The 62,626-nt window shown below is 47.5% G+C and overlaps 1 protein-coding gene across 1 annotated transcript; it reads left to right on the top strand.

The window, feature by feature from the left end:
• The first annotated feature begins 6,077 nt into the window (after positions 1-6,077).
• mdfi (MyoD family inhibitor) lies at positions 6,078-36,745 on the top strand. Its single transcript, XM_023832357.2, has 5 exons — positions 6,078-6,639; positions 8,052-8,176; positions 17,408-17,542; positions 34,500-34,751; positions 35,139-36,745. The coding sequence occupies exons 2-5, from the start codon at positions 8,077-8,079 to the stop codon at positions 35,390-35,392; spliced, it is 741 nt and encodes a 246-aa protein (XP_023688125.1). The 5' UTR covers positions 6,078-6,639; positions 8,052-8,076; the 3' UTR covers positions 35,393-36,745.
• Positions 36,746-62,626: the final 25,881 nt, after the last annotated feature.

Raw genomic sequence — 62,626 nt, 5'->3', positions numbered from 1 at the left:
CTAAAGGCTTTTTCTTTAATCATTTATCTCTGTGAATGTCCCTTTGTGAGATTTCACACCCTTAGCAGTGTACCAAAAGACGTCCGAAGGCCTTCACCTTCTGTGGCCACCAAAACCGGGGTGTGTGAGGCTGCCGTCTGTATCCCCACTGCTGCAGTGACCAAAGCCAAGCGATTCGGGTGACAGAGGTGAAAGGTTGGCACTCGGGTTGTTAAGGTACGCCGGAAAAATGATCGCGAGATCGGAAAAGATGGTCCGTGGATATGATGGTGATTTGCATGCGACCGACTCGATGGATTTGCTATTGAACTCCGCGATGCGATTGGAACTCTGTTACTCGATGTATGGCAGCTTTGAGTTTTTTTGTTTTTATATATATATATATATATATATATATATATATATATATATATATATATATATATATATATATATATATACTTTTTTTGGTTGGGGGGGTTGGCCGGGGAGGATAGTGACGGAGCTCCTACCGATTTGGTATCAACTTCTCGGCCAACAAAACGGAACTACCACTTTAGCCCTTCCTTTCCATCCGATGAATGTGTGTACATTTTCAGCAGTGACTTCCTGTACCTACTTTGGTTTTTGACCTTTTTTTTTTTTGTTTGTTTTGTTTTGTTTTTCTTTGAAGCCCAGGGAAGTGGGAGGTGGCTGGTTTGAGGTAATGTAAAAGTTAAAAAAAAAAATAAAAAAATAAAAAAAAGAATGGAAAAGCAACAGACGAGCTTGTTGCTGTTTGCCTGGGCAGCCCGTTTTATATCAGTCACTGCCGTATCCTTCATGCTGTATAAAAAACATATATCTGTGTATTTGTAACCTGAATCTTCTTGTGTCTGTTCCTGCAGACAATAAAAAAAAACTGTACAGTAGTTCTAGTTGCATGTAATCTGTACTAATTATTGACAATGGCATTATAAAAATGCAATAAAATACTTATTACACTGTCTGTACTTGTTTTTGTTGAGTGCTTTATCGGGGGGTGGGTGCAAGCTTCCAAACAAACAGAAAGCTTCAGCACTGCTGGGGCCTGTTTCACAAAGCAGGATTACTTGCTTAGCCAGATAACTTGCCAGATTTAAGGTAGTCTGGGCTATATGTAAGTTGATGAAAATAAGGTCTATTTAGCCCAGACTACCTTAAATCTGGCAAATTATCTGGCTAAGCAAGAAATCCTGCTTTGTGAAACAGACCCCTGCTCTCCTTAGTCATTGTTAGGTTCTGTCCTTTTTCGATCCTTCCACTACATGCTGTTATCCTCACTGCTTCATGATAGATTATTGCTGGAGGGGTTCTCATCCTAATGATTTCATATTAATATTTTTAAGACACAGGGGAATCATTTGTTTTATTTGTTGCTATGGCCACAGCTAAGTAACCCATGTCAGGGTGGGTAGCTGTGGGCCGCCTGCAAATTCCATAAGGTTCAAGCATTAGCGCCACCTGATGGTTGCTGGCTGTAATTACAGAGGCCACACCTCTTCCTTCCTCAGCATTATCACGGAAGCTCCCTGCTAGAGTTTGCGCCTCTGGGTTTTCAGAACTACATCTTGGGGAGGATGCTTATTGGGTAAGAGGACTTGATCAACATTAAGCTGGGAACCAATCAAAATGAACCAACACTAGTACCATATCTGCCTCAAAGTAATTGAGGTTGTGAGCCTTCAGTGCAGTCAAGAAGCAAGGTGGCTTCAAATTGACCCAGTCATTCATGAGCCTAGTTCCTAAACCAGCCCAGTTTACAGACGTGTCTCATTTTTTTCTACCATCTTTATTAAACTGCTTCATCATAACACGTGTTAAACTGGGCCATTCTGATCACTGCGATTGTTTTTACAAGGATGCCGTTCCATTTACCAGCTATTTTGATATGATGCACAAGGAATTATCAGTTAAAAATGCATCTGATGGAGGCAAGATGAAAAAAAAACAATTAAGGCGCGCTGCAGTTTAAAAATGGACTCTTTTATGAATCTTTTATCATTTAATTTTCTCACCGCTACCTTTCCCATAGACATCATTAATCACACCAGCAAGCTCTGACACCGAGGAAAAAGGAGCTTTTAATTAGTTTCTGAATTTTGACGTCTCGCCATATTTTCAAGAACATTTTGATGATTGTGATACGGGGAATGTGCGTTTTCCATCTATAATCTCGAAAACATTTAGCCATCATCTTTAAGGTTAACATCAGTAATTTCTTTGGAATATTTCATATTTTTATTGTTGGGCAGTATTCCATATTCAGTTTTTGGTGCTTAAAAATGTTTTTTTATATAAAACATATTGAAACTATGTATTAGTATTAGTGCAATGTATTAGTATTCGTGTTGGTGGTGCAATGATTAAGAGCTGGATCTCACCTAAAGTCAGTCTGTTGTACCTTTGAACAAGCTACTTAACCTTAACTGCCCAGCTCACATGCTTAAATGTATAAACGGATAACAATCTTAAGTTACTTAGAGTAAAAGAGTTCATGGGCTTAATCTCAGCGTAAAAACAACAAAATCAATCACCTCAATCGATATACCTCTTTCACTCCTGTTCAATTTGCCCCCCTGGGGGGGTTGTATTGACCAGCCCATGGCAGACTGTTGTCATACTGCCGTCAGAGAGAGTTAGCACAGGGTCAGACGCCAGCGCAGTCACAGTCCTGCTTCCCTGTGCAGCTCTCTGCTGTGTTACAGCCTCTGTCCACCAGGAGGGGTAAACAGCCGGTCAATCCAGCAGGCAGCTAAGTAATGCAGCTGGACCAGGCCGACGCCGTAAGGTCCCCGGGCTCTGGGAAGGACCTGGCGCAGCGTAGCCTCGGACGGCGGAGAGGATGTTATTTTAACCCTTTTCGGATGATAGACCCCCTCGTTTTCCCAATTTCTGTTTTTTTTTGTCTGCTAGCACCTTATCTGATAAGATATCAGCCAAAATGGCGTGACACACGTTTGTTTTTCACCCCAGCAAAGGACAGTAGGAGGCGCTGGACAACAAGCAGATAGAGTTTGACTCCCTTTCGGGAAAAGCCGTCCCCCATTGCATTTTCCGGCGTACTCTGACGCACAACTGATGAAGACACGACTCGCTGCCATTTCACCTGTCTCTAAATCCCCCTCTCGGCAGGGACAGAGCATGCAATCTGGGTGGGGGGGAGCCCCCCCCCCTCCCTTCAACAGGGAAAACTCAATGTAACCTCTTAAATAAATATCGAACTTTGTCAAAAAAAAAAAAGTCAAATTGAGAAAAAAATACAGTTTCAGCCGTGGAGCGAAGAACGCGCCCTGTGTCGTGGAACAAAAGCATCTTTGTGAGTGAGTGAAACCACATTTCACTCTCCGCAGCCGTGCCAAGTCGACCGACCCACTGAAAACAATCGACGTCAAAAGTTTAAAATAATAGTGGAAGCTCCCAGCAGATATCAATGGCACACAGCAGAGCGTTCCGGCTTTGCCGTGTGTCCTGGTCAATAACCAGGGAATAGTTAAGACTTCACAGCTGCATTTAAAACGATGCATGGTGATGAGGCCCCTAAGAGAATGTGAGCAGGAGAGACTGGCTAGCTAATTCTCTTTTGGTTTTGCACTGAAAATATTTCTTGTGCATCCACTGAAAGAACCACAGCGTGGATGGTGTGTTACATGCCGCAGCTGAAACATTCCTGTGAACCTCTTTCCCATCAACATCTGTAAGATGATGAAAGGCCTTGTTTTCTTGGAGATCGATACTGTTGTTGCTCGGCCCTCTTGTCCTGAGTAAAGTCCGTAGCCCTACCGAGGTTTTTCTTGGCCCAATGTCTCTCGCACGCATGAGTCCGGCCGAGTTAAGGTCATGTGTAAATTTTCTATAGGGTGTGGACGTCCCAGGTCTCCCACGGGATATGGATGTGGTGGGGAATTGAAAGCTTCGTGGCGGGTGCCATTTTGCGCTCAGCCAGCTTGCCAGAGCAAAAAGCATTATGGTAAAGGTGGGCCAATTCCCGCCAGATGTGATCTGGGTCACATTAGCTTGGGCAACTTCTAGCTACAGTCTGGAAGCATTAACCCCCATCCTGGCGCAACCTTTACCGCTCTTCGGTTTATACGTTTAACCTAAAGCAAGCCCTCCTTGCATCTTTAGGATGATAACATCAAAAATACTGACTGAAGCACTAAATGGCCAGTTGAGTCCTCTGGCTGCTTTTGCTGTTTAAATATTGTCAAGCTTGGACTATAAAACTGACCTTAAAAGGAAAATCGAGCCTCCACATGTGTCCAGGAGGATAGCTGTCAGTGAAGATTTAAAATAAAATAAAAAAGACGTGAATCGTTCATGAATCGTTCATGAATCTTCATGCTAGGGCCAGTTACTGTATCATACTGAGGGTTAGATCTACCTTTTCAGGGGTCCTATGCAAAGTTTTACTTGGGAGAAAATTGATGATCATTTTATGTCATTTGGGGGCCCTAGGCAAACGCTTATCTTGCCTGCTTATCCTGCCTATATCCTGGCCACGTTTCTGCCTGCACATAAATATATAAAATAATACTATTTTTTTCCCATGAGTTCCTCTGGTTCTCTTGCTGCTTGTGCTGATCGGTCCCTAAGCAGCTGTCTACTTTGTCTGTGCCTGTTTCTGGCCCTGATCCTAATTTAAGTGTGAGACATTTCACATTTGCTGTGTTTTGCTTGTTAAAGACAGGATGTGCACTTCTGGAAAATCGCATGTATTATTTTGCTGACATTTGGTGTATTGGAGTTAACGATGAACTGTAAGCACTGTAAGGTCATTTTAAAAAACGGTGTTGGTGACCACTAGCCTTAAGATATGCACACTTATTAATGATCTTATTTTAAACATGAGCACACAGGGGGAGAAGGTGCTAAATTTGAATGTGTGAAAGCGGTGTGACACCGCCGTGAGTCATGCTACTGAATAGCCAGACGAATAAATGAATAAAAAGCGAGATCACTGCGGATTAAAATTTAGGCTAGACAAATAAATGTGTATATAACCTGTGATCCACACACTCTTTGTAAATGCATCTGAAGTAGGTATCGCGAGTATGTCAATTCCACTACTAGGTGAATGCATAAAGTTGGTTTCTAATAGACAGATGGCTTTAGAAGCCTCGAATTAATGTTGCTTGATACATAGAAGTTCTGATCGATTTTGTGATTCATATGAATAATATGGCATGGGTGTGTTTAGCAGGCGGGAAATGAAAACAGCGCTATTACAGCGTGAATAAAGACATCATCTATCCATCATTATAGGTGGAAGGCGGGAATGAATGCTTAGTTTGTAGGCTACATAGATCTTGGAGGGCTTTGAGACAGGCAGCTGTGCATGAACACGCCTGAATAGAAATCGGATTAATGCTGACTGCGCTGCCAAGTATATACTGTATGCTTGTTTTGTTTTCACAACCTGTTATGTCAAAAGGCTCACTAAAGATGATTTACTGTAGTCTCGCTTCGAAACCGTGGCAATAGCATATACCGGGTACCTATCCCTGAATCAGTTTAAAACACCATCACATAGGCGCCGATGAAGTTTATTCAATATCTTCTTATCTTGTCCAAGTGTCAAAAAACAGATATGACAACATCAAAAAGAATACTACGCGTGATTTTGTAGATCCTTGTGAGCAAAGCCGATAACCACACCGTTCAGGAGATAAAATTAATTCTGGAAAGTGCATTGTAGTTGATGTATGCCTACTGTATATTACGGCCATAAATTCCTAATAACTTAAATGTACCTGGAGACCCGCTGAAATACCTGTCTGGAAATTGTACCCTTTGAGGAATCGATTTGCCTATATCGCATTAAGTGTACAGCCAGCAGAGTATATCAGTTTATTGCCATTTTATTTTAAAACAGACGAGTATATAATAATAATAATAATAATAATAATAATAATAATAATAATAATAATAATTGAAATCCATTGTTAAACGTTTTGTGCGTACATGGCCGCACACGTCGTATTTTTAAGCCTTGAAAAATCCGCGTTTCCTTCTGGCTCTGGTTTTGGTTTTGCATAATTATAGATTACACTGTAGTTAAGCACGACTTTCTAAGTTTCTTTGCCTGGAGGAAACGCAGTAATCAGCCTTGAATGCAATTTCCTGTTGAGGAGACTGAAGCTGTCTTCAGCACTGTATCAGTAGAAGGTGGAGGAGACCAAGAAAGTGTGCAAAACGGGACACATGGATCCAGATCCTGGACTTTGACACAAAGTAAAAAAGACACGGCACAAAGAAGTTATTGCAGAATGCTGCATAAACTGTTTCGGAGTTTGCGGAGGGTGCTGTCAGAACTTTAAGAAGTTGAAGGAGCCTTAACTCGGGACAAAGATTGACTTCAGTGCAGTGTTTAAGTGAGCCAGCGAAGGAGAAGCGGATTAACCAAAAATAATAATGATGATGACGATAAAGCCAAACTAAAGTTGTGAGAGTCACGAAAACCGAATCAATTGTCCTGAACTGCACCAAAACACTAAAGTAAAGAAACTGAAGCGAAAGAAACGATTTATCCACCACGGGACCGGATAGTAAAGAAGTGAAAAGAATAACGAAAAGTTGTTAGGCTATATAAGGAGTAGAATGATTTAGTGCAATATCACAGAATATTGTTCCAGATCCAAGGTGGGTTGATTGAGAAATTTTGCTTGGTTTTCTTAATTATGTTTCTGGTTTTTATTTTATTTATTTGTAAATCGACTTTTTTATTCTTAAAATTGATCAACAAGGTTTCAGTCACTCTGAGTGTGAGCGTGCATGGGCACGTTGGGAAAAACCCAGAGTATGCATGCTGTAAAGGGTGAACATGAAGCCGTTTTTGGGATGAAATGTGTCCATCTCCAAACTGATATGCAATTATTAAATCAGTGCTTGGTACCTGGTCTGTACGTATAGCCAAAATCATTCTTGCGCACAGAAGTGGAACGTCGAAATAAGTAACTTTGTTGTGAGATGTAATATTCCTTTAGAAATCGATTTATCGAAACCTGTGTTGCCATGGTGTTGTCTTTTGGGGAGTTTTAATGCAGTTTGTTTTGATGTCCGGTTATTTATTTGCCGTTCAGCGGTAATGCCTGATCTAGCACTCTGAATGCGCTAACAGAGCGCCCTTCGGTGAATCTAATTGCCCCAATAGACCCACTGGACGTCAAGTATGTTATATCAATTTCTTACCATTGTGATGACTAATAATCTTCCGATCTGAAACTGAAATGTGTAGGAGAAAAACGTATTCGGACAAACTCTCAGGTATTTCACGTTTTAATTAAAATAATTCATTATAAATGTTAATTTTTGAACAATCACATACGGTCTTTATGTTGAAATCCTACATTTAAACTGGGCAGTTATGCAGTATCTCCAGGCTAGCCACCCAGCTGACCTGAGAAATGCGTTTGCTAAAACGAGATTAATTCCCAAAGTTACTGGGTTAATTGCCGCCAGATTGAATAGCATTTAATAACAGCTGGACAAAAAGCTTGCTGGTTTATGTGAGAAGAAAACGAACAGATGTCTTACGAGTCCTTCTGCGTAGAGTTGGCTTCCTAATCAATGTCAATTAAATGATCACCACCTACAACCATTATACCGGGAATATTGGCAAGACTACATGTACTGTTTAATCAGAAACTTAAATTGACATTAATGATTCCCAAGCAAGCTTTCCCCAGCTGTGATTCCATTTGCATGTAAAAATGAATGCAAAACGCGTTCCTGATGGCTTAGTTACGAAATGCAGTCAACCTAGCCCCAGCTAATTTATTGCTATGCCTCCCATTGGAACTTTAATCATATTTACCGTGTACATTTAGTCACGATACATGTGCCACTTAACAGTCTTGGGTGATTACGACTTATTGTTAAATTCTTGGTCATTCGGATGCATGGACTTCGGATCGTGGAACGACGACTGAATGATGTAACGGTGGGAAACTGGGCAGCTGTTGATTCTCGGTGTTTTTTGGCCCTCTGTCTCATGACGATTCTCGCTGCTGCCACCCCCCACACCCCCACCCTCTCCCCACTAACCCCGCCAGCCCCACTACCCAAGCCTGTGAGCAGATGTTGGAGTCTGAGGAGGAGCGCCACACTGAGAGCTCGCCAGAATTTCCCGATGAGGCCCCTGGCACGTCACAGACTCTGTCCAGCACTTCTGGCTCAGGTAGCAACAGACTCGGAAATGAAGTCCTTACGTTTTACTCCACATCATCCGACTACTGACACAGGCTTTGGCCACACATTGTAAAACATCAGCAGGCTCCATCCGACATGCCGGACATTTCCCACCTATACAAGGCCACCTGACTCGTGTCGGGGAGTGAAACCAAAATCAGACACTGGTGTAGATTTCGTGGTATGGTGCTACAGCTACATTTTAAGGGGATCCTTTGGATTTCTAACATGAAAAACGGGACATGTGAGAGTTTGACTAAGCCGTTAGTGAATCTGGCTCAAACCGGGCAGGGAGAATAGCTGGATGGTGTGGGGGGAGGTAATTAAGAGTGATTACTGCGCAGTTTCTCTGGCGTGTCTATGCAACAGATGTATCTGTGTTTAAATATGAGCTTTAGTAAGAATGGGATGAGAGCCGTTGGCTGTTCAGGCATGAGAAAGTGCCTCGAGCTTAGCGAGGGGAAAATAATGTTCTAACAATGGGAAAATTAGCCTTATAAGTCACATATGAACTTAATTAAGCTAAGATGGTGATTGCTGCCGAAATAACCCCTAAACAATTTTTTTTTTGCTTACGGAAAAGAAATGTTTAATGTTTAGCGTATACAGTTATAATGAGGACCAGATTTGTTATATGTTTTCTATTTTTTCCCCCCTTAGTGAGGCTTAGTGGTCGGGCTTGACAGTACCTACTAAGGGCCACTTGGTTATAGTGTAGGGCGCTCGATGGACACATATGGAGGTATCCATGACTTCCTGGTCTTCTCAAGCAGGCTGCATGAGCAGACATGGAGATGGTGTCAGGCCGCCTTTGACAGTGTGCTTGTTGCGTGCCGATTCACTCGCGGAAATCTCTATCTGTGATGGGTGCCCTTCCCTGTTGCCATGGCAAATCCCCAGCGGGATCAGTGTGGTTGGCAAAATGCTGCGTAGTATATGCCCTGATCGAGACCAGGAAGAGCCTATCATTCGCACGCGTGGCCAAGCACGCTGGTACCTGCCTGCCTGCCTGCAGCTTTGTTTTGGACCAAAGAAGCATGTCTTGGGATTTGTAGTTGAATGCAGGCCATGGAGAATAATTTATGTGCATCTTTTGGTGCTAATAGTGCTTCCTTGGGGGTTATTTGAGCCCTGGACCATCTGAAGACATGGCTTGTGTGGGTATGGTACGTGGGGGGCGGGGAGCTTCTCTACAGGTATCTGCTTGCATCAGGGGTCTTGCTCAGCATGTTCCCCATGTTTCGAAGAGCGAGGTTGTTGGAAAAGCAGCCTTCATTTGTGGCCATGTAGGACGGCTTTGGAGCATCACAATGACCTGCTTTCATAGCTGGTGGCTCCCTGCCCAGGTCACTCTATTGCCCACGGTCTGACCCACCAATAGAGAGGGAGAGGTTGGGATGGGGAATGATGCCAGAAAAAGGACAATGTCGACTTTATGGAGCTTGCCAGCCAGCCTGGAGCCCTGTAGACATTTTTGGGGGCACCGGTATGCAAGTTGGGGTATCGAAAGACTTCTTACACCCTTTATCAGCGGAGACAGAAAGCTGGACCACAACTGCGACATGGTACCCTCCTGTTTCGGCTAGCTTTGGTGTCACTTTGATTCACCCAAGGAATGGATTTAGGAGCCTCAAAGCATGGCGGTATTTAAGGCTCAGCCACACTGGGACTTCAGCCTCTGCTGGACTTGTTATGTTGCAGTAGCCCTGCCTGTTACTTTCACAACCAGTCACAGGTGCCTCTGGGGCTTCATTTGATGCACAAAGGGGCATCAGAGCATCGTATTTCGGAGAGTGGGATAGATGAAGGGGCGAAGAGAAGGATGCAACTTAGCAAGCTAGCTAAGGTATGCATGGATGTTATTTCCATTTTTATGGGTCTCTACAAATGTTGGGCATCCTTCAAAGGCCGGCCTGTGGTGCAAAGCTTGTTATCGCTTTATATCGAAAGGTCCGACTTCCCAATTGGCCAGGAGGGCAGCAGACCTTATGAAGGCTCCCCCGTCGTCCGCTAGAAAGTGAGCATGCTCAGTACCAAGTCTGTCTGCCTATGATTCTGCCCTTGAGCCTGAGTGATACGTCAGCTGATTTCACATTATTTCTAGCGGTAAATTCGGTGCTCACACAAGGGGCTCTTTTATCATATGACTTGAGGCACCAAAGACTTTTTTTGTGAGTCTGGCTTTAGCTCCACAAAATAATTACTACACGCACAATATGCTGTAGGTGACAAGCAAATTTTGTCAGCTTTTAATTTTTTTTCACAAAGCAGGTTTTTCTGCATTTTAAGTGTCGCACGCCACATTGTTCGCACTGTTACTTTTGCAGATGGCGAACACAACGCCCCAGAGTCTGGCTCATCCCATCTGTTGCCAGTCGTTGGGGTCAACTTGAGTTTTTGGGATTTCAAACTTTTTCACATGCAAGGTCACATGACTCCATTGCAAAATGCAGCATGTCTGCTCTCCCAGACTTTGGATGAATGGGTGGGCGCTTCCTGGGACTAGAACCTCCAAACGTTTGGTCCAGGTTGTCAACCAGTAAGTTGATTCAACTTACTTCAGCTACAGAGACGAAGGAAAATGCTGCTTAATCCGAGTAGAATGTGTCTCCAAATGCATGCGGATCATGGCACGTGTGGGAAGTTTTTGTGAGTCAGGTGGTGATTATACTCCAGAATCTTCTGAATGGCAGCCACTCTTATCCCAGAGGATTTCAGCATCAGTTCCAGGGAGGGTCACCACACGTGCTGTTTGTCAGTCCTCTGCCTTAGCGTCTGCGTTGAGCCTCTGGCACGAGACTCCCGCTAGCATGTGTTCACACATATTCCGACACACCTTAACAGTGTCTTCCAGGAAGTTTTTTTCCAGAAGTAGCCAAAGCTTACATGATGTTTGCCAGGTTTCATTTTTTAATTACTTGTGTTTATTTTTCGTGCCTGTTAAAAGTTATTAAGCCTGATTTAATAAATACATTATAAATGTTATAAATATGTTACATGTCTGGGTCTGTTGCAATAGGAAAAATGGTATAATTAGATTTTTTTTTTTGCAGTCATAATTTACAGGCACAAGAGATGAAATATCTTTCTAGCTCATTCTAGCAGGTTACCTTTCTTGAGTATAAAAATTGAAACATACCCCTCAATTTAATTTAATCATCATGTTACTTGTTGGTACTGTGATTTATTTTATTCATTAATTTCTATATCTACTGACCCGCAACTATCGTCCATGGATTAAAAATACTTAACACAGCGTTTTATTTAATCAGTAAACATCGATTAAAATGAAAGTTTTCAAAGAGCTGGATGTTTGAGCTGAAAATCCATGCTGATGAGCGTTTTGAATAGAGATCCTCTTGTTAAACGCTGGTCTGATCCAGAGTCCCAGAGAGACTCGGGAAGTTTGTGTCGCTGATTAGGGTCACGCACGCTTAATTCACGGCGTCTTTCTGCTTCTGAAATACTCTGTCAGGTGTACGGGTTTTTCCCCCTTATCTTTATTTGTCTTATCTTTAAGTTCCATTATAACGTAATTTATGCTCTGTTTATTCCATCCTTTTTATGTCTTTTTGATGTAAAAAGAAACGATAAAAACTATGGTTTAGTTCTGATAAGATACAGTTATGTTCTGATTTGTTTTTCTCAGTACGGCGGAGCTAATTTGAATTACACAGCGCAAATGTGTTCACGTGACCCCAGATTTGAGGAGTATTGATAACCCACAGGTCTCATCCCAGCTCCACGTCTCATTTTGCACACATAAATATCTTTTATGGAGTTACTGCAATTAGAGACTAGATATAGGTTTGGGGACGGGAGCGTTTCTTTTTTAAAAAAAAGTGTGTTGTTCAAAAACGCTAATTCTGGGGCAACGCTGACCTTGCATTGATAGTGCAGGACCGACTCTCCCCGCGTGACGTGTCCTACAGGCGTTTAGGCAGACGGAGAGGATTATCTTGACGTGGAATCGGAAAGCAGGCGAAGGACAAGATACCGCAGCGCTGGCGCTTTATCCGCGTCCTCACGCCTGGCATTTCAGCACGCCTCGTGTTCTTGTGGTTTGTCGTCCGGACAATGCGGCTGTGGCGCCTTTGTGCGTTTCGCTGCGAGCCGTCAGCCGTGACGTCGCGTTATGATTGCCGGTGACCTTCAAGGCCGACCGTCGTGGAGAGTATTTAGTTTGCTGGGGTGCACCTAAATTCTTTTCTTCAAATGAACTTGACTGAATTTTACTCTTTTTTTCTAACTCGAGCCAGAATCATCAAACCATTAATGCCTCCTGCAAGTGCCCCCCCCCCCCCCCCCCCCCGTAATCACATCAGATATTAAGAACGACGAGAAGTGTCACCCAGTTCCCGAAAAAAGGAGGCATATTTTGTAAAGGAATCCGGTCTGAAACATGAAATCCGACACAATTAAATTCTGCTCAAAGCTCCGTTAAACGGCAGATATTTTCTGCCTTAATGAGCTTACACTGTTTTTATTCTTTGCGGAATAATCTGCGTGTTTGGAAGAATTCCAGGCTTGCTGGCTTTGTAGCTGCTCTCCGTATCTGTACCCACTTCTGGCTTCATTACAAGCGAGATTAGTCCCCATTGTTTTGGCGCGTCAGCTTAGCCGGGGATGTTACAAAACTTATTAATACGTTCGAGTAGATTTAGCTGCAAGCGTAATTATTTTCTTTCTGCTGTAATTGGACCCGGAGGGGTCATCTCCCCGATGCACGGTGAATTTTGCCGATGTCCCCGTGGAACGCAATGGGGAAGACTGATGGATCGCAGCAGTCGCGTCATGCTCGCTACCTTTAATCCATGCGAGGCGTTCCGGCTCTCCGGCGCCACCTGTTCCCCGCGCCGCGCCTGCCGTTATGCAGAGACGGCTGGATCTGAGTAATTAACTAACGGCTCGATTCTCTGAAACGTTTTCTCTGTCTCTGCGTCGTAATAAAGATGAAATGTGTTTGGCGGGCTTAATGGACTGAGGACTTTGATAAAGCATATGGCAGGAATCAGGGACACGGGAGGGGGTGTCTTTGGTTTGGTGGACAGGACTATCTCGACATGAGTTGGGGGGGGGTTTCCAATATTGCGCTCCCATCTTGCCTAACTGTAATGTGTCCAACTCGCATTCCTGTTTGGGAGGGGACGAGCCCGCCCCTGGCACACAGTCAGTTGGGGGCATATAGCCCATACCATCCTGGGACACACAGACAGGCACAGTCAAGCACACATCTACCCTGAATGTCCCAAAAAAACATATTTTGACTGCTGCCAGCCCCAGAACCACAGACACTGCGGTTTCCCCAAACTGAACCTAAGTATAGTTGCCAAAATGCCAGGGCGGGCAGACTGACGGTAAGCTTGCATGGGTCTGCCCCCGGGGGCTGTTGGGAGGAACGGGTAAGTGGGGGAGGGGGCGTCTCTGTCTCCTCTACTCCCCTTCCACCCCAGAATGCATTGCTTCTATCGAGCAGTACAGGTCACAGTTGAGCCACCAGTTATGATGACACCACAACAGCTGCATGCCATTCGAGCTGCGGAGGATCGTGAAGTGTGCTCGTTAGTAGTCAGGGCGATGAACTTCCCACACGGCCATCCAGGATGGGTCTCACAGTTTACCCACAGCATTTTACCATATTTTTTGTTGTTGTTTTTTTTACTCAACTGAGTCCAAGAGCGTTTTGCATTTTACAAGCTGCCGGCTTGCGTCTGCCAATAGCAGAGGAGGAATGCGAGAATAAACCATAGGATGCAATAGAAAATGGATTGCGGCAGTGCATAAAATGCTGCGTAACGCTGTCCCTGGCAGGGGGCCCACAGGAGGCAATGTTCGGCTGGCTCATCTGGAGACCTCTTTGAAAACTCTCCGCGGCTCCGTGCTGCTTTTCGGCGAGTCCCCGAGGTCTAGCTCACGGCCTTGTTTCCCGGCCTCTCATTTGGCCCTTTCTGGGAAAGATGGTGTGTCTGGATGAATGGGTCTCTGTTCAGCCTACTCGGAGCTTCCTGAGGCTGCCGTTGAGAACGGCATGTCCACCCAGGCCGACAACAGGACAGGTATATAGAATCTCCACACTCTGGGGCCCGACACAGAGGCTTGTGCTCTGACTCCTTCAACCGCACACACTACCCCACACGCACGCTACCTACTGCACACACCCTTTCAAACTCCTGTGTCCTAACAGTGTTTCATCATGACACTTAACCAAAGTGTTCACAGTAGGAGAGAATTAAAGACTTCTCAGGAAGCCATTAAGGAGAAGAGCACACAGTCTGAGGCTTGACTCGTCAGTTAACGACCCCCGAAGTTCATTATGACCCTCCTGCAGAAAGTGGCCCTACTATCTGTGCCCGGTGGCCTCAGTGATCCAAATGACCTTTGACTGGGACTCTCAAATAAAACAGAGGGGTATGTGGCTCATTGGGTCAGGATGCTGTGTCTGTGACTGGGAAGTTGCTTGTTGAAATCCCTGGGTCAGAGTAATTTTGCCATTGGGCCCTTGAGCAAGGCCCTTAACTCCCAGTTTCTTCAGGGATTGTCTGACACTCCTTTCTCAAAAATGCCAGTCAATTTCGATAAAAGCATCTGTCGAATGAATGCAAAATTGGATTTTCAATAGATGTGAATGTTTTATTCATTCATTCATTTTAGATTTCATGTCAATTTTAGACTTATACCAGACTATTGCTGACTGTTGTCACAGCAGTAAGACCAGCTACTCAGCAAAATAATGACCGTTTCAGCTCCTTAATTGCAGTGAATTAGCATTTGCACATTTAAGTATTTTATACCCGGTATTTGTCACGCATTAATTCTGAAGATGCACTTACAGTGCCAGTATGACAAGATTAAATAAGCATACATCAAAGAGTGGCAAACAAGATTTATACACAATTGTCAGCAATAAAATGAATGGCCTCATTAGTGCTACAAACACAAAAATCTTGATTCCTTTATGCTTAACATGATTAAGCAGCATTTATACTCATCCATCCATCCACCCATCCACATCCAAAGCAGTTGTCCTGATGATGGTGGAGGTGGAAATGTTTATATTAGTTATTCGAGTAGCTAAGGAGTGGCGGAATTCTAAAATGATTTAACGTAGCATGTTTGCATAAGGAGGAATCTTGAATTTGAATGTTTGGCCAGTGAAGTGCACAGAAGCATCCTGAATCGAGGAAGGCACTTGTAGGGTCTCTGACGGTTTCATTTTCAGCTCCTGCCTTCCATGGGTTTTGTCGATCTCTATCTTGGGTTTGTGCTAGCATTAGCATTAGCGCTGCTGCCGGTGTGGTTTGGCTAATCAGCTGGGCGTTCAGGGTGATCTTGACGCCAGACTGCTGAGCTCTGCTTCTCATTAGGGGAAGCGGGTCGTTTGTGCCCATCACAAGTGTACGTGGATCCCCAGCAAAGATTAAAAACTTTCTCTTCGCTTTTCCTTCGGGTATAAAATCCCAACTTGTGCTTTTTGCCCATCATTTTATCCGATTATTTATTTTGTGAGTGCAGTAGCTGTCCTCAAGACATTTTTGTGCCTGATTGAGTTTAACCTCATGATTAAACCTCAAGGTGAATGTTCCATTTTGAAATGCTATTTGACTGTCAGAAATCAGAGCAGAAAGTGATTGTGTTTGTGGTGGATCCTGTTTGCTTGCTGGCAAGTGATCTGGTGAAGTCAGAGATGGTTTTCCTTGACATGGGAGCAATTTACTCAACATGTCAGAATGCAAAGATATGTCAACCTGACCAGACAAGAGTGACAGTCTCTAATGTAAAATGTTTGTTATGTTATGGTTAGTAAATTATAGTCCCCACCCCTTAAATCATTATTAATTGTGTAGATTTTTTGTCACTTTGTATATTATTCCAAAAACTCTGTGTTTTGCCATGTAATGTCTGTCCTGTCATAACTGTGGCATGGGGGCCCAGGAAGAACGTTATTTCATTGTCTGTATGGCTGGGATGACAAATAAGCTGTACTTGATTTGACAGTGGTCTTCAAGCCATATGACTGTGACATATGACCTTCTTTGGCTTACGCTGCTTAAATCTGCCCTTTTGTCTACTTTAGATAATCAGTTACTTGAACGTCTGGAGCCGGTCGTCCCATTCAGAGATTCCCAAAGTCCTCCGATTGGGTTCTCTCCCAGATGCTCCTCTCGCAGGAGCGCTGTTGCTGGTTTAGCTAATGGCCGACAGCTGCAGAGATGCAGTTATTTACCGCACAGAGAAAGTGGAGCTCAGGCACGTCTGGGAGCGGGGGCCTCTCTGAGGGCGAGCCGGTCGGCACCGCTACAGACACATGCCGACAAGTTAGCTGCAAGGCCCAGTCGAGGCTCCCTGCTATTAGCTGGGCCCGGCATCCGCCGCCTGAGCTCAGACTGAACGCAGGATCCGCACGCTCAGGCTCCCAGCCTGCCTTCTCCTGCCATACCTCAAACTTTTCCCTATTTTTCAGCTCCCCTCCGATCCCGGCAGGAGGGGGGAGGGGAAGGGCGCCAGGCCTGAGTGCACGGCGATGCCGCGTGTTTATCAGACAGCAAATAGAGTACAGCTGCTTCCCGTTTGGGGGAGGAAGGCGACCGAAGGCCTCGGTGCTCAGAACCTGCCGCTTTGAAGTCGCGGTGCGGCCGGCTGGGACAGTCCCATGTAATTACCAGCCCATAATAAGCCCGTTCGTCTCCAGAGGATGCGTTTTTAAAAAAAGCACGAGGCGAGTGCCGGTCGGTCGCCCCGGTTCACGGAGTTCTGCACGTAGCGTCCCCCACCCTTGCCCCCGCCTTCAACGGAGGTATTTGGGATCGTAAATCGCTGGCTTTGTGACGTGGCCCTCCCAAGCTGAGCCCCGGGGGTGGAGGTAGGCGTGCGTTTGGGGGTGGGGGAGCGTTTATGGTAACCAGCTGTTTGTTTGTTTTTTATCTGGAAAGATGCCGTTATGAGGTCAGGCGTGCTTCGGGTGTCGCGGGTCAGGAAATGTGCTCCTTTTGGTCTCGAGGCTAGAGCATCGACCACAGAGTTTTGTTAACTGGCATTTTTCTGGATCCATTTAATGCCCCTTTTATAGGTCGAGCTTAGCAGAGTAACCACATAGAACACTGCCCCATAATAACTTTAATACATGCTCATTTTTTTTTTAAGGTCTGGGCATCCAATTGGGGGCCCCGGAGTCTCTGTCGAGCAGGTGTGTGCTAACCCCTCCTCTTCTGCCGGCATGCAGATGCGGAGCGGGGTGACAGACCGCGGGGCCAGGTGGAGACAGCCAGCCTCGTCAAGGAACACAGCGACCAGGAGAACGGGAACAATAACAGCCTGTCGCGACCGGATCCTTCCTCGACCAGCAAGAACGTGACATGTAAGTCTTTCGAAAAGCAGAAAGGGGGCTCTCTCTGTGGCTACTGTGGCTGTGGCCAGGAGGGACCCAAATGCTCTCTGTTCTGTCCGGAAAGGAGAGTCGTGTCATGGTGAATCACAGGCCAGGTATGACGGAGAGTTCTGGAAGTGTCGCTTCTTTTCCAGACTTTGACATCTGACTCACACGCTGGTGTGTCCGGGATGGGGGACCACACCCACCCCCAGAACTCGGTGAAGGTTCCTCAAATCAAGAGAAATCCCCTGTTACTTAGACACACTGGGTGGTTCCACAGCTGACGCATGGTGCAGAATGGCATGCTAAAGATTAGCAGCCGAAAAGCTAGTGCATGTAGAGCAGACCTCCGCTTTCAACTGGTATGTTTATACCGTGGAAACCATGATTGTTAGAACATCACTATAGAGATGGCGATCCCTCTGGTGGGAAAGGACTGAAAGCTGTGCTGAAAGCTGTGCTGAAAGCTGTGCTGAAAGCTGGGCCTTAGGAGTTAAGTCTTAGACAGGACTATAAGTCAAAGATGGTGTGATATGGGCAGCTTTGCGTTAGTGACTGATGGGTGATTCACTCTGTTGGCTTCACCTGTAACCTTTGACCTATGACCTCAGAGCGTCAGGCCTGCCTTGATTTGTTTTAATTGACTCTCAGAACCATGCAGTGGATACGCTGGCTTGGCAAGGAAGTCATTCGCCTCCCTCCTTCCCTGTCTGCTCTTCCTGCTTGGGGAAGTGGGGGGGGGGGTCTTTTGAATGGCGGGTTTAGAGGGCTCCATTGCTTCTCCCCACTCGGGACAGTGGTCCATCTGACGGGGGTCATCCCGCATTTGCCGACACATGGCAGAGCCGCCTGGGTCCTGGCTGTAGCTCTCCTACCACAGGCTATTTGCTGGAACTGCTCACTGCCTCCCGGGGCCGGCAAAAGTGGGCCAGCAGAGATTACCAGCTCCGCCGTTCGCCGGTGGGTCGTCGGCAGCCGTACCCGTGAGGGCCAAAGAAATACAGGAACACTAAGCCCAGATCTCCAGGCAAGGGACCATTAGGCAAGGAAGCATTACCAAGAGCATCTCATCTAGCTGTACTTTGAGGCACTGCAGCAGTTTGCACATTTCGGTTATCCTCATAGAATAGCTGTCTTCCATTGCTGCTCGTGTGTCATGGATCTCCATGTTAATTCTAGAGTAAAATCCTCGCCTGTCACAGCCATCGCACGACGTGCCAGATCAGGCATAGGCCTCTCGAATCCGGCCAGGAGTCGGTCTCCATCACACCTGGATGCGCATCCTACAGCTTGATACAAATCCATCCTGCGTTTTCTGGCTTTAGCAGCCCAGTGACTTACGCAATACGCAGACAGTGTGCCGACGGCTGGCATGGCATGACCCCCCCCCCCCACCACCATCTTATGTCCAGCTGTTTGCCAGCTGCTTTGGCGCGTTGAATCAAGCACAGACTTGCGTTATTGCCTTTATTGGGCCTGTTTCTCTAATGGGTGGTTTGAGTCCATGGGGCAGGCCTGGATAAGAGGTTACATTATCTGTCTCAGCTTTATCTCCTTATTTTTGAGAGGCGAATTCAGAGAGATGGAGAGCCGTCCTTTACCACGACGCAGACAGTTTGACCTCCGTTTCATTACCAGATAAATAAGTAAATATAGAAACCCAGAAGCGCAGCTGGGCTCTGAGCCCATGCAGTGGTGATGTCAGCAGATTCTGGATGTGTGACAGAACGTCTGAGAATGGGCACAGTGATGTCGCGCTGCTCCCAGGACTCGTATGTGTGCATGAGGAAATTGTTGGGAAGTTGACAGAAGACTAGATGACAGCATTTTCTGATTTCTCATGCTCAGTGTCACAGGACAGTGGGTCTGATAGGACAGGATTCTCTGTTCTCTGATGCTCAATGTCACAGGGCAGTGTTCTCTGACTTTTGATGTATTGCATCACAGGACAGCTTTCTTTGTTCTCTGTTGCTCAGTATTGCAGGACAATGTTCTCTAATTTCTGATTCTCAGTGTCACAGGACAGCTTTCTCTCATTTCTAATGCTCAGTGTCACAGGACAGCTTTCTCTGATTTCTGATGCTCAGTGTCGCAGGACAGCTTTCTCTGATTTCTGATCCTCAGTGTCAGAGGACAGCTTTCTCTGATTTCTGATGCTCAGTGTCGCAGAACAGCTTTCTCTGATTTCTGATGCTCAGTGTCGCAGGACAGCTTTCTCTGATCCTCAGTGTCACAGGACAGCTTTCTCTGATTTCTGATGTTCAGTGTCACAGGACAGCTTTCTCTGATCTCTGATGCTCAGTGTCGCAGGACAGCTTTCTCTGATTTCTGATCCTCAGTGTCAGAGGACAGCTTTCTCTGATTTCTGATGTTCAGTGTCACAGGACAGCTTTCTCTGATTTCTGATGTTCAGTGTCACAGGACAGCTTTCTCTGATTTCTGATGTTCAGTGTCACAGGACAGCTTTCTCTGATTTCTGATGTTTAGTGTCACAGGACAGCTTTTTATGATTTCTGATGCTCAGTGTCACAGGACAGCTTTCTCTGATTTCTGATCCTCAGTGTCAGAGGACAGCTTTCTCTGATCCTCAGTGTCACAGGACAGCTTTCTCTGATTTCTAATCCTCAGTGTCAGAGGACAGCTTTCTCTGATTTCTGATGTTCAGTGTCACAGGACAGCTTTCTCTGATTTCTGATGTTCAGTGTCACAGGACAGCTTTCTCTGATTTCTGATGTTTAGTGTCACAGGACAGCTTTCTCTGATCCTCAGTGTCACAGGACAGCTTTCTCTGATTTCTGATGTTCAGTGTCACAGGACAGCTTTCTCTGATTTCTGATGCTCAGTGTCGCAGGACAGCTTTCTCTGATTTCTGATCCTCAGTGTCAGAGGACAGCTTTCTCTGATTTCTGATGTTCAGTGTCACAGGACAGCTTTCTCTGATTTCTGATGCTCAGTGTCGCAGGACAGCTTTCTCTGATTTCTGATGTTCAGTGTCACAGGACAGCTTTCTCTGATTTCTGATGCTCAGTGTCGCAGGACAGCTTTCTCTGATTTCTGATCCTCAGTGTCAGAGGACAGCTTTCTCTGATTTCTGATGTTCAGTGTCACAGGACAGCTTTCTCTGATTTCTGATGTTCAGTGTCACAGGACAGCTTTCTCTGATTTCTGATGTTCAGTGTCACAGGACAGCTTTCTCTGATTTCTGATGTTTAGTGTCACAGGACAGCTTTTTATGATTTCTGATGCTCAGTGTCACAGGACAGCTTTCTCTGATTTCTGATGCTCAGTGTCACAGGACAGCTTTCTCTGATTTCTGATCCTCAGTGTCAGAGGACAGCTTTCTCTGATCCTCAGTGTCACAGGACAGCTTTCTCTGATTTCTAATCCTCAGTGTCAGAGGACAGCTTTCTCTGATTTCTGATGTTCAGTGTCGCAGGACAGCTTTCTCTGATTTCTGATGTTCAGTGTCACAGGACAGCTTTCTCTGATTTCTGATGTTTAGTGTCACAGGACAGCTTTCTCTGATCCTCAGTGTCACAGGACAGCTTTCTCTGATTTCTGATGTTCAGTGTCACAGGACAGCTTTCTCTGATTTCTGATGCTCAGTGTCGCAGGACAGCTTTCTCTGATTTCTGATCCTCAGTGTCAGAGGACAGCTTTCTCTGATTTCTGATGTTCAGTGTCACAGGACAGCTTTCTCTGATTTCTGATGCTCAGTGTCGCAGGACAGCTTTCTCTGATTTCTGATCCTCAGTGTCAGAGGACAGCTTTCTCTGATTTCTGATGTTCAGTGTCACAGGACAGCTTTCTCTGATTTCTGATCCTCGGTGTCACAGGACAGCTTTCTCTGATTTCTGATGTTTAGTGTCACAGGACAGCTTTTTATGATTTCTAATGCTCAGTGTCACAGGACAGCTTTCTCTGATTTCTGATCCTCAGTGTCAGAGGACAGCTTTCTCTGATCCTCAGTGTCACAGGACAGCTTTCTCTGATTTCTGATGTTTAGTGTCACAGGACAGCTTTTTATGATTTCTGATGCTCAGTGTCACAGGACAGCTTTCTCTGATTTCTGATGTTTAGTGTCACAGGACAGCTTTCTCTGATTTCTGATGTTTAGTGTCACAGGACAGCTTTCTCTGATTTCTGATCCTCAGTGTCAGAGGACAGCTTTCTCTGATCCTCAGTGTCACAGGACAGCTTTCTCTGATTTCTGATGCTCAGTGTCGCAGAACAGCTTTCTCTGATTTCTGATGCTCAGTGTCGCAGGACAGCTTTCTCTGATCCTCAGTGTCACAGGACAGCTTTCTCTGATTTCTGATGTTCAGTGTCACAGGACAGCTTTCTCTGATTTCTGATCCTCAGTGTCAGAGGACAGCTTTCTCTGATTTCTGATGTTCAGTGTCACAGGACAGCTTTCTCTGATTTCTGATGTTCAGTGTCACAGGACAGCTTTCTCTGATTTCTGATGTTCAGTGTCACAGGACAGCTTTCTCTGATTTCTGATGTTTAGTGTCACAGGACAGCTTTTTATGATTTCTGATGCTCAGTGTCACAGGACAGCTTTCTCTGATTTCTGATCCTCAGTGTCAGAGGACAGCTTTCTCTGATCCTCAGTGTCACAGGACAGCTTTCTCTGATTTCTAATCCTCAGTGTCAGAGGACAGCTTTCTCTGATTTCTGATGTTCAGTGTCACAGGACAGCTTTCTCTGATTTCTGATCCTCAGTGTCACAGGACAGCTTTCTCTGATTTCTGATGTTCAGTGTCACAGGACAGCTTTCTCTGATTTCTGATGCTCAGTGTCGCAGGACAGCTTTCTCTGATTTCTGATCCTCAGTGTCAGAGGACAGCTTTCTCTGATTTCTGATGTTCAGTGTCACAGGACAGCTTTCTCTGATTTCTGATGCTCAGTGTCGCAGGACAGCTTTCTCTGATTTCTGATCCTCAGTGTCAGAGGACAGCTTTCTCTGATTTCTGATGTTCAGTGTCACAGGACAGCTTTCTCTGATTTCTGATGCTCAGTGTCGCAGGACAGCTTTCTCAGATTTCTGATCCTCAGTGTCAGAGGACAGCTTTCTCTGATTTCTGATGTTCAGTGTCACAGGACAGCTTTCTCTGATTTCTGATCCTCAGTGTCACAGGACAGCTTTCTCTGATTTCTGATGTTTAGTGTCACAGGACAGCTTTTTATGATTTCTAATGCTCAGTGTCACAGGACAGCTTTCTCTGATTTCTGATCCTCAGTGTCAGAGGACAGCTTTCTCTGATCCTCAGTGTCACAGGACAGCTTTCTCTGATTTCTGATGCTCAGTGTCACAGGACAGCTTTCTCTGATTTCTGATGTTTAGTGTCACAGGACAGCTTTTTATGATTTCTGATGCTCAGTGTCACAGGACAGCTTTCTCTGATTTCTGATGTTTAGTGTCACAGGACAGCTTTCTCTGATTTCTGATGTTTAGTGTCGCAGGACAGCTTTCTCTGATTTCTGATGTTCAGTGTCGCAGGACAGCTTTCTCTGATTTCTGATGTTTAGTGTCGCAGGACAGCTTTCTCTGATTTCTGATGTTCAGTGTCGCAGGACAGCTTTCTCTGATGCTCAGCTCTTATGCAACTACAGGGCTAGTAGCAGGAAGCCCACAGGACAAAGCGTGAGCAGGCATGCACAGTCTAGGGCCCTCCATAGGAGGATGTTGTCATTACAGAGACAGGAGAGGCTCTGGTGATCAGCTGCTGCCTAACACAGCATGTCTATGCGAAATTCAACAAGATCCCGGCATGTCAGCCATAATTAGTCCTCCATTTACGACCCCCCCACCCAAAAACAAATAACAGCACAGTCATTCCCGAAAGCCAGCCCAGAACTTATCGCCAAATGTCAGACTGATGCGGGTCTACCTCCCATCCCACCCCCGTTTTGGGGCCTCAGTGGTACCCTGCCACCCACCGCCTCCTGCATCTCTTATCATTTTCCTAGTAATTTTTAATTCTCACCCCGTCACTGTTGCCTCCTCACAGATTTACATGTGTACCCTGCCCCCCATTCCTGCCGCATCATCTTGTAGACCCCATAAGCCGGGACACAGGAAACGCAGAACCGCCCCCCTGAAAATTGCCGTCTAGAGATTGATAAATGTCCCAGCGTTCCGGTGACCCAGCTGACCGCTTCTAAGGAATTCTCCAGCGCTTTTTTTCTCTCTCTTGAATTCTGACTTATTCCGTGAGGTATTTAAGGCAGCGTTTATTCATTCTCAGCAGGACTTTGTCCCCCTCATTTATTATCGCACTTCTGAAGGGACCCGTCAAGGGAAATAAACTTCTTAAAAACCTGTGCTTTGATTTACTGGCCTGAAATTCTCTGATTAGGCTCTTCATCACTCCAGATTGTCATTGAAATGAGGCAAGACGGGAGGGATTAAGGGTGATTTGATCGTCCCCCGTCCCCCCCTCCATCCTCCATTCCTTTCGGGATGCCTATCCCCTCATTTTTTTTGGGGGGGGGGGGGGGTTGGGGACGTGGTGGAAAGCTGCCTTCTGGGTTTAGGAACCGTGCCTTCAAATTATCTCTTATCCCCTGGTAAATTTGCACGGTGATTTCCCCCTAAACACATTTCACACGTGCCTACGATGTGTGCGGACGGCCATCGTGATTCTTATGCCTCATCTGCCTCTTGTTCCTGAGCTCGGGATTGTCATGCGTGTCCGAATGAGGGACAGAGCTAAAATCTACCTGGCCCCTCTGCTCAGGCCCATATTTCCATTTAGTCACTATATGCCATTTTTGCATAGCGTATGTAGCATATAACATTTACCTGTTAGTTAAGAAACAGCACACTCACTCAGAGCAGTGTGTGGTTCAGTGGACTAGGATGCTGCAACCAGAAGGTTGCTAGTTCAAATCCCAGAGTGATGTCACTGTTAGGTCCCTGAGCAAGGCCCCAGTTGATCTAGGCACTGTTTGACCCTGCTTTCTCAAAATCACTTTGAATAAAAGAGTCAACTAAATAAATACAAATGTCCATGTTTCTGGGTCCCTTGTATCTCTGGTTATTGATGTTATGTCACAAGCATGCATAGACAGGGTCAGTTCCTCAATGGTGGGTGTTGGCTGTCTGGTTTAACAGAGCCGTCGGTCAGAGGTGAACAGTCAGCAGTCTGTGACTCAGCCCCCCCCCCTTCCCCCTCCTCGTCTCCAGGGTAACCCCCGGCGCGGCGCCTTGGCCACTCCCTCCCGGTCTGCCTGTGGCCAGACCGCTTCACGCAAATGGCTCGTTTTGCTCTTTATTTGTTTATTTTTAACTACCTGGGGGCGATTCATTGTGCCTGTATATATGCATACCCACAGAGAAGCCTGCCCGTAAACGAGGCCCAGGCTAAGCATGCTATGCCCCCCGCCCCCCCACCACTGCCCTCCCAGCCCTGCCCCCTTAAAGCACCCATTGCCTTGAGCACATCACAAAACTGAAGCTGCTCACTTCTGCACTCGTGTAAATTAGGAGTAAATCCTGAGTATCGTGGGAGATGACCAGCAGGTGGCGTGGCGGTTAGGGAAGCAGATTAAAACCCTGCAGCATGGGCAGGCAGGAGTCACACGGCTCTCGGCACATCCCACGCCCAGGAGAGTACATCCTGCAGAGCAGCTCGGTGCTCACATGTGGGGGCAATAGCGGCAACTGCTCTCCAGATGCCCCAGAAACCCCACACAGCCGCCTTCCCGCCCCGCCCGATGTTTACTACCCTGACACAAATACCCTCCGAAGAATATCTTTCTCTTAGCTGGAAGAGGAATAAAGGAGGAAAGAATGAAGAAGAGCTGACACCATCGCAGGCCAGCAGCATTTAGAGTGCCAGAGCTGTGCTGTAAGTAGCAGTGTTTGCTTGCAGTTGATTTGCTGTGCCTTCTAATGTGGCTTTGCATAATAGGCTAATTTTATAGTTTGACATTTACCCGTCTCACAAGTTCAGGGAGCCCAGGAGACAGTCTCCGTGCTATGCTGAGACGTCGGCAAAGTTCCTTCACTGTCATGTCGGGAGGCGTTGCTGAGGCCCCTTCCGATGGCTTTTCAGCAGTTGTCAGGAACCCCGGTAATGGACCGTATGTGACAAATATGACACAGAGAAAACGGGTGGGGGGTTATCTTGGAGTTGGTCTGCGTGGTATTTGTCAAACTGTTTCTTATTAGGGAATACAGGCATAACTGTGGCATTCTAATTGGGAGTTTTTTCTTCCGAAAACGAAAAAAGTCAGGGCTGTATTTTCTGGGCCGTTTCACATGGGGGGGGGGGGGGTTTCTGCTTTGACTGGTGTGAGCTCGTATCTCGATGTGGGAGAGGCTCAACACTCACAGATTGGCTCTGTGTCCCCCCCCTCCCCCTGATGGGATAACACGAGTGCAGGTGTGCGACAGGCAATGGGACGTTTTACTAAATATACACGCTGGTCGGAACCTCGTGGTTGCGCCGTTACTGTAAATATTCCCATTGCGCACCACAGGGGAGACATTGCGCTATCCTCCCTCCCTAAATACCGCACGGTTACCATGGTATTGCTCTCAGCTGGCTGTGTGTGTCCTCGCTGTTACGGTTCACATAAAGGTTTCAGGGTTAAGGCTTACGTGGCAACTGTAACCCGTCAATGTTTATTGACAAGCGAATGAAGGATGATGATGGAGTCGTAATGAGATACCAATACGCAGAGATGAGCCACGGTGCACGGGATCGACGCTGGCATTTTCCTGCGGAGCGGGGGAAGAGCATGTGGGATAATTTGCAGGTGACGTGACTTATTCTCAGTTGGTTACTGCAGGCTTCAGTAAAGGTTCTTCGGAGGAAGGGAAGGGATTCAGGGGGCTTCCATTGTTGCTGTCCTTTCCGAGCTGATGGGAATCAGGAGGATGTATGACGTCATCACTGCCACAGTTTTCTCTCCGGGGTGAGAACAAAACACCTCTTTTTTTCTCTCTCTGTCGCTCACCTCTTGGCTGAAGATGACAAAGGAGCCATAAATGTGATATATAATGCTTTTTGTGGAAAAAGAATCGGCAGACTAAATCAGGCAAACCTTCCGGGATACATACGCGCACCCTGCAGTGAAGAATTATGGGTAGGAGCCAGAGGTGGTGGCCATTTTTCAGCTCGTTTTAGCTCTCGCTCGTCATTCCTCTAACAATCTTCATTCTTCTTTTGACCCGCTGCAGAGTGCTGTTCTCGCTTTTAAAAAACGCAGGAGGAGCGAGCAAAAGAGCGGCCTGAGAGACAGGCACTGTTGACGGGCGATGCGACCGTAAAGAGGCGATACATCGTAAGAAACCTCCAGAAACTCCGCAGATAATTCGAAACATCTGGGGCGCCGTTTGAAATTACCGCACAAAAAATATTTATAAGCAGCTGGCTGTTTTGTGATTCCAGGCACGGTCCAAAAATAATAATCCCTAAATGCTATCTGTTTTATGGCCAGTCATACTTCAGGTGTATTTAGTCTGCGTATGAAGAAGGCTTTTGCTTTCTCTCTCCCCGGACACAGAGGCCAGTGAACCTTCGGTGGAATTAAGCAATATTTTTCTGGAAATGATTTTTGCTATTAGGCCCAAAAGCACACATGAAAATATTTGCGATGGCGCAGAGGCGATGTCGCAAAGACGCCACGTCCTGCTCAGGTTTCTGCATTGGGGTCTGTTTCACTTGGCACGAGGGGTGCCCCCCCCCCCCCCCCCAGTGTGGGGCTGGGGGGGGGGGGGGTGGTTTGGGCGTCTTCCCTGCGAAAGCAGCGGTCAAGTAACATGGGCCTGTCTGCAGGCTGAGAAGGTCACGAACAGGTGTTGCTTTAACTTCAGGGCGTAGGAGATGTGAGGAGATGCTTCCCACTAAGCTAACAGAGTAATAAGAGAAATCTTTGCTTTACTTAATGGCAGGAAGCAGGAGTTTCTGCATCAGGCCCCTTTTGAAATAGACCCTCTCTTCTTTCATATTTACACATCGCTGGCAGTGTTGTCAGCTAAGAAAGTGCTTCTTTACACCTCCATACTGCAATATCCAGTCAAAATTACCCTGTATTTGCAAACCTGCTGGTCCAGCTAATCATGTGAAATCCTACAGGAGCTGGAGCAGGATGAGCACTCAGAGGACAGGTGATGCAAGAGATAAAGGGACCTGCTCATTGGCTGGGTTCTGCAGAGAGGATTTGTCTCTAATAGACCAATGACAATTCGGTTTGGAACCGTGCCGGCCAATAGGCACTGAGCTCCCCAATATATCTAAATCATTTTTATACACTCACATAGAGCTCACAGTCAGATGCATAGAAAAAATTTGCTTAAAGCTAAGTTTCCTTTTTTAAGGATGATGGCGATTAATTTTAATTTATAACTTCAAGACTTGCTGTTATGCATAGACTGTTATACAAGGCTAGTCTGAAAGTAGACTTCAAGTGTAAGGCTGATTATTAGATTATAAAATCAGAGATTAGCTTCATGAAAAAAATTAAGTTGCTGGTTTTCAAATGTGCACCTAAAAGTTGGTTAATTATGACTATTTGGCAGTTTTAGTCATTAAAATAACTCTGTTCTTCCGTTTCCATATCTATGTTCATATTCTTTCCAATTTTTCATTTTATATAGTAAAATAAAAGCAAAGTGTTTTGCCATGCCATGGCACAGCATGGCACAGGCAGGAAAATAAGGTGACGATCCTCTTACGGCTCACAGGACAACAAGGGAGTTAATTGAAGAAAATAACATGCTAACAAAAACCAAAAGGACCAAGTATAGGCAAGAGGACAGAACGTCCAACACGCAATAGCATGAACAAAACAGGCACAGACACTTAAATAAACACAGTGAAGCAGGGCAAACAAGGGCCAGGTGTGACTCAATCAATTAACCAATCAAAGCAGAAAATAGGTAGAACAACTAAGTACTGGGACAGGAAAACTGGCAACAGGTGGAACTAATAACAAAGACAATCACTGAAATAAGAATCTTAAGACATTGTAGGACATAATCTGACACTAGGAAACTAAAGCAAAAGTAGAATACAGACGCTCCTCTACTTACGAACTTTCAACTTACAAACTTTCAGACATATCAACGAAGAGGACTGTAAGTCCAAATTGTGTTCATTGGGCTCCCGTTTCCTGTTCGCAGCATCAGTTTGTTTTTTTGCGCGACAATTCTGCCTAGCATGACTTCTGCCCGCTACTCCCACCGTGCAGCGTGCGTACTCCCAGCATCCTAGTTCTTGGTACTTGCGTATACCCTTGAAATGATGTTGAATAACGACTTACGAACATTTCAAGTTACGAACAACCGTTTGGAACGAATCTCATTCGTAAGTAGAGGAGTGTCTGTAATTACAAAATCACAAAGGCACTAAACACAAAGGAGAACTGAGAAGGAACTGAGAACAAAAGACTCATACTATAAACAAAAAAAAACACAACTAAGCAAAACAAAACAGGAGAGGGTGCTTTCAAGCCAGTCTCAAACCTGCAACCCGCAGGTTCAGTCTATGAGTCACACACTGAGCGAAACAGTGGTTCAGGGAGCAGGGAAGACACGCGACCGTGTAGAGACAAAAATGACAAGCTGTTGTGTAAATAAGATAAATAATCCATCCAACCATCCATTATCTCCCGCTTATCTGAGGTCAGGTCACGGGGGCAGCAGTCTCAGCAGGGAAACCCAGACTTCCCTCTCCCTGGCCACTTCATCCAGCTCCTCTGGGGGAATCCTGAGGCGTTCCCAGGCCAGCCGAGAGACATAGTCCCTCCAGTGTGTCCTGGGTCTTCCCCGGGGCCTCCTCCCAGTGGGACATGCCCGGAACACCTCACTAGGGAGGCGTCCAGGAGGCATCCTAATCAGATGTCCGAGCCACCTCATTTGGCTCCTCTCAATGCGGAGGAGCAGCGGCTCTACTCTGAGTCCCTCCCAAATGACCGAGCTCCTTACCCTATCCCTAAGGGCGAGCCAGGCCACCCTGCGGAGGAAACTCATTTCGGCCGCTTGCACTCGCGATTTCGTTCTTTCGGTCACTACCCACAGCTCGTGACCATAGGTGAGGGTAGGAACGTAGATCGACTGGTAAATCGAGAGCTTCGCCTTTTGGCTCAGCTCCTTCTTTACCATGACAGACCGATGCAGCGCCCGCATCACTGTGGACGTCGCACCAATCCGCCTGTCAATTTCCCGCTCCATCGTCCCCCCACTCGTGAACAAGACCCCGAGATACTTAAACTCCTCCACTTGGGGAAGGACCCCATCCCTGACCCGGAGAGAGCATTCTACCCTTTTCCGGCTGAGGACCATGGTCTCGGATTTGGAGGTGCTGATTCTCATCCCAGCCGCTTCACACTCGGCTGCGAACTGTCCCAGCGAGAGCTGAAGGTCACGGTCCGATGAAGCCAACAGGACCACATCATCTGCAAAAAGCAGAGACCTAATCCTGAGGTCACCAAACCGGACACCCTCAACGCCCTGGCTGCGCCTAGAAATTCTGTCCATAAAAACTATGAACAGAATCGGTGACAAAGGGCAGCCCTGACGGAGTCCAACCCTGGAAACAAGTCCGACTTATTGCCGCCCATGCGGACCAGACTCTGGCACCGGTCATACAGGGACCGAACAGCCCTTAAAAGGAAGCCCGGCACCCCATACTCCCGGAGCACCCCCCACAGGAATCCCCGAGGGACACGGTCGAATGCCTTCTCCAAGTCCACAAAACACATGTAGACTGGTTGGGCAAACTCCCATGAACCCTCCAGAACCCTGCGGAGAGTATAGAGCTGGTCCACTGTTCCACGGCCAGGGCGAAAACAACACTGCTCCTCCTGAATCCGAGATTCGGTGGACCCTCCTTTCCAGAACCCCCGAATAGACCTTACCAGGGAGGCTGAGGAGTGTGATCCCCCTATAGTTGGAGCTATACCACCCCGGTCTGCTAGTCCAGAGGCACTGCCCCCGACGTCCACACGATGCTGCAGATGCGTGTCAACCAGGACAGCCCCACAGCATCCAGAGCCTTAAGGAACTCCAGGCGGATCTCATCCACCCCTGGGGCTCGGCCGCTGAGGAGCTTTTTAACCACCTCAGTGACCTCCGCCCCCAAGATAGGGGAGTCCACACCCAAGTCCCCATACTCTGCTTCCACATTGGAAGGCGTGTTGGTGGGATTGAGGAGGTCTTCGAAGTATTCCTTCCACCAACCCAAGACGTCCCGGGTTGAGGTCAGCAGTACCCCAGCCGCCGGATGGTGGACCAGAATCACCTCGAAGCCGTCCGGAAGTCGTTTTCCATGGCCTCACCAAACTCCTTCGAAAACCCGAGTTTTTGCCTCAGCGACCGCCGAAGCTGCATCCCGCTTGGCCTGCCGGTACCTGTCAGCTGTCTCTGGAGTCCCACAGGCTAAAAAGGCCCAATAGGACTCCTTCAGCTTGACGGCATCCCTCACCACTGGTGTCCACCAGCGGGTTCGCGGATTGCCGCCACGATAGGCACCGACCACCTTACGGCCAGAGCTCCGGTCAGCCGTCTCCACAATGGAGGCGCGGAACATGGCCCATTCGGACTCAATGTCCCCCGCCTCCCCCGGGACATGGGAGAAGTTCTGTCGGAGGTAGGAGTTGAAACTCCTCCTGACAGGGGATTCCGCCAGACGTTCCCAGCAGACCCTCACTATATGCTTGGGCCTGCCAGGCCTGGCCGGCTTCCTCCCTCATCAGCGGAGCCAACCCACCACCAGGTAGTGATCAGTTGACAGCTCCGCCCCTCTCTACAAAGTCGATCATTGAACTGCAGCCTAGGGTGTCCTGGTGCCAAGTGCACATATGAACACCCTTATGCCTGAACATGGTGTTCATTATGGACAATCCGTGACGAGCACAGAAGTCCAACAACAGAACACCACTCGGGTTCAGATCGGGGGGGCCGTTCCTCCCAATTACGCCACTCCAGGTCTCACTGTCATTGCCCACGTGAGCATTGAAGTCCCCCAGCAGAACAAGAGAGTCCCCAGAATGAGTACTCTCCAACACCCCTTCCAGGGACTCCAAAAAGGGTGGGTATTCTGAACTGCCACTTGGCGCATAAGCGCAAACAGCAGTCAGGACCCGTCCCCCCACCCGAAGGTGAAGGGAGGCTACCCTCTCGTCCACTGCGGTTAACCCCAATGTACAGGCGCCCAGCCAGGGGGCAATAAGTACGCCCACCCCCGCTCGGTGCCTCTCCCCGTGAGCAACTCCAGAGTGGAAGAGACTGGTTCCAGAGCCCAAGCTGTGCGTCGAGGTGAGCCCGACTATGTCTAGCCGGAACTTCACAACCTCGCGCACCAGCTCAGGCTCCTTCCCCATCAGAGAGGTGACATTCCATGTCCCAAAAGCTAGTTTCTGCAGGCAAGGATCGGACCGCCAAGGTCCCCGCCTTTGGTCACTGCCCAGCTCACAAAGCACCCTATGGCCCCTCCTATGGGTGGTGTGCCCATTGGAGGGGGGACCCACGTGCCTTGTTCGGGCTGTGCCCGACCAGGCCATATGGGTGTAGGCCTGGCCACCAGGCGCTCGCCATCGAGCCCCACCCCCAGGCCTGGCTCCAGGGGGCGGCCCCGGTGACCCGCGTCCGGGCAAGGGAAAACGTGTTTCCATATTGTTTTTCTTCATAAGGGGTCTTTTGAGCCGCACTTCGTCTGGCTCCTCACCCAGGACCTGTTTGCCTTGGGTGACCCTACCAGGGGCATGAAGCCCCGGGCAACTTAGCTCCTGGGATCACTGGAACACGCAAACCCCTCCTCCACGATATGGTGTCGGCTCCAGGAGGGGTAAGATAAATAACATAAGGCTATTTAGTTTGTTAAATAAAAGGACAATGTATAGACCTGTTCTATAGGAAAGGTAACCTTAAATTACTTCTGCTGTGATCTGGTGCTATATAGAGAATAAAATTTAATAAAATTAACTTGACCTTCAAGGGGGGGCAGGAGGTCCTGTTGGGGGGGGGGGGGCACCTCCTAATATAATGGTAGGGGAAACACTGATGTATATCTTTAAGCAATCTGTGAAATTCAGTGCCATTGCTAAGTAGTCAATAAAATCCACGTTAGCAAAGTAGCGCATTACAAAAGGACGCGTAGCATAATTTTAGGCCCCCTTTCCATTTTGTGTTTTTTGTGCTTGTTTTTTTTTTATCAATGAAAGAGACACTTGTGAAAATATGGATTGTCACACTCCAACAGGGTAGGAGACCAACAACGTGTAGCTGGAAAGGACAGGTTGAGCAGAACCACGGGTTTAACCTTTCCCGTCCTGTCAAAATGAAAGGATGATGAAATTATCCATCAATAGCTGGCTTCAATTTGTTTAAAGTGGCTCACACACGCGAGTCAGAATCCAGGCGGTTTTACATCACGATTGACTCAGTGCGTCAACATGTTCCAACCAGCTGAAGTAATTAATCGCATGTGTTTGGGCACGCTGATGTTTAATCGTTTCATAGCTGGCACGCGAGCTCGAGGAAGAGGCTGCTGAATAGATGCAGGTTGAGGGGAGCTGAAACAGTGTAGGAAAGATTTCCCACATTTGTTTGATGGAAACCTAACCAACAATTTCTCTTAGCAGCTAAATGGTCCATTTTCTGACAGCTGTGTCTGGCAGCAATAGCTTAGACACCCAACTTTTTGGGATTACATTTATTTAGTAGCTGCTTTTATCCAGGGCAAGGTACATTTGAGAAAACAGGGTCAGAGAGTCCCTGGGGGGGGGGGTGTTGATGTTTAACAATGGAACTACTCTGCTGCCCCTGGGATTTGAACCAGCAACCTTCTGATCACAGATATGGGGTTGTAACCCATTGAGCCAAACAGCACTACTGTATAGTTTGGGTGATATTTTGAGTTTTACCGTGTCGAGCATATTCATCGAGTCCGCAGCATCAGTGGGACCTCAGACGAGCACCCGAAGGGGCAGCTTTAATCACACGCTGCCGCCATCCTTCCATAATTATAGACTTCACTTCAGCTGGGCTGTCAGTGTAAACAAACCAAAGCACGTATTTAATGAAAGTCCCCCTAAACGCCACTGCTGTTTTTGTTTGTTGTGTTTTTCAGGGACTTTACATCCTGAATTCCCTTCTTACATGCATGCTTATGTGCCTGTTTCCTGGGACCTAACATCCTGAAGTTTACGTGCTTGTTTATTTGTTTTTTTGCCTCTACGTACCTCTATTTCTCACTAACAATCACGCGAGGTGGCATTTGTCTGCTTTTGTATGAGTTTTGTGCAGCTGTTGGCCTGCTGCTGGCCTCCACATAATGGGTTTGGGTGGAGATGGGGAAGAAGAGGAGACCTGCTGGATCACGACCCTAATTACACCTGTAGGAGCAGCACCCTGTTGTTCTGTCACAGCCCAGTTGCACACTAAACACCCGGCCCGTCCTGTACGACTCGTAAACGGTCTCCCCCCGAAATGTGGGTTAACAGCTGCTCTCTTTGTTCCTGTGTCAGCGTGAACCCAGAAACTGCAGTCGTTAGTCTGGGAGGAATATAGCCGCCCCCACGATTTCCTGACCAGACTGGGAAGAACCTCAGACTCCTCAGTCGGACTGTTTGTCCTGATCAGAAGTTTCTTTGGGATGTGACCTGACCTTGTTAGACAGGACAGTCAGCTGGAGAGCAGATCTACCCTCTGTGTGTCTGTCTTTAGCTGTGAATTAGTAGGGGCAACCCAACTAAATACATTGCTGGAAAACGCTGGATTGGACACTGGATTTTATTACAAGAAGACAATCTGAATCTGCAAAGGATGAGCCTTCATATGTGTGCATGCGAATCTGAATCAGCTAAATAAACCAGTTCTTTTTCACTCATAATATTTCATACGTGTGCGTGTGAATATGAATCTGCTGGATACACTGGCCCTTTTTCACTTGTCGTGTTACATATGTGTGCGTGTGAATCAAATCCACAGGTCAGCCGAAGGCCAGATCGGTGCCCTGCCACTCCACAGAAAGGTGCTCTCTGGACTCTGACAGTACCAGGCAGAACGGGACGAGGCCTACCCGAGACCGCCCAGCGCTGGGGTCCTCCCCGGGCAGCGCCTCCCATAAGGCCCCCCCCAGGAAGCTGCAGTCCAACCCCTCTCTCACCAGCCAGGGCAGCAAGCGAAGCCGGGGCAGCTCTAAGTCGACCAGCTCGCAGATCCCGACCAAGGCACAGGACGGTGGGCATATGGCCTCTCAGCTTGCGCCTGTGTCTGCGTGTGCGTGTGTTTGCGTGTCCGTGCGTATGTGTGCTCATGTATATATTATATTGTGGGGACCAAATAAAAACCTGTTATTTTTGATGTCGTGGGGACATTTCTTTGGGGTGCCAGTGGTGAAGCCTGGCCTTTGACCAGCACCGATCCAAGCAGAGTGTCCATCTCTACGCATTGAGCTGCAGATATATGAGAGTAATTGGGGCTGAGAAGGGGGGGGGGGGGGTTGAAGTTCTGCAGTGATGTTGCCTTTCATGCATGTTTTTGAGGGTCTCTGTGTGCACTGACACAGGTGTGGTCCCCCTGCCCTGTCCCCTCCTGACCCCACCCCTTCCCGGTCCTCCCCCCCAGACTGCTGCGTCCACTGCATCCTCGCCTGCCTCTTCTGTGAGTTCCTGACACTCTGCAACATCATGCTGGACTGTGCCACCTGCGGCTCATGCTCCTCGGAGGAGTCCTGCTTCTGCTGCTGCTGCGGCTCTGACGAGTGCGGCGACTGCGACCTGCCCTGCGACATGGACTGCGGCATCATCGACGCCTGCTGCGAGTCGGCCGACTGCCTCGAGATATGCATGGAGTGCTGTGGCCTCTGCTTCTCTTCTTGATGCTCCTGGGTCGGCCAATCAGAGGGACAGCTGGAGCCACGCTTCCTTTTTGGGATTGGTCCACCTTATTAGGGAGGGGTAACCACCAGACACATCAGTCTCGGTGCCTGACCTTTCACTATGCAGTAGGTGGCCTGTTTGCTGCACTGTGCATCTCTTGGGTGTGTTTGTGCATCCCAAAGCAAGATTGTACTCGTAGTACAATACAGGTTAGTCTTCTGCTCCTTAAATGAAGTGTAATTCTAGGTATAACAGGGTTTCACTATTTTTGTGGATTTAAGGTCCAGATCTGGGGTGGGTGGAGACAAACTATAGAATGCTCATCAATTTAACTAGTCCTGAAGTGTAGGAAACGAGTCCTCTCTCTAAACCAGCTTAATATCACATACACACGCTCTGTCTGCTTTAGGCGCTGTTCAGCAGAGGAAGTCGGAAATGCCAAATTCAGTGTAAAAAATAAGTGCATATTTAATATAAATAATAATGTAATATAAAGTTTTGTGGTGCATCAGACTTACATCAACATGTGAAGAGAGATTTCCTATTCCAAAGGCTCTCCATACAATATGACATTTTCCTGATTTGTTTTGTTTTGTATATAATTTTTTTCGCAATTACTGTTATGCTGGAAAGGTCTGTGGAGTCAGACAAACGTGAGTGGGACAGTTTGGTTTAACTCCAGGCCACGTCTGGGTTTCCGGAGCCCAGTTAGAGGCCATGGACGCACATCTGCCGCTAGAAGCAGACTAACTAGGGAATGGCTGTAAAGTGGAGCGACTCGGCCACTCGGCTGAAGTGGTTTTTTCGGGAGGGTGGGGATCGGGGGGGTTCAGAGGGTGATGTGAAAAAGCACCCTCACAAGGAGGGCCAAAATGTTATCATTTCTCTGTCCTAAAAACCAAAAATTGAGTTTTCACACCAAAGAGCAAAAACATCAGTAACCACGAAATTGAGCCATATTTTCGGCTCTTTCTGCGAACGCGACAGTGTCGCAAGTGAACATCTACCAGGAACATTCACGCACGGATTTGCAATTTGATCTGCTGTACTCATTGATCAATGTACTGTAATGATGTTACCAAAGTGGAGAAGACGAGGCCTCTGCCTTGCTCTATAAATTCCATTTTTCTTCATGTCAAGTCAACGTGACCAAATTCTGACTTCTGTGCGATTCTGCTAGCTTCCCTTTCCTTGTCATTTCATTCTGTTTAAACGGGCGTCCGGGCCTCGAAACTGAAATGCGTTCTATTGCCATCCCTTGTTAACATTTATGGTCACCTGTAAGCATACTACATCTTGAATACTATGAAGCAATTTTGTGTTTTCTGAAATAAAACTGCAATTTAAAAACCACTCAAGCTGAGATCGTCGTACGTGACTTTCAGAGTATTATTGTATCTTGTCTTTACACATCAGGTCATAAAGTCGACCTTTGAATTCCATCAAGGCCGTTTTTCTGAGTCTTTCCCCTCACTGTCTGGCCAGCATAAGCCCTGACGATAACACCCCTTACACTAAACAAGGCCCTGTTTTGCGTTAGTCTTTCACCATTTTGCACTTTGTGCTGGAATTCAGAGATTTTTAGCGCAGTCTCTCTAAACACAGCATTTAAACTTTTACCATCTAACATCTAATCTTCCTCTCTCTGGTCATGGCCCGTCCCACTTGGTCCTCATCCTCTACTCCGCCCCCGTCCACCTTTCTCATCTCTGCATATTTCTCCCTCATCTACCAACTGATTTAGCACATGTAACATCGAGAAGAGACTGTGTCTGCGATCGGAAGGTCGCCTGTTCAGATCACGTGATTGATAGATCAGTCATATCACGGTTTGATTCTTGAGGATGGCCCTTAACCACCAAAATCTGCTCCGGGCTGCCAGATAAATGCTCACCCTATGCTCAGACGCCAAGCTACATCCTCACCTCTCTATGTGTGTGTGTGTGTGTGTGTGTGTGTGTCTTAATAAATGAGAGCATGATGGGATATGCAAAAAACTCAGACATATTCCAATGTACCTGTATTTGTGCAAATGGCAAATAAAGCATCTGTTCATTACGATCTGCCCAAGTTTCTACCACAAGTTCTACTTGCAAGAATTAGAGGGATACAAGACAAACTTAGAGCGTGTCACACGATGCGCCGACAGGCACCTCTCCAGCAAATCACTCAAATCATCACACGGCCGCGATCAACTTGGAAACGACAAGCGGCATTGAACATTCTGGAAGAAAAAGCAACACAGAACATGTGCGGCTTATTTTCACCCCCCACGGCAGCGCTGTGCCGGTTTTATATGCACCCCCACGGATGCGTTTGCGCCCAATGTCTTTTCAAATGGCTGACAACCAAAAATTTATGCAGTTATGTTTTCGCCTGCTTTTCAGGGAGCACACTCTCACGGCCGCCGAACAAGATGTCCTCGGTGGCTGATCTCATATGTAAAGTGCTCCAATCAGAATAATACTTATCTGTCATTAATGTTTATGTTACCACACTTAAGATCTAGCGATTAGCTGGTTCTTTTAATAACTGGTGCCTTATGCTACTGGTAACATTCTTAACAACCAACCATGGCTGTCAGTGCTTAGGAAGTTCCTGCGTCTCACAGATTTTGTCCAGAGGATTGTTTTTACATCATGTCAAGTAACCTTATTACTATTATTTTAATCTTTACTGGTGCACACAGCTAAATTTAGGGTTTAACAATGTCATACCAGAAGGCAGCTTAAACTCCAGCGAAAGAATGACAGTATCGTCTTAAAATCATTTATATTTATATTTATAACAAAGCAAAAGACACATTCCTAGTTTTTGCTTGAAGTTTAATTTCATCACCCAGTGAGTAACTTACTGTAAGTCTCTTCTGGGCTGTTGACATTGCTTGGTCTCAGCTACACAGCTCAGAGTGAAATGGCATCGACCCACTTTGGCAATGGTACCGAATCTGAAGGGGGGAAAAGGTTCAAAACAATGCACTTTGAAACAATGGGCTTTTTATGTTATCTGGCTCCCCACGCACCGCGCCCGGGCTCCGCTCTTAAAGGGCCGGCAGCGGCGCGGCGCGAATCCCAGGTGCTGCAGGCGAGACGAACAAAGCCCGATCGTCTACACCCGGCGTTAAAACATGCATCTCGTTAATGACCGTACAATTACAGTGAATCACACACCCCCGCACACCACCCCCCCTCCCCAACCCATCTGCACGCAGCATGGAAAACAACCACTAGCTGATTCCGTGCCCGGATGGTGCAATTTTATCGCTCTTTAAAGGTCTGCCAAAGTTGTTGAGATGGAATGCTAGCCGGGGCCAATGGTGCGGCTACAGCCACGGAGCATGTGCACTCACGAGAGGCCAGTGGGGGGCGCCGCTTGGTGAGCCTTCGTCACAATCACTCCCCCAGTGACCAACCTGCGGTGTGGATCCTGATTCCTGACAAGCAGAACTAGGCATGAACCCCTGCCCCACGTGGGGCCCACGACTAGATTGCATTTCATGCATCTCCTTTCTGCGCATCCCCCCCCAGTGAAAACATGTGCCGACCCCCTCTGTTGATGCGGATCGATGTTAACGATTGGGAATAAAGGAACACGGGCATCGCAGCAGATGCGGCCTGCCACTATTTTTGAAGAGCCCTCATGGTCCCTCTCACCCTCCACCAACGCATCATCTCCAGCCCCCTTCTCAAACCCCCGCATACGCTTCTATCCTGGAGCCAGCGACTAGTGGCTACTGAATATTAACTATGAAATTACAAAGGCTGCATTCTAATGGAGGTGACGGGGTCACCAGCTGTGATGGAAATCATAAATGAATACACCTGACATTAAATGAGACTCGCCTTCGGCTTGCAAAATTTCAGGTTTTCCCTTTTCTTCAGAAATGAAAGGTGATAAACGGAGGATAAAACGTTTTGTTTTATTAATGCAAAGGTCACTGGAATGGCACACTGACCAGACATCTCCCTTTCTTTAAATAATGTAGTCTGTTTCGCAAAACTGCCAGTGATAAAAGCAGGGAATTGGTCCCATATAAACTTAAACTTAGTCTGAACCCACTCTTAATGGAGAGAGGCTTTTCATGAAATATTCCTCTTACATTTGCATTTATTTTACTAGGCAGACATTTCTCTCCAAAGCCGCTTCCTAGTCAGTGCATGTGATAGGTGCATTAAAACAACAAGCGGAAAAAGCAGTGACGGACGCATGCGATCAGAAAGTGCAGTAAGTGCACCGCATACCATGCGAGTTATTAGAATAGGGCCATAATGTGGGAATAAAACATCATTAAATGCACAGCACACCAATTCAGGCAGCATGGAGTGACTCTGGTCAATGATGATGCGTTAGGGTTAGTCTAAGGAGTCACATCAGCCAGCGCGTGTTCAAGCACCCAGGGAGGGTCAAAATGAGGTATGTAACTTTGCCGAGGAGTTTTAATGCCACTGCCCCCCCCAAACACAAACAATCTTGGGTCTGGCCTGCAGATTTTGTTCTTTTGACTGGGTGCAATTCACCTGTGCATATTCATTCTTAATCATTTTTCTGGTAACAATTGACAGGGCGACAGGGCACAAATAATGATGAACTATGTTATTACTTATTTATTAATTAACTACAAACTAAGTTTTAGTTACATAGCAATCTCATGTTAATTCATCATTAATGAATCGTGATGCAGTTGATCTTAAGCAGTTACTCTCACTATATCTATTCATTCTGTAAACCTTTGTGAACTACTGAAAGAACTACTAAGGAACTACTAAGGAACTACTGAAAGAACTACTAAGGAACTACTGAAAGAACTACTAAGGAACTACTGAAAGAACTACTAAGGAACTACTGAAAGAACTACTAAGGAACTACTGAAAGAACTACTAAGGAACTACTAAGGAACAAGTCATGAATAGCACAAGTTAATACTGATCTCATGTTTGTTCATCATTAATGAATCATGATGCATCTTTCACCTTGCAGTTAGTATATTTGTTAGTATGTCTGTTAATTCTATAAACCTTTGTGTACTACTGAGGAAACTACTAAGGAACTACTGAAAGAACAAAAAATGCATTACACAAGTTAAATACTGATCTCATGTTTCTTCATCTTTTCTCAAGTAGCAACTTTATTTATTCATGATTTGTTCATAATCTGTACTTCAGTTTTAACTTAGTTATTACAAAGTATTTGTGCCCAGTCAAGTAAGGTGTTACCAGTTATCTTTTATCTCAGAATTCACTGACTTTGTCTGACAGAACTCAGAGAAATACAGACCAACCCCTGCAGTCAGTGCCTAATTACACCGTGGCTCTTTCAGCATATTGCATGTAGCACATTTCAGGAGCTATTTATATGTCTGACATGTTTCTTATGCTTACAGACAAAGACAACACCCAAGGTCCTCCATGAATCTCGAAGGAAGCTCTCCCTCCTTCTCCCCCTCTCTCTTCCCCTCTCTCTCCCTCTTCCCCTTCTTTCTCTCTCCCTCTCTCCCTTCTTCCCTCTCTCTCTCTCTCTCTCTCTCTCTCCCGAAGGCTCGTATGCTAATAAACACCCATGGCACGAACACAAACATGCTCTCTGTTTTGAAAAATATTTCACTTAATTATAATACTGGGTAAAAAAAGAAAAGAAAAAGAAATTCCACACTGTGGAAAAAAGCAGCTCATCCCAGTGTTAAGGGTGCCCCCCCTCCCCTCCACAAACTTGCCTGTGGCAATTTTGCTAAACAAATAAACACGCAGTGCGTTTCTTAATTTGCAATTACCGTTAACACCTTAATGCAACACTACAATTTCTTACATTCTGTATTAAATGCATTAAATCCAAGAATAGTTCCATTAATTTATGAAAGTGTGAATCGACTCTGAGATGCGAGTGGTCCAATCCCAAACATACATTAATAGATCCTACTCTGTTTGTTTGGCTGATGCTTTTACCGAGGGCTCCTAACAGTTGCTTTGCTTTTTTATACATATGGGTACATTTAGTGGCGCGATTCAGGTTAAGTGCTTTACTCCGGATTCCGGAAGCCCAGGAAGGGCTCACTTTCAGAGCGCCTGACGACTGAGGGACTTACACCGCTCGGTCCATTCATAAAAAGCACTGACGGGGCTCTTCTGGGTGGTCTCAGCATACAATATAGAAGATCTGCCTTTGTTTTATCACATAGCGGAGGCATTTCAGCATAATTATAGCCTTGGATTTAGAACTTTTCTTGGACCTACAGGGTGACTTACCTACCATCTCAGTGCCTTAGTGATTTACTGCTATTTAAATGATGACATTATACATATAATAAAGTGCTCCAGCTTTAGTAGGCCTCAGCTTGAGAGGAGGTCTGGGCTGAAATGGGCTGGTATTCTTACTAGTCAGCTAACTTTTTGTGCAAAAGTGCTTAACAATGAGGTCTCAACTATTATATATTCGACAGAGTGCATTTATTTCACAGACGCTTCTATTCGAAGTGACATACGATTGGGAAACCAGGGTCAGTCAGTTCCTGGATGGAAGGACTGAGGTTAGGGGCCAGGCTTAGGGGCCTAATGGTAGTATCACTCTGCTGACCAAGGGATTGGAACCAGGAACCTTCATGATTACAGACACAGCATCCTGATCCACTGAGCCACCATAGTAGCAATGTGTTTAGTTTCTTTTTTGAATTATGGCTTATATTTGTGGTTTTATTACAAAGTGGCTCAGGGAGTAACACTAAGGCTTCACCCTTCTAGGTTTGTGGGCTTGATTCCCACCATGGCCCCATGTATAAAAATCTCCACCCACTGGTTCTGTGAAGTGCTTTGGGTCTCTTCAGAAGCGCTATATAATTGTAACATTCATCTGAAGGTGTGCAGATTAGCTGAACTGGTGTCTCTAAATGACCCATGGTTTGTGCAGGGCCCAGTGCTTTCTGGGATACGATCCAACACTATGCTGAGGTTCTTCAATATGGAAACCCCTAGAGGGCATGACATTTAACAAAGAGCCTCCAGTGATTAGGACCTGCGTTGTGATGGTCGACACCTATATGTCTCAAACTCCCAGCCCGTTGAGAAGATAACAGGTTTGCAAAATCTCATCACCAGCAGCTGGGTGCACACTGGGTGTCAAAGGGAGGTGCATTCTGGGGAGGGGGGGGGCTTACAGGACAATGTTTGAAGGAGGCTCTACGAAAGGCCCGCAGATCTCCAGAGCTGGGGGGCCTGGTGCCGTGTTGAGTCAACTTCCCCACTGTGTCTGAAAAGCAGCCTGACTGCACTGTAACAATAAACCTGCTGGCGTGTGAAGCAGCTGGAACTCGCTCAGTAGCCAATCAGGTGTGAGGACAGGGAAGCAGATCAAATAACGCAGCATCAGGGACACAACAGACAGTGTTTCTAAAACCCGTCCCAGGCCGTTGCCTGATTAGATAAACTCCAGATCAGACCGTTAACGAAGTACCCCGTGGCTGACTGGCATCCTGCCTTGTGCCCCGTGCTTCCGGGGACAGGCTTCTGGGTCACATGACCTAATAAGCAAAAGGAGGGAAGGATTAATGAAGTGTGCCTTAACGATTTATCTGACTGAGAAGCTTGCAAATCGGGAGGCGTCGGATCAACAAAGCGATCCTGACAGGAAGAGCAGGGGGTAAGTCACCCCCCGCCTGTTGGACACAGACTAAGCGTCTCAGAGAAGCACACATGCACAAACATGGACCCACTGCCCCCAAATCCGGCCGACGTCTGTTTTCAAGGCGGGCCTGTGACTCACCCCCCGCCGACGGGCCCCATGCCAGACCCCCACTGTAACAAAGCATCTCGCCTGCCCACATGAAAGGGGCAGGGCTGCCCTCTGGCCTGCATCGAGCCCGTCGCAGGATGGGCTGCCTCATGCAACACCCGGCCCCGCTGACAAAGGCATGCACAGTCTTGGACGAAAACAGAAATACGTGAACAAAAGTGCTTTTATCAAGCCACAGCGGGATAAAAACACACAAACATGTTTTTTTTCTCTGTCACAAGAGCTTGCAGTTTTCAGCCGGGTACCAAAAGAGGGTTTCAGTTTGTCCAGCTTCCCTCCGCTGGCTCCCTGCCACCGCCACAGAGGCTATTTAAGACGACGGGCGAAAACTGTCTGCAATTTAATATCTCTGGGTCTCCAGTGCGGAGGCTGGCGCATGACAAACACGCAGCGAACACGCCAAACCAGGCTTTCGTCATTTCGCCGAGATGTTATGACAGCCAACTCCAGCGGTACTTCGGCGGCACTCGACTCAAAGCAGAATAACGACGAAAAACCGCCGGCCCGATCCGAATCAAACACTCGACTATGCGGCTCAGGTGGGACAATACCCTTCAGGGCGTGCTTGGGACCCCAGACCCACAGAGGGCCATGAGAAAGTGGGTTTCAAGCTTCCAACTGACCTCTCCTTGGAGCTAGTCATGAGTGATAAATAACATCAGTAACAGCATCTAGCTGTCGCCAACAACAACATCGCCCCCTGTGCTCAGGCAGGAAGGAGCACGCTGATCATGTGACCAGGTGAGCGCCAGTTCAGCCAAAGAAACATTCCTCATAATACGACTCAGTAAAGAAAGCCGCTGTGGCGTCTTTCAAAATGACAGGGTAGTAAACGTTTCTTCAGGGACAAAGCAAGCGATACACGATGTCCATGGGTGACATTTTTTAGTGTTGAAGGGAGGATGACCAACCCTTTATATATACAGTAACCTCACAGCCAAAAGCTTTGATTGTGTAAACCAGAAGGAGCCAAGAATATGTTTTACTGGCATACAAATAATCAGTAAAAAAAAAAAAAAAAATTATTACTAAATAAACAAATGCAGTAGACTAACCTGCCTGGAAATGGTGCCAACGCCATGGAACAAGAGTACTGGACTACAGGGGGGGTCCAAGGACTGAAGAAATAGGAGAGGGGTGTCAGTTTGGATAAACCTCGGTCGAGCTGGCTTACTGGTGAATATCATTGTGGTTCAAAGGGAATTATGTCACAACATTTAACTGTTGTGTTATGCTGCAAACATGAATATTTATCTAAGTTGGGATAAACTGCCACGTGGGCATTTAATTTCTAAGCCAAGGTGGTTTATTCCACTGTTTAAAAGGAGATTTTTCAGGAAAGCTGAGTGTTGTTTTTGTAAACTGTTTCATATTTATAACAGCCTTGCATGTACTTAGTAGGCCCACCGCCGGAAGATTATTCTGTAAATATCATAATAAAAATGGCCAGATCTGTCACACTGCCACAGTGTGGGAGGCTGCAGAGAATCTCTGCAAGCATGAAGCATTTACAAACACCGTCTTGATGCTATTAGGCTAATGTTTTGCATTTGTGGTCTGAGAAAAACAAAAAAACAAAAATGCTTAAAGCAATACTGAGAAGCTCACAAAAAGACGTGTCCACCCCCCCCCACCCCAGGTATAGGATGGCTCAGGCCACTATGTTAAAACCACCCCCCCACACAGTGGTGTCCAGGGGACCGGCTGCATCTGCACCCTGAAGTGCCACTCCAGGGATCCGAAGGCTACGTGGTTCACTCACCCCATTCACTCTCCAGTTCATCCCATATGGTGTCAGACAAGAGCCCAAAGCATGATGGGATGGGATGGGATGGGATGGGATGCACCATCTCCAGGGTCTTGGAGGGTTTTATCCTTAAACAGGCGTTCCCCAGTCAGTGTTTGTCATGCCGTTTCAGCCTTACACAGGCATGCAGTCCACGTTCGCTGTGCCATTTCAGCCTTACACAGGCACGCCTCAGTTCACATTCTGTGTGCTGTATCAGACTTACACAAGCGTGCCCCAGTCTGCGTTCGCTGTGCCATTTCAGCCTTACACAGGCATGCCCCAGTTTGTGTTCAGTGGGCTGTTCCAGCCTTACACAAGCGCGCTCTAGTCCATGTTCTTTGTGCTTTTTCAGCCTTGCACAGGCGTGCCCCAGTCTACATTCTGTATGCTTTTTCAGCCTTGCACAGGTGTGCCCCACTCTGTGTTCACTGTGCTGTTGGAGGCTTCACTTTCTATTACTTTGTTGTCAGGTACATTATGGAATAACGCATCTGCGGACGCCGCTGTGTATTCCCACGGCGGGATGAAATCCATCAGCGAATGCTGTGGTAATCGAAGTATGTGTGTGTTTGTGTGTGTATGTGTGTGTGTGTGTGTGTGTGTGTGTGTGTGTGTGGGGGGGGGGGGGGGGGGGGGGCGGGGGGTTGGGGTTCAGCTCGCACTGAAGCAGAGCCGTCTGAACCAGAGACCTCAGAAAGTTTAAATTAAAAGCAGAATTTGCAAAGCAGATGTGGGAAGGTGGAGAAGCTTAATATTGGGGACTAGCTGAGCCAGGGGTGGGGGCTCGCTGCAGATAAAGACCCCTCACCTCCCAAAATATAGTCACTGCCAGTTCCAGCATCTTGTGAGTCCCATCCATTGCCCCTGATTTCATTTACACAGAAGTGAAATGGGGGGGGGGGGGGTGTGGTATTGTGGGTAATAATAAAAGATGGCTGAGATTGGAGCATACATCTCATTTCTTGGTTCCTCAGGAGTATGCAGTATACAATGCTGATGAAGATACTTTTTGGGGTGATGATGGGGTTGTTCTTGCTTTTCACCAGAAGCCCTGATAGTTGCACAAGCAACGTCCGTGCCGTGTGATATCCATCAAGCCACTTCACAAAGTAGCAGGCAGAGTGGCTGTTGCATTTTATATGATATTTATTAATTAACATATTACATTGATGTGATGTAATATGTTTAGTTTCAAAGCCAATCAATTGAGAAATAAACTGAAAGTAATTTCTTAAGTTTCTGGTGGTCGGTGACTGGGTGTAACTGTTAGAATAAGCATTAACATGTGGAGATAAATAACCACTTCTTAGGGACTTCAGCTTCCACAAAATTAAAAGGCGGTAACTTTTAAAAGCTTATTTCTCAAGAGTTAGTATTTCGAAGTGCACTGAATACAGGAATGGCAGCATTATTATGTGATTGATGAAGAAGGCTTTGAAACATACAGTGGGCGGGACTTATCATGCACTACCAAGAGCTTGGCCATCCTGACCACTAGGGATAGTAGAGACTCTTCTCCCTTCACTGAGGCAGAGCAAAAAAATACATACAAGTATCATCATTTGATCATCCTATGCTATTTAAATAAGAATACTGGCTAGTCGGACAAGGGCTACCAGCAGTTTGAGGACTATAGTAAAGAAAAAGGACATACGGGACATAAGTCCACCCAGACAAAATCTCACCATGCAAACAAAGAGTTGAGCCATCTTGGTGGTAAAAACGTGATGCAGTGCCCCTCTTGGTCTGTTTTGCATATTCATTATAGAACCTATATGTTCTATGTAGGCCCTGCCCCTCCTGATATGGTTCCACGTGACTTCCTGCTGTTTCATTGATTGTGAGACTTCGCGGTGATTGGCTGTGGCATGCAGAGGCGGGAGCCCTGCACACTGGACCCAAATGGGCCCTTACGCTGTGCTGTATTTGGATCCCATTGCCAGGATCGATCCTGTCCACATCAATCATCTCTAATTGCAGCCAGCTTAGGCCTAGCCATGCCAAAAAGTCCCGTTTCAGAGCACAGAAGAGGAAGGGTAGAGATGGTCAGAGTTAGTCATAGGGCTGACTAATAGCCTGTCTTTATTTACCAGCGAACCTCACGCTGCTGCTTTTTAGGGCACTGTCATGCCCCTGCTAAGCTCCTCATAAACGTGTATATTTTCCAAATTCGCCGGACAAAACAGCATCTTGTTTATCCGAGCAGAGTGGGCCTTCGGCAGATGCTGTGAAAACAGACTTCCATTCAACCAGCACGGGCTGTGAGCCCTGAGAAAACACAGCAGCAGATGCAGCCCCCTTGTGGTGCGTTGGACATGGAGCCGGTGCCGATCACACGCCGCTGCCGAGCTGTAACTCCACAGCGGGCCGGCAATACTCTAACACCACCACGGGCCGGCAATGCCGCTGCCGAGCTCTAACTCCACCGCAGGCCGGCAATGCCGCTGCCGAACTCTAACGCCGCCGTGGGCCGGCAATGCCGCTGCCGAACTCAATGCTCTAACGCCGCCACGGGCCGGCAATGCTGCTGCCGAACTCAATGCTGTAACGCCGCCGCGGGCCGGCAATGCCGCTGCCGAACTCTAACACCGCCACGGGCCGGCAGTGCTGCTGCCGAACTCAATGCTCTAACGCCGCCGCGGGCCGGCAATGCTGCTGCCGAACTCAATGCTCTAACGCCGCCGCGGGCCGGCAATGCTGCTGCCGAACTCAATGCTCTAACGCCGCCGCGGGCCGGCAATGCCGCTGCCGAACTCTAACACCGCCGCGGGCCGGCAATGCCGCTGCCGAACTCAATGCTCTAACGCCGCCACGGGCCGGCAATGCTGCTGCCGAACTCTAACACCGCCGCGGGCCGGCAATGCCGCTGCCGAACTCAATGCTCTAACGCCGCCACGGGCCGGCAATGCCGCTGCCGAACTCTAACACCGCCACGGGCCGGCAGTGCTGCTGCCGAACTCAATGCTCTAACGCCGCCGCGGGCCGGCAATGCTGCTGCCGAAGTCAATGCTCTAACGCCGCCGCGGGCCGGCAATGCTGCTGCTGAACTCAATGCTCTAACGCCGCCACGGGCCGGCAATGCCGCTGCCGAACTCTAACACCGCCGCGGGCCGGCAATGCCGCTGCCGAACTCAATGCTCTAACGCCGCCGCGGGCCGGCAATGCTCTAACGCCGCCGCGGGCCGGCAATGCTCTAACGCCGCCGCGGGCCGGCAATGCCGCTGCCGAACTCTAACACCGCCACGGGCCGGCAATGCTGCTGCCGAACTCAATGCTCTAACGCCGCCGCGGGCCGGCAATGTTCTAACACCGCCGCGGGCCGGCAATGCCGCTGCCGAACTCTAACGCCGCCACGGGCCGGCAATGCCGCTGCCGAACTCAATGCTGTAACGCCGCCGCGGGCCGGCAATGCCGCTGCCGAACTCAATGCTCTAACGCCGCCACGGGCCGGCAGTGCTGCTGCCGAACTCAATGCTCTAACGCCGCCGCGGGCCGGCAATGCCGCTGCTGAACTCTAACGCCGCCGCGGGCCGGCAATGCTCTAACGCCACCGCGGGCCGGCAATGTTCTAACGCCGCCGCGGGCCGGCAATGCCGCTGCCGAACTCTAACACCGCCACGGGCCGGCAATGCCGCTGCCGAACTCAATGCTCTAACGCCGCCGCGGGCCGGCAATGCTGCTGCTGAACTCAATGCTCTAACGCCGCCGCGGGCCGGCAATGCCGCTGCCGAACTCAATGCTCTAACACCGCCACGGGCCGGCAATGCTGCTGCCGAACTCAATGCTCTAACGCCGCCGCGGGCCGGCAATGCTCTAACGCCACCGCGGGCCGGCAATGCTCTAACGCCGCCGCGGGCCGGCAATGCCGCTGCCGAACTCTAACACCGCCACGGGCCGGCAATGCCGCTGCCGAACTCAATGCTCTAACGCCGCCGCGGGCCGGCAATGCTGCTGCTGAACTCAATGCTCTAACGCCGCCGCGGGCCGGCAATGCCGCTGCCGAACTCAATGCTCTAACACCGCCACGGGCCGGCAATGCTGCTGCCGAACTCAATGCTCTAACGCCGCCGCGGGCCGGCAATGCTCTAACGCCACCGCGGGCCGGCAATGCTCTAACGCCGCCGCGGGCCGGCAATGCCGCTGCCGAACTCTAACACCGCCACGGGCCGGCAATGCCGCTGCCGAACTCAATGCTCTAACGCCGCCGCGGGCCGGCAATGCTGCTGCTGAACTCAATGCTCTAACGCCGCCGCGGGCCGGCAATGCCGCTGCCGAACTCAATGCTCTAACACCGCCGCGGGCCGGCAATGCCGCTGCCGAACTCAATGCTCTAACGCCGCCGCGGGCCAGCAATGCTCTAACGCCGCCGCGGGCCAGCAATGCTCTAACGCCGCCGCGGGCCAGCAATGCTCTAACGCCGCCGCGGGCCGGCAATGCCGCTGCCGAACTCAATGCTCTAACGCCGCCGCGGGCCCGGCAATGCCGCTGCCGAACTCTAACACCGCCACGGGCCGGCAATGCCGCTGCCGAACTCAATGCTCTAACGCCGCCATGGGCCGGCAATGTTCTAACACCGCCGCGGGCCGGCAATGCCGCTGCCAGGCTCTGCAAGCCGCCAACACTGGGGGCTGTGCCTCCAAACATCCTCTTCCACGCTGCTCCATTTTCCTTCGCCCTGTGGGACGCCCTGTTCTCGCAGCAGGGTATGGGCAAATACACATGGCCGATTTAACAAAGTGGCACTGAAGCGCAGGATTACGGTCGGAGCTGGCCAGTGGGGCGGCGCTCTTAGCGACGTGCTTCTGACCTCTTTGTCTGCCCAGGAACTAGCTCTAGGCATCTCACTCACGGGTTAATTGAGGTATATTTAGAAGTGGAGAAGAAATTACTGAAGAAATACTCAAGCCTCCTCCACATATTTGTCCTTATAATGACATTAATTTATCATGCCGGGTTTTGTCGGCTGTGGCAGAGCAGCAGAATGTGCTGGTAGGACAGGATCCCTGGCAAGCTTGTGGGAGCAGGCTGAGGACAGGATGGGGGGGCTGAAGGGGGGGGGGCTACAGAGTGAGCACGCAAGAAGGGGCCTCTTGTCTACTTGGATACTGGTTTCCTGCTATGCTCTGTGTGTAGCTGCAAAGTGAAAAAGGGCAATTTTTGTTTGCTCCATTGACAGACACCAAAAACACACAGCATGTTCTCAGAGCAGCAGATACAGGGCATCCCAAGGGGGGCTGGGGAGGGCCAGGCCCGCCATGCAGAATTCCCTGGGCCGGGACAAAATTACCTCAATCGGGCTCTGATGATGCACAACCCTTCGTACCGGGCCATCTCCTAGGCCTGGGACAGCATCCCAGTTGTCCCCCTGAGATGGAGGACCAGGGGGTGGGATCATCCAAAAGGTGGGGGTGGTCAAATTCCAGTGTATTAAGGAGCTGCACCCTTTAGGTCACCATATAAAGATTTCCGTAATGGAGGTGCCGAGGAAGCATTGTCCGATAGTCGCTCGCTGCTGTCGGACTGACAGAAGCCCGATTTCCTTAAGCTTCTTCAGTCACCTTTCAATTTTCCGTCACATTTATCAGCAGCTATAATCTCAGCTCAAAAATTTTCAATGCAATTCAATACGTGCGGCTTCACAATTCAGGGCTCTACCGTAAAAAGTGCAAAATGGAAAAACGTCTGAGATATCTTGCACTTTAATCGAAGGCAAGCGCCTCTAGACTTTCATCAGGGAATCTACTGAGAAACTAAGTGCCAAAAAATCATTAGTGTAGGAAATTCCAGTTTGACAAAATAGTTTTAATGAGTTAATGAACAGAAAGAAAGGACTTTTGTTTTGTGATCTCCAGAGGGCTAGGGGGGTAGGCACACTGACTCCTGAAGTATAGTTGATCAAAACCACCTGAGGGGCGACCGCCAACTTTCTGGGTGGTTCTCGATCTGCTGTGTCTAGTATAACTTGTATCTGCGAAGGCCTGTGATACACATGAGGCCTGTACTTTGAAGAAATGGATGACTTGGTTCTGAGCATCAAATAACATAATAACGTATAATTCAAAACTAGCATCAGGGCCAGCGGTGACATTGCAGTTACGTGACAGTAGGGACAAAATGGTTGTGAGGTCTTGCTTTACCCCAGAGCTAACATGTTGTACAAGGGTAGAAACGTTAAATTTTTACAGCTTTAAGGCTCTGTATAAGAATGTGAGTGAAGTGAATAATTGTCATAAGACCTATGAGCAATCAGTGAAAACACAGAGCCAGTTCTCAGCAATTAAAGAGGGTGTATAGACATCTGTGGTCTCTGTGAGTCACTCACAGGGGTCCACAGCTTAGTCATCGTCCTCTGAAGGTATTGCTGCTTTGTGGTTCACTGTTCCACAAATCTGTGACAGATATTTTGAAAATGCATCTATGCATCATGCCAGCTTTATGTTGTCTGTGAGGATAGAAAATTCCCACTGCACAGTTATGACATTCTATGACATTCGTCTTCTGGTCGTTCCTGAAATTGTTAAAAAAAAAAAACCCTCGAAAACGACATGAAAATGATGAGCTGTTTGAATCCCGTACTTCATTATTCTGAATCACATGCCACGGAATGTGTGAGTACATTGGGGTCTGTTTGGTCTTAAAGGTGCACCGGGGGGGTTTGGAGCCGGGGGAGCACACACAGCTATGACAGAAGAAAAAAAACACAAGCTGTTGGATAAAAAAAATAGTGCACAGGGGTTTTGGGAAGCAGTTGGCTGACGCGAGGAAAGCAGGACCGCAACCTTCTACACGACGTCTTCCTTTGTGAGCTGGAGCCCTGGGGGGCAACCACGGGGGTGCAGGAGAGAGCACACTGCCATCTTTCACGCACCTTCATGTGCACACACTGGCACTGAATGAGTTCTTCAAAAATTTTCAGTATTTACCTTCAAAAATTGCATCATAATGAAACTTGCGAGATTCCTTCAGACTCCAGTGTCAATATCTGCAAGACAAATAACGGAATAGCAGACGATAAATAACAGATAACAGTAAACAGCACTGCTATAGATGAAATCAAGAAAAAGATACGAGGAATAACATTTGGGACTTTTGCGTTAACTGGAACTAACCTCAAACTTAATGGCACTAAGCATGCATAGAAGAAGAGACAAAAATACATGATCATTCTGTAATGTTTTATTTAGTATAGTCCAGGCATGTTTTAGGATATGAAACGGCACATAGAGCCTGTGTTTTGGCTGTGTCACTGCTCCCTGACACCATGGCATCTGGCAAGGTGGCTTCAGACCAAACAATATGCAAATTTGTCCATGAAGGTACGCTTCTGATTTAATGAGGGCCGGCATTTTGACGTGAGGGCCCTGAAACACCTCCCCCTCCACCACACGAGGACACCTTGGAGCCTCGGACCCCCGGTTCAGCCAAAGCCCGGCACATTTCTGAAGGGCCGCTCAGTCTCCTCTTGGCGGGGACCGCGCTGACCTCGCTGAAGAATAATAAAAAAGGCAATTAATCCAGCGATCACTCGCGCCGCTTTAAGTGCGCTCTGCGGGCGTGCCCGCGGTTAACCTTGCACGACAAGGTGCAAGCGGGAGGCGGGGCCAAAGAGGAATCTGATGTGCAGACAGCGGTGAAGGGGAAGGACTTACATGGGCTACGGCCATGTGGACGGGTGACAGCCATCATGGGGTCAGCACCTTCAGCGCTTTGTGTCGGTGCGGCTGGGGGTGGGGGGGGGGAGCTTTTTGGGGAGACCTACACGTCTCTACGGGGTGTCAGGTTTACAAATGTAACATGGTTGCTGAGACAGAGACCCAAACCAGCAACGTATGAGATGATTTCTATACTCCCTCAGTCACAGACGTGCTAATATTGTTCTTATTATTATTTCCGGCATGGAAAAGCGAAACAAAACAGCGTGAGGACAGGTTTCTGGCGCGCAAACATATAAGGCCTTATAATCAGTGTGCCCTTTGAAGGTCTGTATGCTGCTAGCTTGGGTCCCCATGCAGGACTGTCACAGCAATGTTGCTCTTTGGTATCAGCACATGGGTGCGGCTGCAGCGGCAGCGGCGCCCCCACCTGGGCACCCGGGAGTGTGTGAGACGCAGGTGCAGCCGCGAGCCCGTCATCGGCGTGCCGTGTTACCGATACTGATTGTGGCGCCTCATGCTGGCGTCGGCGGATGACAGGGCCACGCTGACGGCGGTCATTACCCTGCCGCCGTTGGTCCGGCTTGCAGACAGCCGCCTGGGCTACCTGGGAAGGAGGGGGATTACGAAGGTGAGCCTCTGTCAGAGTTTGCCGGTGACAGCGTCTAATGGATGTCACAGCAGGGCCTGTGTCTCGGACGGCCCCCTCCTTGTGGACCATCCTTCGCTTATCCCCAGACCTCTCCCCCCCCCCACAGTGCGGCTTTATCTACTCCCCCTACCGCCCGGCGCTGCCGGTGTGACACTAATCTCAGCGTGCGGACAACAGAGATAGCAGCCTATCCGTCAGCAGACACACAGATTACCGCCTCTCTAAACAGAGAGGCACTCGCCTGCGTTTAAACAAGACGCTGTATCAGTCACTGGGGGGGGGGCTGAGCACGGGGCAGGCAACGACTGCGAGACGGGGACCCGATCTGACAGCTATCATAAAGGGATTAATCAGCTACCACTGGGAATTTTGGTGTGTGTGTGTGTGTGTGTGGGGGGGGGGGGGGGTGATTCTGTGCTGTTTATTTGTGTGGATGGAACCTCGGTTTTGAGAATCCTGGACATTATGGGGGGGGGGGCTTTAATTAGACACTGCTTCCTGGGGTACTCTGCGTTCTGTGCAGACAGCTCTGGGACTATGATTTTTTTAAATAATAAATTAGAAGAGAATATAACTGACGTGTTATTTCATTTTTTTATGGCTTTGAGAGACGCATGATTAGATCAGCAAAGGAATTAAAATATGGAAAGATCTCTTAACCTCAAAGTAGTTCATTATCATTCTCCTCCTGTAGACGGTATTTAACCGCTCCTTCCAAATTCATCGTTTCTCCCCCCTCTATTGACTGCAGCAGAATTTCCCGGCGGTAGCGTGTGCGCGCGGGCACGCGCATGTCTCCAATTACGCGCCGCATCCTTCCGTAATCCGTCAGCATGACCAAAGACAATATAAATTAGGCACAAATTAATTGAATACAAAGATGCATTAGCGCCGAGGCGAGGCGCGCACTGGAGGGGAGGGATCGGCACGCGAGCCCGTCCCTCTCAAGCCGCGGCACTCTATCTCCTAATGCACTCGCGAAATGCAAAATGTTATTTGCGTTTGCGGAGCGCCGAATTAATTCGCCACCTTTTTGGGTCTTAAAGTACCACCAGAGCAAACATACACGTGCACGCGATTTCCCTCCGCCGCCGTTTATGGGGGGGGGGTCGTCTCCGAAACGCGGGCACCGGTTGGCGTGACTAGGGAGGGAGTGCGGACCAATTACTGGGCACCCCCCGCCCCCGCGTTAATAGCACAGTCGCTGTGGCACATAGACACCCATGGCTTGTCTTACTGATTGCAATTAAAGGTACCCCCCCTCCCTCCAGTCAGCTTCGTGAACAGGGCAGTCCTAATCAAAGCTGCTTCACTTTAATTGTGGAACTCAAAGACATGTGGCAAGGACTATTTAACGAGGGGGGGGGGGGGGCACCTTCCGACATCCTGAGTAATTTCAGGTCAGCCGTCGTCATGACCTTGTCCACGGTCCTTAGCTGCTGCAGTGCGGTGGCCGTGTTATGCCATGACTGGAACAGCAAGCTTCACCATAACCAGGTGAAGACGACCCTTGGGTGTAAGCCCATGCTTTAGCCATTATGCCCCCTGCTGCCTTTATAGATAATCTGCACATTAGGAACACTCACTATATGTCCTATATAGTGCATTGACTTCCAGCAAGAAGCTGCCCACACTATTCAATTACATTGATGAAAGACTGGGCCAAGGATCTTCAGTTTATCATTTTCAGCACGGTATCTTTATAGTTGAGATAGATTAGTACATCTAAATATATATTTTATTTGCTAATTATTTCATATTAACACAACAGTGGAAGTTTTGTGGTGATAGAAAAAATATCCAGCTCAATATGAAGTCAGTCACTCCCTGTTTCCTCTCTGGTACAAATTTGGCCAAAAACACTTCTGTGATTCGGTGGAGGCGGCTTGCGATCCAGTGGAGCCCCCTACTGACCACGAGTGGTACTGCAGAAAAAGAGCGGACACGTTCCAAGCACTCCCCCAAGCAAGCTGCCCGAGTCGGTGAATAATGAACAGCGGTGTACGGAGATGCTCCTTATCCTGCGACTGATTAAATAATTAAATAATTCATTAATGAGAAGCCTTCTGCCTCTTAAGATCTGTTTCTTGCCAAAGCCAAGCATTGTGATGAGAGGGAAGACAGATAAATGATGACAAGCTGCCTTAGCCTTAGAGTGCCTTTGGAGTGACACACACTGGCCATGTTATTGCCCTAGGCAGTAAGGGGGATAAGGCGCCCCCTGCTGGCTGCCTGCCAGGTTCTACAGGCTCCATCCTGTATGGCATCCCATGGTAATAACCACACTGAACCAAGGATCAGGCATTTGGTGCATGTGGGTGAATTTCCATTGCAGAGTTTGTTCAGTCTGTGGCATGACCCTCACCAATTTATACACGCTGAGGAACAGCCTCTCAACATCGGAGCTGCCAAATCACAAATTGTAATCTTGACTTTTCAGAGACCACCTGACATTGAAATCCATCCTGCCTCCACCTAGTCAGGGTCGCCTGAAGGTTATTCCCAGCAGCAAAGGGCACAGGGCACTTGGACGGCATGTCAGTTCACCCCAGGGCTCAAGCCCAGTCACACTGACCTTGTGTCTTTGTGAAAGACTGGGAGAACATACACAGATCACATACACAGGGCTGGAATTTGAACCCCCAACCCAGGCGATGTGCACTGACAGTGCTACCCAATGAGTCATTGTGCGTCCCATGAATTAAAAGGAAGAAGTCAGTTTTTTTGCTTCCATGCTGATTAGGGTTAATATTATCTATGTTGTTCTGTCTTAGCTTATGGTAGCTGATAATTGATAGAGCGTATTAGGGCACAGCTATGAGCTCGGGGGTCTTTCACTTCCAAGGGTCTTTGCCAACCATGAGGAAAGCAAAGTGTGTGTCAAAGACCCCAGAATGTTCTCCGGCTGAGACTAAAGCTGTGAGTTAACATCAATGCCTCTTAACAGAAAAATAAAATCAATATACAGTAAATGGCACATTTGACAGAAGGTGAGTGTAAGTGAAGGCATACATAAAAAGACATGTAGAAATCAAGGATTAAAACTGCTAAAGAACTAATTAACTGAAACAAAGACAAAGCTATCATTTGCCATCATCAGCTTTCTGAGCAGCTGAATAGCAGCCTGGCCTGTGCGATGATCACGCAGTAAGAGATATCGATGGCACTCGAAGGTAATCCACTTGAATTAACACACAGATAGGTATTTGTGGGGACCTGCATGGCTGTACTGGACTGCTGCCGGCATGTCTCTCGATGTGACAGCGGCTAGAGATCACCGCTGGGGGGTATGCCAAGAGCTTCGTTGGATGGGGGGGGGGTCTGTGTGAGTCCACTAAATGATCCCCCCCCCCACCCCTGTCTCAGCCCCACTGAATCTGGGAACCGAAATTCGAAATCCTTTAAATCGTTTCCGATTTAAAATAAAATGCCTTCGGGGTCGAGAGAAACACCTGTGATGAAGAATTGAAATAAAAGCATTTTTAAAAAATGGAGTGAAATCAGGAGGGATGGCAGGGATAAGAATATAGTCATTAGGTTTGTGCAATTAAGTAAAAAAAGAAGAAAAGGAGGCACATTCTGACACGACTGGGCACCCAGAAGCTCTCGGCAGCGAGTGGGGGGTACGGACTGCATTTACACGCCTCGGTATATCGCCAGACGGCCGCTGGACACAAACACAGCGGGCTGGAGCCACAGTGCTGGGGGGGAAGGCAGGCTTTTCGGGACAGGTCAAATCAGGAGGACAGACCAACCGGATATGCTGGCAATGGAGGGGGGGGGGGTGAACAGAGAGGAGGGCGACAGAGATGTTTTAATCATAGTTATTTCCGGCTGGCGAGGGCAGCGATGGGGCGCCTGGCTGAGCTGCGGCCTGCACCTTTAAACAAAGCCCAACCAACATACGCAGCGGCTTCATTTAAAGACTCCTTTTGCCATAATCATTTCCATATAATTCACTTTCATACAATTCCTTCTCCTAATCATTATCAGAGCCACTAACGTCTTAATGACTTCATAAATTTAAGCTATAAAAAGTAATGGAGAAAGACAAATGAGATAATTAGGAATAAATCTTAGTGGAAACCCATTTATCAAAACATCGAAAGCCACTGAATATTCAAAATCATTAGGCCCTGTCTGTAATTAACAAAGCCCCTCAGTTATGAAGGAAACCTGTTTCTATAGATATTAAGATCCAAAAGGCTCTGTGTTATTAAATTGACCGATGAATCTGCACAGTATAATATGATCTGGATTATTAGGATCCTTTTTAATTAAAAAATGCGTTAGACTTTTTATTCAAATTTTTAACGCTTTAATGGAAAAGTTAAATTCAGTTCTGTAATCACAGGGGCACGCGAAGCATGAGAGAGGGAGACGGCTGCAGCGGCAAAGCAGATTACCGAAGAGGGAAAAAAACACGACCCTATCTTTAGCCTTGCTGTTTTATTCATTTGAGATGATGGTGTTACTGTACATGAATGGAGCGTATTTTAATTTAACACACCTTTAATTCTTATTATCTTAAAAAGAAATCTTTGATAGAATGATTTGCTGTGATTAGCTAAACTGGGGATAAAATTCATGTAAAGCATCCTTTGAATTAAACAGACTTTTTCCTTCTCCATCCATCGCCTGAGAATTAGCTGAGGCAGGACATTTTAACCAGATTTATTCAACAAAAAAATAACCACTATTCTGTGTCCAGGCATTTCTTTCTGGAACAAAGGCCTTTTTCGTTTTGTAGGCTTGGCTGTTTCGTACTTGTTAGGATGCTGTTCCCTGAGTAAAGTGGTGGTGTTTTTTAAAGGGATGTCAGCTTGTGAAAGGAGCGAAAGTTTTTTTTTGCAGGGGGTGGAGTGGGGGGGGGGGGGGGGGGGGGCACGCTCACCTCTTTTGCAGTGTTTGTCAGTGAAATGTAGTCAGTGTCACAGACCTTTCTTTTTCTTTTTTTCTTTCTTTCATTCTTTCTTTCCTTCCTACCCATTGGATTGAAATGTAACCATTGTCTTCACTTGTCTTGGCTGTGTCTGCACCTATGATATGTACGTGAGCACTGACCCAGCATGTGTGAACATAATTCATCAAATAAACCAGATTCTGATTCAGATCTGATGCCACACTTTGGGCATCACCCCAACACAGAGACTGAATCACTTTATTTTACTCTGTTACCAAGGGTATTTACATGTGCAATTAATTTTTCACACACAGTATGTAACTGAATAAAAACAGACACTGAATTAACAAAAAAATGATAATAATATAAAATGACAGAATACAGATATTTTCGATACACACAGTTAGTACCAGCTGTGATATTCTTGTAGGTCATGGGTTGGGTGTCTAGTTTACCCTTAGCTCACTTGAGGGTCCCGGGGACCCAGTTGAGGCTTTCAAACATGGGTCAGTGTGAACTCATGGGAACAAAGGCGTTAAGGCAGCGAGTGACCAAAGCCACATTCTGGGAGTGTTTCTGGTGTCACAGCAACTCGAAGCAAAGCACTGGTCAGTGTAGACAGCTTGTACACGTGTTTGTGGGGGGGCGGGGGGGGGGCATGTGCATGTAGCCAGCAAGCCCCGCCCCACTCGCTGTCAGAAGTGGAATCATATTTCATCACACTGCGCCATCTTCCAATCACCCCTTCCTGCCCACAGATTACACATGCTTATCGGGAGAACGCACAACAGCTCGCTATTGGAGCATTAATTGAAAAAGTGTAATTAATCCGGCTTTGTCAAGTGACTGGACCCTTGCCAGGTTTGTCTGTGCATGGGGGGTGGGGGCTAAATTTCTCCAAGGAGTCTCTGCCTAGTGGGGGAAGATTGTTGCATTCTGTAGTGTGACTCAACACTACCCCCTAGTGGTGGGCCGGCAAAGCTGTCAGATGGCGACACCTTTCCAGCGTGCAAAACGACTCTCTGCCAGCAGCGCTAGAGGGGAATGGCAGTGACATGCCAACCATGGCCTGACATGCCAATACACTGTGATTGTCCCCACCAGACAGGCGCATTGTGCATGCATGGCCAGTATTGCTCTCCTAATGTGTGTCCATCTGCTCTCTGCTCCTGATCTGAGGTTTATGTGTGAAGGATACCTATACAGCATGAGCTCGGCCGGGACAGCAAAAGAACTCGTGAAGATCTTCAAGGAACTTTGTTAATGAAGAACTCAGTGAACTGCCAGAAGATCCCCACAAAGCCAGGAGCTTTGGTAACACCAGGCCCACTGTAGATCTCCAAAGCATGAGTGAGGAAGACGCAGTTCGGTGTGAAGGGAAGGACCTCACCCCGAACGTTTGCTCCGCCCTGTCCTGTCCTTCAGCGCTCTATGTCTGACAGGCTAGCAGGTTGCAAAGAGAACCTTCCACTGGTTCAAACTGGAGTCAAGTTGGAGAATAACTGACCCCGTAATTAAAAAGACTCTGCTATGAGGTTTTCAGCCCAGTCGCTTACGAAAAAATGGTCAGTGAAGAATTTAAATAGGGAGTTTATGTGCCATTAAAAGAATTTTTATTTGGTTATAAGGTAAAACTCATATACTGTTAAACTTAATGTTTTAATGTCTTACATTTCCTGCAATGCACTGGCATCCCACAGGGGGGGTAACGGAGGGGGGGGGTAACCGTGCTCCGTGATTAGACAGTCACTGACAGTGAACCAACAGACATATTTTCAATTTCATAAAAGCAAAAATCTAAATTTGTATTATTTGAACATGCATTATATTTATTGAAAGATTTACTTTATGGGTGTATTAAAATCTAATGATGTAAAATGAACCAAATAATTACAAAGTATCGAAAAAAAAAATAATCTAATTTCCTGTTGATCCAAGAAACATAAAATTGAGAAAAAATAGTCCAGCGTCTACATCGTAAGGTACACGATAAACAATAACTTAATCTGACATCTAGTTAAAATATTTAAAAATCATATTATTTTGGGTGTTCACTTCCTGGATACCCATTTAGCAGGAAGAGATTGTATCCATCGAGTAGTAGATCACAGAAATGTGTAATTTTGATGGGTCATCCTTTGCATTTGCATGCACCTGTGAGCACATGTGTAAAATCCCCCCCTAAAAGCATGAAACATCCTGAACCACAAACCCCCAATCGCCATTCTGTGGAAGGGAAATGTTTGCTGTTACTGCTGTGGGCTCCTGGCTTCTTGTCAAACGGCACCCGTCTCCCTACTGCTCACCAGATAAGTGCAAACCTAAACGGATTAGCAGCTTTGGAAGGATGGATGGGTACACCTTTAAGATACAGTACTCTAAATTACTTGATATTTAGTATCTCCATACAAATGAGCAGCATGGATATCCACTCCATCATACATTTCACATATACAGTAATTATTAGGAGTGCAATTTCGTCTTTGGAGAAGTTGCAAACTGTGAGTCTATTGGCTCACAGATTATTTGCAGTTATATGGGGGCTCCGTAACAGGAGAGCTCAGACCGCTCCGATAGCGATCCGGGGTCACGTGTGAAGGCGGGGGAGGTGTTCCTTTCACAGCTTTCGCGATTTCTTGAGCGTAAATTAGTCAGAGGCCATGAAGCTTACTTTATTATTATAATCCGCAGTGCTGGCACCGTGACCTTTACCAGCATGATTGTTTCTCATTTATGAGTTTGAAGGTGCAATTTACAGAACGGTTTGATCCATAGGACCTGACCTTTGTAAATTGGCTGTTAAGCATATTAGAGCCGCGGCTGTCCTCGCACACGCACTAACTTGCAATCGGCGCGCGCGGACACAAACACGCCGGTACGCGACGTCACACCTCCCCGGACGCGGTGAGCCTGTTAGCATGGCTCCAATAAAATCTAAACAAACAACCGGCGTGGTTTTTCAGTTTTCAATTACATTTGCCGTTCACCCTTTTCCCGGGTCCATCTTAATTACGCGCCGGAGAGCAAAGGGAGACGAAAAAAAAAAACAAGTTCACGATTTCCCGTCATGCAGCGGGGTCACCGACAAGGCGGCCGCATATTCAGCGGCTCCCATTCGTCGCTCCCGGTGCCAAGGCTGGCTATTAGCGTGCGGTGCTTCATTAACTCTGTGGGTCATTTGCTTAGGAGACAATCCATCTGGGAAAGCGTGAATGTGTACACCTAAAGTAAAATCTGGATAACAATATAGCTGCCATTTCAAAGCCCGGCATTATTTCCATTTTTCCAAGAAAAAAAAGAGCATTTAAATGGTAGAACGTACTGAGGCAGACACAATGGTAATGATTCTTAAGGGTTTTAGCTGAAGAAATGCTTGTCCATAAAATGCTTAAAGATAGTAAACAAACTAATAAATTAAGACGAATACCTTTTAAAACAAATGTCATAATTGTATAGACCCTTCCTGGCAACACTAAAAGTGCTGGAAATGAACACAAAGATTATTATTACACCCTGTTCGATAATTAGTTTTAGTGTAAAATGAATGCAGGTTTTTTTCCCCTTAAACGTCTGTGTGAAAAGCATTAAACTCTACCCTCAATTTAGATTGGCTTGAGGTCTTCTGGAGAAGAATGGGGCACAATAATGATTAAGCCTCACTATAATTCTAATTAATAACTAAATCACACATGACCAGGGTCCTCTGAAGGATAGCTTCAGTATTGTTTAAGGATTTTTTTCCCCTCTGTTCTGCAGCTTCAGTATTAGAGAGGGAAGGAATTATGGTCTGTAGCAGCCTGAGCCTGGATCTGTCTTTCTCTGTTTTATAAATATGTGTGGGTCCACATGGATTCACCACACTTGTAAGCGGTCCTCTGCCCTTTAGTCTGTGCCCAGAGAATTCTGAAAGGTGCAAATTACAAGGGCTATCACTCCGGATTAAATGTGATGGTTTCATTACACTCCTTCATTCAGGCGATTTGACTTCATGAATTATGTTTTGTGGATTATGGGTGGGGGGGGGGGGGGGGGTTCCTCACTATTGCCTAACTAGAGCACAATTTATTTATGGTGGAGGCCATTGTATTCACCCTGACACTGAAGGGAAGCTTTTTCACTGAAATGTCTCCTTTTAACATGATTTCAGAAGTCGCCATTTTATTAATAATTCCCTCGGGAAGCTGACACAGTGAAAATGGCTTTTTTTTTTTTGCCATCCAGGAGCCTGAAATGACGCTTCCTATTCGTACGGCTGATGTCTTAACCCAGAGGACGACATGGACGGTACGGTAAACTCCAAAGTAAAGCATAAACAGGAGTAATAAGGGGTAATGTGGATCGTCACACCTGCCCCCCCCCGCGTATTGGCAGACGCATGCCCCCCCCCCGGAGGACAGGCGAATCAGAGCAGCGCCTCTGCTGAGCTGGCGGAGGACGCGGCGGCACCCTGACTGACGGG

This window comes from Paramormyrops kingsleyae, chromosome 8 (assembly GCF_048594095.1).
Source record: "Paramormyrops kingsleyae isolate MSU_618 chromosome 8, PKINGS_0.4, whole genome shotgun sequence".
NCBI lineage: Eukaryota > Metazoa > Chordata > Actinopteri > Osteoglossiformes > Mormyridae > Paramormyrops > Paramormyrops kingsleyae.
The sequence above is the reverse complement of the archived record's forward strand: the minus strand, read 5'-3'. Positions and strand labels throughout refer to the sequence as shown.

Excerpts from the sequence above, each read along its gene's own strand:
- mdfi (XM_023832357.2), top strand. The coding sequence starts at position 8,077 with ATGTTGGAGTCTGAGGAGGAGCGCCACACTGAGAGCTCGCCAGAATTT. Across the intron at positions 8,177-17,407 it reads GTCCAGCACTTCTGGCTCAG|ATGCGGAGCGGGGTGACAGA; the intron begins GTAGCAACAGAC and ends GCCGGCATGCAG. Across the intron at positions 34,752-35,138 it reads CCCGACCAAGGCACAGGACG|ACTGCTGCGTCCACTGCATC; the intron begins GTGGGCATATGG and ends CCTCCCCCCCAG.